This window comes from Patagioenas fasciata, chromosome 3, assembly GCF_037038585.1.
Source record: "Patagioenas fasciata isolate bPatFas1 chromosome 3, bPatFas1.hap1, whole genome shotgun sequence".
Lineage (NCBI taxonomy): Eukaryota > Metazoa > Chordata > Aves > Columbiformes > Columbidae > Patagioenas > Patagioenas fasciata.
This window is the reverse complement of record NC_092522.1, coordinates 47,440,635-47,501,582: the sequence shown is the minus strand read 5'-3', so window position 1 is coordinate 47,501,582 and position 60,948 is coordinate 47,440,635. Positions and strand designations below refer to the sequence as shown.

The following is a 60,948-nucleotide window of genomic DNA, read 5'->3' as shown; positions in this document are numbered from 1 at the left end:
GGCATTATTTTATTACTCTTATTACAGGTAATTTTTTCTTCCACTGGGGTAAGCCAGTTCTTCTTTCTTGTTTTTATTACCGGCTTGATTTAGCGACAGAGTCCGTCACAACAAACATTTCCAGGGCGGTTTGCACACGGCGCGCGCAGGTGGGTACCCGCCAGCGAAAACTAGCATCTCTTCCACAAGCCCATGGCTCTCCCGACCCTGACCGAGGGATTACGCCAGAAAACAGCACCCCGGAGGGGCCGGCTGGAAGAACCGCTGCAGGCGGGAGGATTTGGGGACGCTCGTCCCGGCCGGCGGGGCCACCGTCAGCTCCGACCCCATGGCGACCACGGCCTCGCGCGCGCGGGCGGGACAACCGTCCCGGCTGTCAATCTCAGCCGGGGCTGCGCCTGCGCACTAGTAGCAGCACAGCGCCGCTCCTCTGTACCGCTTCCAGGAACCTGACCTTCAACGCAGGGCCGGGCCGGTGAGTGCGCTGCTGGGCCCGGGATCTCCCCCAGCTCGGGCACCCCTTCCCCGTGTCCTGCGACCGCGGGCAGGGTGGTCCCGGGCCCCGCTGTGGGACCGGCCGAGGCACGGTGAGGGCTCGCCGCCGGGCCGGGGGCGAGGCGCGCTCGGACAACTAGCGCTTGTGTTCAGGTCCGTCGCGAAAAGATGTCGGCGCCGACGATGGAGGAGAGGAAGGCGTGCTGGGGGGCCCGGGACGAGTTCTGGCAGTGCTTGGACCGGCACGGGGAGGACGGCTCCAAGTGCGCGGAGCTGCGGCGGGGCTTCGAGGGCCGCTGTCCGCAGCAGTGGGTGAGCAGCCCCGGCGTGGCCTCCCAAAGCCCGGCCTAAACCAGCAGGGCCTTCCTGTGCACGTTGGTAGCAGCGGCGGCAGGTGTTTACATTTACCGTGTGAAAGATGGCAACTGCTGAACATGTGCGGTCGTAGGCTTTCTCATTGATAACCCTGTAATCTGGAATATTGTGTCCAGTTCTGGGCCCCTCAGTTCAAGAAGGACAGGGAACTGCTGGAGAGAGTCCAGCGCAGGGCAGCAAAGATGATTAAGGGAGTGGAGCATCTCCCTTATGAGGAAAGGCTGAAGGAGCTGGGGTTCTTTAGCTTGGAGGAGACTGAGGGCTGACCTCATTAATGTTTATAAATATGTAAAGGGTAAATGTCATGAGGATGGAGCCAGGCTCTTGGTGACAACCAATGATAAGACAGGGGACAATGGGTACAAACTGGAACACAGGAGGTTCCACTTAAATATGAGAAGAAACTTCTTCCCAGTGAGGGTATCAGAACACTGGACCAGGCTGCCCAGGGAGGGATGTGTAGTCTCCTGCTCTGGAGACATTCAAAACCCACCTGGACACATTCCTGTGTAACCTCATCTAGGTGTTCCTGCTCCAGCAGGGGGATTGGACTAGATGATCTTTCGAGGTCCCTTCCAATCCCTAACATTCTGTGATTCTGTGAACCCTGTGCCTTTGACCAATATAACGTAGTTGGCACACTCACGGTATTGCTGCGAGATGAGAACTTGCTGAGCAGACCTCGGACTGGCCTGGGAACTATGGGGAGTAGTAAATAAAGGGAAAATACAGTCTTAAACTTTCAAATACACAACTAGATAACACACACAGGCTTATCATTTAATTAAAAAAAAAAAGTTCAAAATGTCTCAGAAACTTTTGGAGGTGCACAGAAATTACCGTTGCTAAAGAACAAAAGCTAATACGAAAGGGAGGTGACACACAGGGCCTGCAGTGGCATGGCATCTTAAAGACTGGCATCTGATATCTTGTGCATAAAAATACTATTCTTCATGCAGTGTAATTTCACACCAAGCCATCTGCTTACATGTTACTCGTTCATTTGTGCTTTTTAGTTTCCTAAGATCAAGCTAAAATTCTTAACTTTTTTAATAGGCATTGCCTTTTAGTAGCAGTAGTGTTAGAGGGCCTGAACAGTTCCAGTTGGAGCCAGCAGGCTGGAGTCAGTTAAAAAAACAGGTACATTCACAGATGCTGTACTCAGTTAAAGCTTGAACACTGCAGTTCTGACGTGCCTCATCTCTAGTGATGGTGGTTTCATCTGCCAGTGCTTTTGCACTACACACACCAGTGGCTCTAGGCAACAAATTCAGAGGTCACATAGTCTGTATTACCATAGAAAAGTTGTTGGATTTACTTTTATGTTAGAAATAACCTTTGCTCATAGCAGTGAAAAATAGCAAAGCAACAGACTACTTTTATTATATACCCATGGAAGTAATGGGGTGGTTGTGACAGGAAATTGAAGTTCACTTCCAGAATGGTAAAAAAAAAAATAAAAAACACACCACAAAACACAAACCCACTCCAGCCTTTTGTCTTTTGCTTCAGAGCAAGAAACTCTTAAGTAGTGTATCGAGTTAAAATCCTCAAGTCCATTCATCAGATTGCTTGTTCCTTAATCATCTTGTGATGCGCAAAACCTTTCCTCTGCTAGTTTCTTATTAACATGTTTTCTCTTTTTAAACAGGTTAAGTATTTTGACAAAAGAAGAGACTTCTTAAAATATAAAAAAAAGCTTGAAACAGAAGGGTATGGTCCTCCAGAAGCTGCTGGCAAGTCTTAGGTAGTTTCCTTTCAAAATAAATGAAGCGAGAATAACTGCGGAAGGAAGCAGGATGAGAAAGCAACAGAACCTGCTTGAGCTCAAGAACTGGTAACCTGACTGCCTCCCTAAAATGCAGGCTGCTGTTCTTGCAAAGTCTCATTGTGTCTGCTGAAAAAAAGGGTCATGCAAAGCTTTTTTATGAGTATAAGTCAAAGAAATACAGACTGTTCACAAATCTAAGAATTATCTTATGGGAATAAACAACTATTTAATAATGTGATATACATATTCTAAAGAGAAGAATAAAAATGTTTTTCAGTAAGTGAACTAGCTTTTCTTTGAAAATTCATTCTACCTTCCCCTCCTTGTCAAAAGGAGGTGGTGGTATAATGTAATTTGTATTTGTCATCTACCAAGTATTTAAAGTATTTTAAAATGCAGTTTAGGTCAGACATGAGTTTATAAAGCATCCAGTGCATATGATACCTAATTTATATATTTTGAGTATGATTATTTTTTATAAGCAATAGGAATTTTTACATTAGCCATAATAGTCAGTTTTCAAGCAGTATTGCTAGTAGAAGTATGGCAGTTATTTATCATGATTCTCACATTATGGCCTTTGGTATAACTTAGCGGTTTTGATTACCTTACTGATACAACTCCATTTAAATATATGGACTGTTTACAACAGGATTAGTAAACTGAACAACTGAAGGTACTTAAACAAGGGGCAGCATTTAATGTAATATGTAAATGAATGTCATTACTGTATCTAAATGCTGGAGGCATTCAATACTTGGGCTACAGTAAGTTTTGACTGTAGTTGCAGGAAGGCACCACTACAATTTCAAGCAAGTTTTGAGGTTGGGATTGTTCTGGTACTATTCTGATGTTCTAACAGAAAAATCACACACACCACACGCAATATAAACAGTATTTATTTCCAATGCAACAGTTTTATTTAAGGAGGTAAAGTATTAATAAGGCATTTAAAAGTCCATCTGAACTACAAGAAAGTAAAACATGCAAAACTTAAGAATCCTCATTCACCCTGAGTTTTTATCTCATCTATTCAGAATTTCGTGTTGTAGCACCATAGCAAGTCACCCAGTTGTCCTATAAGGCACAAAACTCCTGGCAGTTATTTTTGTTTTTGCTTGATCAGTTGTTGCCTTGTATACTCCCAAATCAGCAGAGCTCCACTTACATGAACATTGAGTGATCGAATAATACCCTGCTGAGGAATTTCCACACACACATCGAGGTGGTGAATCAGGTTTGCTGGGATTCCTTCATGTTCATTTCTAGTAAAGAAGAAACAGTAACTTAAATCTGGGAAGAGACAGGTGGTGTAGAAAGCAGATGATGCAAGAGTCACAACAGCATCAAAGCACCATTTGACAAAAAGGTGCATCTGCCCTCAATATAACTGATGAGGACAAGAAATAATTTATTTTTTTTTAAAGCAGTAATACGTTACAGATAACAAAATGTGGGAGACCAAACTAAGCTTTGATGTAGGAAAACTGGTATAGCACTTCAATTCACTGGTCCAGTAGTAGCTGAACACTCAACGTAAGGACTCCCTCTCTGCATTTATTTTGAAACTATACTAATATATAGCAAAATAAGCAGCTATAGATTAAAGGACCAAGCCATGAAGCTGCTGGCACAGCAGGGAAGCTCAAATGCCCACTACATTCAATGAGGCCTTGGTATAAAGGAATGTCAAGACTGATCAATGCCTTGAACTGGAAATATTTCATATACTCAGAATGAGTATACCAGAAGATACAAAGGTCATCAGCAATTAAAACTGTGGTTTTTATTAGAAGAGAACAAAGTGAATATGAGAACTACGTTCTGAAGACAAGCTACATAAAAGATAACGTTTGAAAAACAGGTATTTCTGCCCACTTTGTCCTAAAAGGATAGACAGACCCCTCCTCCTGCTCTCCCTCAGTGACCTTCCAATTCCAGTAGCTTTCTGACTTGTATACACTTTTATCTAGATTTCTTGAAGCAGCCTTCCCTTTGTCACAGCTGAGGCTTGCCTACTTAAAAGGAACTGACTATTCCTTTTCTCTGAAGTCCTCCCAGCCTCTGCTTGTACTGCAAAAACTTGCTACTTCCTCCTCCACCTCGTCCTTAATTTTAAAGTATCTCCCAGCTCTGCAGGCTCCTCAGTCTTCCTCACCAAGTTAGGCAAGGCAGCCCTCCTTGCAGAGCTCACCGCAGCCTACACACACAAGGTCCCATATTACTAATGTGAACAGATGATACCTCTTACTGCACCTGGAAAGCTATAATCCATGCTGCTGCTACCTCCACCCATAAAAAAAGGGAGCTATAGGTTATTAAATATGAGGAGACAGATCCTTGAGGAGTAGTAATCAGTACCTCCCACTCCTTAGCAAACAAAACCAAGCTCTGCTGTTCCATGATCACTTCACATTCTAAATCCACCTTTACCAGTGTCACTTGGTTTCCATACTACAAAGCTCTGACTAGTAGAAGAGATGAACTGCAAGAGGTAGATTTACAAAGAAGTGCATCTTCTTACCCCAGCAATAACAGTGACTTCTCTGGGAAGCAATATTCTGTAAGATCAAAACTTTTAGCAGTCTGCTCCACACCAATAATAGTGTAGCCTTCCATTTTTTTCCGTTGTAAATAATCAACAAGCTGAGATGGTTTCACCTGTCCATCAAGAGTAAAGAGAAATATACAAATATTCAAGTATCACAATTTGTAACTTCTGAAGTTACTGTAAAAATCGATTTACTTGACAGTTTTTAAGATGAATGACTTTTATCCCCAAAGACTGTCCATATACATACCTTAACATTTTAAAAGCTCTTCAGCAATAGCACACATGGTGAACTAATGCTACAAAAACATGCTCCATGAATACAATGAACAAAGGCTTTTCTATGCTGCTGACAGCTACAAGCCTTACATCTCAATGTAAAAGAATCACTCTTGCATGGGGTCAAGGTGCACAGTTGTTATTTAACCTGGAATTCCTTCCCAAAACAATGCAACAGCCAGTACTGAAGCTGAGTTGCCCGACATGCCTCCATTACAGTCAAGAATTTAGTTGTCCTCATCCTACTCTCTGCTTATTTATATTAGATGGCCAATTTTCTCATGCAACAGAAACTATCATCAGCATGATTCTGTACAGAGATTAGACACAAGAACACATGTCCATCACTATTCTGTTTTAGGCAAAACACATTACAATTATCTTGTTCTCAAGAAAAATCTTAAGCTGAAAATAAACACTGGAAAAAAATGAAAAATTTGCACTGAATTTTTCAGATGACTTAGAGCTGATCTTGAAAAACTGATTATTATAAAATATCACAAACATTTTCTATCAAATGCTAAACATCTGTGTTGAAACCCTCATTTTTTAAGCTAGATAATATGTTCTAAAAGCTTAGCTCAAGTTAGCTTCATTCAAACTCAAATGTTATCACCAAAAAGTTAGCAAAAGCAACTGACCAAGCAAGATAAATTAAGTGTTGTTCAACTTTTATAAATAAACATTAAATTCCAATGCACCATTATAGAACACGGTGTAAGATGTAACAATGACAGCTCACAAAATTAGTTTATCCCAATGAGAAATTAAAAGTATTTTTGAAATTCTTTTTATGAGGTTGCCATAAAATTTATACCAAAATACTCAAGATTAAGTCTCAAAGATAACGGCAGGAGTTTCTGTTAAATAAACAGTTCTTTTTTGCAAGACAAAAGATTCTGAACTACGCATCTGATGAAATGTACAATACACTTTTTAGCCATTAAAATATTTCCATTCACCTCAACAAGGGGGAGCCACTGCTCTGCAGAAACACTAAGATGCTGAAACTGCTTATCCTGTACATAATGAAGACTGCCGACAACTAGTGCAGATGCCCCAAATATTTCACTTGTACGACATAAACCTACAAACAGAAGAAATTAAATAATGTTTGTGTAGAAAATAAACACCAAGCCAGAATATTTTAGCAACTGAAAAAGGACAAGGAATCAAAAAACCAAATGGTTACTTTAGTCCTCTATTTTTAATAAGTTTCAGGTGCTTTTTATGTCTGTTCCAAGTCACACTTTTTTTTCTAGTAAATTATATGGAACGAAAAGTTTTGTAACTTAGCAGAAAGATATAAATTAGAAAAGCACTATGTCTGACAACATGCTTCTACAATACTAATTACACAAAGTAATGGGTCAGTGTAAAAGCCTAGGCAGAGAGAGATGGACACATATACACACACTTAAGCTCTAAATCCAGTACCTGTTAAATGAAAGGCTTGAGAGAATGACAGATGAGAGCATTACAGGGCAAACAGCACCAGCTTGTGGGCTTATTTTTCATTAAGAGTCTCACTGCAGTTATTTAAACTGCTGACAACACCAAGTGCAATGCAATAAAGTATTTGCAGGATTTATTTTGTCACAGCTTGCACGATATTGTGAAGGAGTACTTAATCAGAATGGGCACTTTCCTGTCCAACAGTCATGAGAAACTAGTACATTGGCAAGATTTGGCTTAACTGCTATAGAAAAAAATGTAAAAGCAAATTAGTTCCTTTAATTGCATACATAGTTGAAAAACTCAACTGTGATAAGGAATATTAAAAAGAGTAAGCATGATTTACCGCATTGTTCTATTTAATTAATGCATGCTATGTGTAAGTACTCTAAGATCTAAAAAGTTTAAAAACGTGCAATCAACCTTACCTCCTAAATTGGTAGGTTTATCAATAAGCGAAGCCACCACTATCAGTCTGCTGTTTGATTTACCAAGTTTAGTAGCACGATCCTGAAATACCATTTCCAGGTCTAAACTAGGAGTGCTGTTCTTCCAGGGTATAATCTTTTTCTGAACATCAGTCCATTCTGTCTGGCTATCTGTTTCAACTGAATTTGAACCTATAAAAAAAAGCATTGGTCATATGACTATGCAAATGGTAACTAAACTACTGCTTCGGTGAAGATGATTATCTAAATGCTAATACTGTACACATCATTAGTCATCTGCTATTATTTTATGGCACATACTCTGCTCATGTAGACACAAGGCTACTCCAGCAGGATAATGTAAGATATCAGATTGAATACAGATGTATACAGCTACTACGTAAAACCAATTATATTTAATATAAATTAGCTATATTTTACCCATGTCTTGCTGAGACCAGTCACTTGGTTTCAGATCAAGAAGTTCCATTCGAGAATGATACCACTGAAACGTTGATGGCAAAGGAACATCAGTGAATCTGTCAAATTTAGTAAGCGAGATCCACTCATCTTCAGCAAGTTCCGAAAGACGGGGAAGAGCGTAAAATATTGTCTGCAATATAACAGTGTTATTAGCAGAGCACCACTAAAGCAAGTAAAATACGTAATTAATTAACCACTGGTAACTTTATCACACACATCTTTTATCTAGTATTCTGTTATTTTAATACTTGTTTTTCTCATCACTTGATACAACTTATTGATATATCTCTCAATATTCATCACTTTATATATAGTGCTATCCCAAACTTTCATAAATCTACTTTCCATCTCTCTCTGATTAGCCATTTTTTAAGATCTGCATTAATTACTGTTCTGAAACTCTAGAATTGCTGCTATGCTTCTCAGCACAGGGGTCTTGTGAAAATGTTTTATGTGTAACACTAAAGAGTTTTCAAGATGCCTTCATGAACTGCTAGCAAAGAATGTGAATTGATTTAACATAAAAAAGGAAAAAGGTAAAATCCAACTCAGCACTACCCATACAGCTAACCACAATCTATCATGGAGGAACAAATGCACATAGCACGGGAAAGGCTGAATAAGATCAAGAGTTTAAAACCCGTATATTTTGTTCATCCCAATGCACCCTCAAGTGGAAGGTGAAGATGCACCCTAAATACTTTTCAGTACTTAACAAGTATTAGCCTTAATAACTTTTTTCTTGTTCAAGATTTTGACTTCCAAATTTTCCTAAGTCATATCTAGCATATTTAAGTGTTCCAAAAATATTTTACAGAACATCAGTTAAAAAAAAAAATTCTTCTCTGAAAGGTGGCACTATTTGTGCCAGAACACACGTAGCCCTCTTCACATTCATGTTTACCTTCTATTTTCATGTTAGTTCCTCTCTAGTTTTTATCTGCACCCTTATTCTGCTTGCCTTTCCTCAGTGTTTATTCAGCTCTCAGTTATTTTGGCTGTGGCAAAAAGGATAACTGAAAAAGATGCTTTAGGAGTTATGTATCTGTATCCCATTCATATCAAACAACAATTTAGTTAAGCAACCTCAAGCAGATGTCTCAAAAAAATTAACAAACTACATGTGACTAAGTAGATGCTCCTTAGTTATTAGAAGAAACTCTTCAAGACACAAATATAAAACCTGATTAACTCCGACACAGATGGGCACATTCATCACACGTAACTTCTTAACTGAACTAGGTTTTTAACACGGTATTAGAGAATTAAGCTGCGGTCTTAGTCTAAAATCCATCACAATTTAGGTGAAGTAATTTTTCAGAGTTTTAAATGAACAACAGTTGATCATTATTCATCCTATATTATAACACACAAAGGAAGTTAAATATATAGTTGTAAAACTATGCAAGTAGAATGATCAGCAATAGTTTTGGACTTGCCTCTAGACTATAATCCCCAAGTGGATGAAATGTTGCAAAGAAGAAATGATCTTGGATTCGCTGCCAGTTCCTTCTAGCATTCCTGCAATTGCAGAAAGTAAAGCAAGATGCACAAAAAAAGGCAACGTACGAGATTTTTTTTTCTTTAAATTGTCAAATTGGAATAAAGCACCCTGACTGTATTTCCTGCATACTGTATGGGAAAGAAAATACTTCAACAATTAAGTAAGGACCCATTAAGAAAACAAACAAGAAACACTCCCTACCCCCAACAAAACAAAAACCACAAAACCAAACAAAAAAACCACCACCAACAAAAACCCCAAACCAACCAAAACAAAACCAAAAACAACCAACCACCAAAACAAACAAACCAACCACCAAAACAAACAAACCAGCCAACCAACAAAAAAACCCCACGAGCCAACCAACCAAGCAAAAACCACAACCAGCATTCAGGAAATAAGTCTTATTTATGTTTCAAGGCCTCCAAATACTATTACCAAAAGAAGCAAGTTTCACTAGAAAGAGTATCCCACCTAGGTCTCTGAAGGAAACTAAATACTAGCCGTTGGTTCACTGACAAGTTCTGGTTGTCCAAATGAAAAAAGAAAAGCAGACTCCTCTTCCGCTGCTTTTCCCTATCCTCTGTCTTGACATGTGATTTAACAGTGACTCTGATCAGAGAAATTAATATTAAAGTTCTCAAAAACCCAAACCACCATGCATGTCAGTAGCAGTCCTAAGTTTGTGTTGGCTGACAACACTGTCAGAAATCCTAAATAGTTTTAAATAACTCCTAAAAGCAGGACTAAAAAAAAAAAGGATACAAACACACAGCATAAAATTTAACTGAATTGTTATATTTCCAAATCAGTAAGCGGAAAAGCATTTAGGTAAAGCTCATTTAATCATCACCTACAATTACTTTCCCTATCCATCTTTTTTCCCCCACAGGAGTTTTTTCAAATACTAACACAGAAAACATTTCAGATTTTATATTTGAGAATTTACTGGTACCAGGAAGCTTGGAAGAATGATTTGTATTTCAAAAACCATCAGGTAAGAAAATTAAACACTCCCAACAGTCCTTTTTACTGCACCCCTAAACTATGATTACTGTTCAAACATGCCATCAGACAGTAATGCTACACTAAATTACCACTTCATCTTCTTTGCTGATAATTACTTTCAATTTCCCAGTCTTGGTTTATTTTTAAACAGAATACCGCACCCCACCCACTCCCACTTAAAAACCCAGAGAAATTATCAAGTGCTAATTTAGAAAATTAGACTTGCTGCAAATGACTCAGAAGAACGAATATTAAGCTTCAAGTCAGAAAAATGTTACTAACCCTGTGCCATGCATGTTTTCCACTTGTTGAAGGCTGGATTCAATAACGGGTGTCAGAGCTTCGAATTCTTCCACATGCAACATTCTGCACATACCCCAGATTTTTTTAAGGGCAACCAATGCATAAAGTCGAACGCTGAAATTATGGTTGAAACACCACTGCAGGACAACTATGAGAGCCTTCTTCAAAGCTGGCTTCTAAAAAAGCAAAGATAAATAAGTCATTTATGTTAAGTATTAATGTACGATTTAGAAGTAGAAAAGAGTGGCCCAAGAAACACTGGCTTCCTCAAAAGTCTTTCAGAAAGTCCAAAACTTTAACAGTACATACATATATGTGCAAATACAAGCTGCAGAACATGGTACTGATTTCCTTCCTTCTCACTAGGGCACAGATCTACAGCCGCACTTCAGTTTTGAAAATTAATTTGCTTGGAAAATCATTATTCTGCATACATGGAAACCTCCATTTACTTCTGATTTTCTAGCACTTAGGAAGCTGATCTTGCAAACGTATACAAATGGTAAAATATAACAAATTCCTGGATTGCTACAGATGTGAAGTAGTTGATCTAATGTAACACTTGACTGTATTTCATCCATTTTGAAGTAAAGTAAATAAATTCAGAATTCCAAATACAGAATTCTAAATGTAAAATGGTCTAGCTATTGCCAAAAACCATATATGAGTGTCATTCTACAGAAACATCACCTTCTTCCAGGTTATGTCTGCCCAATTTCATGCAGGTTAAACAAGAACAGAAAGAAAAACAAACCCAGGTGCATCCACATATTCAGTTAAAAGTAGAGTAGATATTCTAGAAAACCTCACAGGTAATCAAACCCTTTGTAGCCAGAACATCTGCCATTTAGCTAATTTTCAAAGTCCAATATGTTACAGAGGTGACAGGAAGAGTTGGTGTTTTCCATATCAAAGGATACCTTAGTAGGAAGTGGGCATTAAGAAGGTTTTGAAAACAGACTGCAAAAATGTTTTTTATTTCAGAAATCCACATACAGTAACTGAATAAAGAATGAGCACTTTTAGTCAAACTTACCTTCTCTGAGGTATTCTGAAGAATGATGTCAAAGTGTGATAACACTGATAAAAACGTGCAGATGCTTGTTTTAAGCTTTTCTTCACCCTAAAGCAAAGGAGAACGTAACAGGAAATACGTGTATATAAAAATGTTTTTACACCCTATAACCTTTCACGGCATGTTCTGCAGATGCAGCATCAACGCTATCAAAAAACTGCTTCCACAGAAAAATTTACTAAAATATAAAGATCCTATTATTAAGATTTCATTTTTCCTAACAAATTATTTCCTTTTTATTAACACATTGATCAGAACAAAGTACACATCAGTGTAAATGGGCTAAAATTCAATCCAAATTCACTGTATTTTCAGCCACCCTGTGTCAAAAAAACCCTCTAAACCCAATAAAAACCTTGGACACTCTTTTTAGTGCTCACACTTTTCCACATCATTACAAACTTGGGTACCAGATTCAGAACAAATAGCCTCACCCATGTTCTGTACTGGAAGAAATGTTTTCACACACAGTTCTATTCACCACTTTTCTTCACAAATACAGTTCCTACCAATCCATATTGCCACAGCACTGCACTGGGCGCTCAAGTTCAGCTTATTTTTCCAATATGACCCTGAAAATCCTTTTCAGAGTCATCATTTTCCAAGGTAGCCTCTGAAAATACAATCTGTGCTTTCTGCTCCCTCTGTCCGAATGGGCCCACTGTGGTTCAGTACATTTGTTATCAGCATGAGATCGCTTTGATCCAATAGGTTACAATCTACTAAAATGAAAGCAATTTCAGATGCCTGAGCTCTTGGAAAGAATCACGAAATGGCAAAAGGTTACATCCCTTACAGCACTTTTCATCAGTTCAAATAAGCACAAGAAGCTATCTTTATGCACTTAAAGTACAAATTGTTTACTGAAAGAATTTTTTCCCCTACCTAGAAAACAAGCAAAAAAAAAAATCCCCAAAACCACACCAAAAATCACCAGCAAGCACAGTTGTCTCAGACCAGGATTAAACACCTGCCTGGTTTTGGTTAAAAAGAAAAGTATATATGCAGTTTTCTCATTTTTTTTTAATCTAATTTTTATTCTTGTCCTACTCTTTGTTTTTAAAGAAAACTAGGATAGCTATTAGGCTATATAGACAAGCCTATGTAAACAAGAAGACATCTCTGTTTAACTACTGGTGAGCTTCAGCAGAGGCACCACTGCAAGTCAAATCTTCCCATACACTGGAGGAGATAAAAGCACATACATTTTTTACTCAGCCTAATGCATAATGCTAACAAATTCAAGGGTATCAATGCAGAGAACTGATGCAGGTCAACTCTTACAGGTAATTACTTAAAAAGAACCCAAGACATACAAATGAAACGCTAGGAAGTCAGTTCTCAGTCAACCGTTTCACGACTTTTGGGACCATAATGCCTGCCTCCAGTTTTGGAACGACACTGCAGAACTCTGCTGTGAGAGAAGTCCACATTAAAAGCTGCAAATTGGATACATGTTGTGCAAGTCATGTTCCTACTGACAAACATCATTACGCAGAAGACTAAACCTGTGTGTGGAAACAAGTGACTTGCGTCATCTTCCCAAACTTGGAATGTATTCCTGGTGGTTCTTTTATTGGGGACTGCAAAGAGTGCTCTGACTCACTACACCAGCTCCCCTCTGCCCTGAGTACGTTATAGAAGGTAACGGAAAACTCGAATCTATAGGAAAAAAAAGAACGTATGGGAAGACAAACGGTACTCTCTTTTTTCAGATTACTCTTCAACTGAATGCAAAAGTTCTTACTTACGTAGCAAAAGCAATCCCAGAATTTATTAAGGAATCGGGGGTATTTATGTAGACTCAGGATAACAATCCATTCTATGAAGTATTTCACAGATGCCTGATTGTTATCAAATCCAGCCTGGAAAACTTTGTCAAGGATTCCACACAAAAAATTCTGAGAAAACAAAATCAGATAATCATTTAGTATATTGTTAGAGTTATTTCCATGAAGATAAAAATTCTAAATAAAAGAACATTCTTAGCTTTATCATAATATAACAAATGAAAACATTTTAGAACCATTTAATTACACTGTGAAAATGCATTAGGTGAAACTAAAATTTCTCAATTTTCTGAGTGTTCATAAAGTAGCAACATTTCTTCTAAATGAAAAGCTTTAAATCAGATAGCACAGTTTTAAACAGAAACAATCTAGTCTGCTATAATTCCCAAATCCAAGAACTAGTTTTCAGTGACCTCTAGAAATGAATCATAAATCCATGATTTCAGACCGAAAGAATGAAACCACACAAAGCTTCTACATCAAGCACAGAGATTACATACCTTTTACACCCTGCTGTAATTTAACGTGCAGTCTGCATGAAAATGAAATTATTCTTGAAAGTAGGTATTTATTTATCTGTTTAAGAATTTACAGTGAAGAGCAATACCTGGTCAAGCTTCGGAAGAAGAATGAGGAGTGTCTGCCATACCCGGTTTTTAATCCTATGCTGTAAAGAGTTTGCATAATAGCGCGTTCTAGATCTGGATACCAGTTCATCCTAAAAGCAAATTGAAAGGTTTAGAACCCATTTTTCCTTTAAAATTGAATATATGTAAATATACTTTATTGTTCTGAGGAAGCAACATCTAGTGCACAGCTAGTATCCACCTTAAATATAAAGTTAGGAAAAATACACTAATTTCATTTATTTAGAATAAAATTTTGAAGCTGGTCCATGAGAAGTTTGGAAATTTGAAAAAAAAAATACAATTCCACTTAGTATTTATACTTAAGAGCAGAAAAATGTTAGGTATTAAGACTCTTCAAACAGCAGAAACTTGATGAATTTACAGCATCTACCGTATATGAATAACTAAAATAGTACTATTAAAATGAAGCATGAAGACTCAAGCTGTCATTTAGGTATATAAAAACTAAAGACCCTAGGAGAAGAGATGACTGTGTAAATGGAAACATCTATCCTTCAGTCTACATTTTCAAAATGGGTTTAGTCATGCTATCAATTAGATCAGTTTGTAACTACAGCCCTAGTTTTAAGACAGAATTGATATTCTGCAATAAGATGTTTTACATGAAAGACAATAGATGAGATAAACAGAGCTTTAAAAAGATTTGCCATTCATGTTCACGTATAGCTCACGTCCTTTCTCTACATGCTCTGTTTTGGCCTTCAGAACACATGACAGTCAAAACAATTTCGTTAATTTTTTCAGAAGAAAATTATTTGGTCATCCAAGTCCTATATTAATATTAAAATGCAAATACACTTTATTTTTACATGTTTAAGCAAGTAAGGAAGTAACTTTTGAAGATCACTTCTGCCACTTGATCAATCTTAAAACACAAATATTAACCATTTTACTCCAGTACTTAATTTACAGGAATGAAGAACCACCCATTTCTTGTTCTTCAGGCAACAGCAGAATTCTATAGTGCTAGAATGCATGGGTGATGCTGTAATAGCAGCTGTAGTAATTTACCATTGATTTTACACTAGTGCCAATGCATAAGTAGCTGTGATATAAACGAAAATCAGACCCAACCTTCTCCATTAATCCTATTTATAAAGGTCTTCTGAGGAGACAACAGTTCTCAACTCAAAAGGTAGTCTGCAATTGTTAAAGTGAAATGTGGTGCTTCAAAATGCAGCATAAAAGAACATTCTTAATGGAACAATGGTTACAATCTGTATAATGTTTTGTGAAGTTAGAAAATCCATTAAAAAGAAAAATAAACATGAAAGACATTTTTTACTGTTTTGGGTTGGCTGAATTAACTCCTGTCTCGTAACAAAAAAACAAAGAAGGAATATTACTGGGCAAATCTAGACAGGCTATACAAAAAACTGTGAATACATCCTGTCAACTGTAAACACTCTGTGTATTAATAATTGTACTAACATTACATTTATATACCAAGAGAAATGAAGTTTACCTTATCAAGCAGTTTGATGAAAATGTCTTCTATGAACGTCTTATGCAAGATATTTGATCCATCCAACAAGCACAGAAATTTAATAGCACAAACCCGAACGTAGTGATCATCTCGATTTGTACTGTAAAATATTAATTAAAAAAAAAAAAAACAAAAAACTCTACTTGTTCACACCAGGATAATTCCTGAATTATAAAAAAGCACCAAACATCATCTTGAACAAGTTGTCTGTATTGAGACAATATGCAAATACCCAGAACCAGAATTTTAAGCTCTGTCCATAGTTGCTGATGAACAAAAGTAGTGAGCTCCAGATAACCTGCCCCTGTTTCTATCTACAGGTCTTCAATACCATCTAAGTGTTTAAGATAATCTTCTACAGAAATAGCTGTAATATAAAGAAGTTTTTCTAAACTGTAATCTTTAAACAACTAATTCATGCTTACAGTTTTGGTCAAATATTTATTCTAGTCCAAAACCATACTCGATTGATATTAGTTACTCAGGGACATCTGGCATAATTAATGCCAAGAGCAGAATTAATGGCATTATAGGTAACAAAGCATCACACACCTGCAGACTGTCACAATCAGAGGTTTTGGAAACCAAAAAACTCCTGGGAGAAAATACAGGAGTACTGAACTAGAAGTGGTAGCAGATTTTTAGAAACTCAGGTCTTGGCAACTAGCAAACACTGTATTAAACTGTTTCTCTGACTTTCTTCCACTGAGTAAAGGTGGGAGCGAAGCTACAAACGAAGTTCAAATAATCCAGCAGCCAATGTCCCTCTTTCAAAAAACTGGAGACAGAACCTATGGCCAGTATGCAAGCTAAAAAGGCCAACAGCCAATGTTAAAAAGTCAAGCTCCAAATCTGGCTGCATTAAATCCCGAGTCTCTTAACCGTCAGTAAAATATCTGCATCCTAAGAAGTATTTCTTTTACAAGGTGAAACAACGAGGAAGTAGTTATTTCAAGTTCCATTCAGGTTAACAAATGGGATGTATTTTCCTGAAAATACTTAACTTTTTTTTACGTTTTGTGTTTGAAATACGAATGTAATGTGACGTATATCCCGTGGACCGATATTAAAGGTTAAGAATATACGAAGCTGACTTCAAAAAGAGCATCTTTCCTATTTATTGTACTATCAATTGTACCAAAGACACTATTCAGACTAAAGATTCTAAGATGTATCCTCAAAATCATTACCTTTCTGTAACAACATTTGCTGCACAATTTTCTCCAAGATTTTCTATGAAGGCATGCACATCCTGAATAAGTCTTCACATAGGAAAGATGACAAAGTCACAAAATTAGTAGAATAGCATAAAAAAAACCCTTCAATAATTATCTCAAATTTTAAAAGAAAACAAAGTGCACAGAATAATAGCAAATATAATCATAAAGATATTTTTTATACCTTTGATCCCTCCTGAATACAGTTCCAAAGACACAAGCCTCAGTGATAAGTTCACAATAATTTCCAGCATTTAAGAAAGCGTTTGTCAAGGCACTTCCCTCATCAACAGTGGGAAATATCCAAGATCGACAACAATGACTAAGGACTACATTGAAGACTCCAGTCTTTGTAGTGGACATATCTATGAGCTTGAAAATTATCTGAAAATAAGAAGAAATAAAAGATTCAAAATTTAGTTTGCAGAAGTCCTAGAATTATTAGAATAATATTGCAGTGGTATCTATTTTAGCAGGCCTGATTTCTTTCTGCATCCTAGATCTGCTTAGGTTAATTCTTTGTTCAGTCTACTTACTATTCCCCATTCTAAGGACACGTAAATGGGCAACAATTGGCCCAGTACACGTTTATGTTAACAAAAGATATCCGTTTAAGCAAGGTTCACTTCTATAACACCAGATGCTTTGCTCCTGATAAATGGAAGAAATGCACCTGAGCTTACTTCAGTGACTACAAATGTGGTGTTTCTAATCAATCCTTATCAGTTTAGGGAAAAAAAAAAAAAAAAAAAATCAACAAAATTTCTTTCATAGGTAGCTGTATCACAAATTCTCTTCTTTAGTAAGGATTACATTCATGTTGAAGTTCAAGTTTGTAGTTAATGTGGAAAAACATCTTTGTACCATTTACTTTTGGTTTTATTTGGTTTTGTTTTTTGTTGTTTTTTGTTTGTCTGGTTTTTTTGTGGGCTTTTTTTTTTGAGGGAAGCATATCAAGATACATGAAACTGCTATCTAGAAATCCTCCAAAAAGGAGAAAAACAAAACAAGAAAAGCCGTCCCAAAATTTTCCTTCCCTACTCCCTTCATTAAGCTAAGTGCAAGAGTAAACTTCAGCTACAAAGTAGCTTTTTTTTATGAAACGGCAAGCATTTGGGAAGGACAGGGAGATCCAGAATTAACAGGTAGATTTTTTTATAAATTCCTTTTCAGACAACATCGATTAGAGATGTCAATGAGAATGGTTTTCCAGAAGATGTGACAGCTCTTAGAAGACAAAGCTTCTTCTCTTCCCTGCTCCGAAACAATACTGTTCATAATGTGAAAATTCTCTGACAATAACTCTGTTTGTATTAGAGAAAGTTGTTCTGAATTGCTAAGGAATAAAGCGCCAAGAAGTTCACAAAGAGCCTAAATTGAAATACTGAAATGCACTCTGAAGAAACACCTTTTGGGGAAAAACAAAACAAATAAATACTAAATAAAAAAAAAACTAACACTAAACAACACCACCCCCCCAGCCCGAAACACTGCGTCTTTTTTAATAAAGTTTTCTTTTAATGCATAGACAGGCATTGTAGCTTTCCTAATAATTCCAAAATCAAACTATTGTGGTTCACTTGAGAAGCACATGACATTTACTACTAATTTCTAAAAATCCTGGAATGTTTTTCAACTGTTTCATTAACATAGTAAAAGTGCAGCACACACATAAAAACTTAAGTTCTAGCACAATCAATACTTGAAAAAGTCAAAGAAAAAAAAGGAAAAAGCAGCAGAAGAAATGAAGCCTAAGAACAGAGTGCTCTGGGCACCACTGCAGAAGCCCTTCCGGATTTTACCACAGCAATATTCCCCTTTTTTGGCTCAAACCCCCTTTGTTCCACCCCTTCTGCTATTAAAAAGATGGAGTGCACTGCAGTAGACAAAATTAAAATTATGCTTCTGTGACAAACCAGTATCAGGCAGTTCCATTTTTCCTTTCTCTGTATCTACAACTGCACAGCCATTGCATAAGGGGTCAATGGCAACCAGGACTGCCAAGGGTGGGATAAGAATATATGTAAGTAGGCACTTGCTTGGGAACTTTCTCTTCATTTTCATAGGAAGGGGCAGAAGGTGGCTCGACCAGATGCCCTTTGTTGAGTATAGGAGACCTTCATTACCTCCTTGGTGCCTGCTGCCATGGTATGTCCCACTGCAGACAACGGGATAGCTGTCACACAGACTCAAGACTCGGCAAAATACACCTTACATAATGCTTGACATACTAACACTGAAGTTAAGACAGTAATTCTGAGACTTTAAACCAACTTTAAGACCAAAGAAAAACAAAAAAATAACTACAGCTCATCAGTTACTACAACACTGACCATACAATTACCCATTACAGATATTCATTAAAAGAAAAAGCTAGCATTCCTAAAACTGAAGAGATATTTTACCACCTTTGCATACGTATCTGATTTTGGCTTCGGTCCACATGACGACTATAAATACAAAGTGTTATCTACTGTTTAAAATAGATGACAGTAACATTCATTTGAAGCACACTTTCAAGAAGAACTAAGAGAAAATAAATGGGACTATATTTTAAGATACTTAAGGCTAATACAGAAATAGCCTAGCAATTTTATATAGCCAGGAAGTGTCAATTTTTCTATATTTTATTAAATACCATTTTGGAGTGTCTGGGCTGAAAATAAAGCTGAGAAATTTGCTATTATTTACAGTTATGAGTTTGACACCAGGACAGAGCTATTTATGGTGACTTCAAAGCAAAACTGCAACCCCTCCTATTGCGATTTCTGCCCTAAGGCCAAAGCAGCACATGGCACACTAAGGCAAGAACACATACATACTGGTAACTAATATATAAAGTATTACTGCTCCGGTAAAAGTCTTGCTGTCGGCTGTTCTGCACAAGCATTTAATTGATGCTCAGAGGGAGAAAAAAACAAAAAACCCAAGAAAGATTATGCAGAAAAGAGTAAACAACTTCACAGTGTTTAGAGCCAAGATGAATCGACATCCCAATACTGAATACAGTTTTAGTGACTCAAAAAAAGAACAACATGATATATGCAGGAACTTCTGGAGTACAGATAACCGCATACTTTTTACAAAAAACCAAAACAAACAAACTCAATGGTAACTATGATTTTGTTTTCTACATCTGGACTTGTAGAAGAAAAAAAAAAAAGGCTGTTAAAGCAGCAGTTAAGTTGGCTTATTCAACAGTATCTACTAAAGTTTTGAATCGTTCTAACTTTTCATTTAAGAAAATATTTTCATTAAGACTGAACTATTAGAAAAAGGCACAATTTTTTCAGAATATTGATAGTTTGTGACAGTTTGGGTGGCTAATCCTGAACAAAATATTCAAGAGAAAGTATATAAAGTAAAAATAAAAACTTGTTTTGCTGAATATAGAAGATACTCAACAGTCTGAAAAAAAAAATAAACAAATAGTACATCTCATTTTCTGTGTTACAAGAATAAGGAATATATTTATCCTTAATCCATTTCTCATCTTTTGACTTTAGACTCTCAAACTAGTACCTTTTCGGAAACGAGAAACTCACATCAATAGCTGAAAGATAAATAAACAGTAAAATACATTTTTAGATCCAGATAAAATTTAAGAATTCTTTCTTGGGAAACAAGCATAAACTGACCTCTTTTATTTTGGCATATGCTTGCTGCTTTGCACTTGCAGCCACAGCTAGAACCTCAGTATCAAAGATGAACTGAACAAAAGCTTTTAGATTGGACCAAAATATTAGCTGTGTGTTGCTCAAAGAGGATATAATTTTCCAAGCCAAATCAAATGCTTCTATGCAGAGAGACTCCGCTGAGCCCAGAAGCTGAAAACAAAGAGAATAAAGTGTTACATTTGAAAAAAAAAAAAACAAAAAAACCCAAAAAAAAACAACAAACAAACCACCACACCCCAAAACTATTAATACTGTGCAATTGTTTTATCTTTTACCTTGGGAACAAGGACTTTCATGCAGTCAAACACAGGTAGGACTTGGTCTGAAGGAAGAATAGTTAGGGCTTCTAATGCAGACTCTAGAATTTTTCTTGACCTTTCAACTGTAAATAATGACATTTCTGAAGTTTCTTCATGCTCTTGAGCCAGTGTTGGAAATGAATTTAAAACAAAACGAAGGCAAATCCACTGGTCATGAACATAGCGTGCAACAATTTTCCCCCATCCTTGGGATGTTGTTTCTTCACATAAGCTGTAATGAGAGTATTATTCTGAAATACACATTGTATTAATTTGTCCTGCGCTTTTCTACTGCACCAGGAACAGCTTAACTGTACAAACTCACTATACTTCTCCAAAATGCTAAAATTTACACAGGGTCAAGGGAGACGGGACAAGTTCACAGAACATAAATTTACCAATAAGGTTTTTTAAACACAGAAAAATCAGTTCTGGGCCCAGGCAGTTTCCTCAGTCATAAAAATCTGCAAGAATATTCAATGGAAACATCACTATATGCTGTCCATCTCTTTTTTTGTTAACTAAATATTTGTTTTTTCACCCCCAGGCCTGCTTTAGGCTTCCCTTCCCCAACAATACATAATTTCCATTTAAATTTGCTTGCGTACATGCTTGTGCAAGGTTTATTTAATTTGCCCACAATATTTAAGCTCGCATAAGGATAAGCAATGTTCAAAGCCAGCTCTGGCTTCATAAGTCTAGAGGTCTGAGCAAAAGAACCTTCGGTCTGATCAATTATGGCTGCTTTACTGTTCTAAAACCTGAATGTAAAAACTAAAAAGCAACTGAGTAAACAGTTTGTGTCCATATTGGCAACTGAGTAAACAGTTTGTGTCTATATTGGCAAAAAGTTATAAAAGAAAAGAACAGGAAAACCCAGCATCTTAATCACTCCTCCATGCTAATCAAATTTATTCTGGAGAATTATCAAAGCTATAGCACACACATACCTACTTTTTTCTTCAATATAAGATGGCTTCTTCAATATTTCATTGAACCCAGAAAAGGAAATAAATCTCCTCAGAGCATCCACAGAAGGCAGAGATTCAAGGTGTGCTTCAGGTTTCTGATCCAGTATCTCACAAACTGCTGTAAGTGATGCCATGCCAGCTACTTTTTTAATTTGTTCCTTAAGCTTTGGCTCCTAATTAAAAGCAAATCATACATAAACAAACTTACACCGATTTCTTCTAACGTGATACCTCAGACACCATATGATACCAACTCAGCATCCTCCTCCTTCCTTATTTTCTTACCCTATGCATAACACAGAGTTTCTTGGTTGGGTCAGTGCAATCAATCACAAGTTGCAAGCACCGAAAAAAGTATAAACCTTGCAAATTACAGTCACTTATTCGTTAAGTGCAGGTGTGTATCTCAACTATAGTGTTGGCAGGTAGCAGTTTATTGCTGGATGGCAATTAGAGAAAATATGCTGGTCCATGTAGTGAGAAACTAAGTGCAAGAAGATAGCTAAAATTCAGAGTACCACATGCTAAATGCTCCAAGAGGCTAAAAGGTCACAACATCTACTCTGTGTGATAAACACATATATTGCAAGAGACACAAAATAAAACGACTCAGTAAAAACAGTCAATGAGCATATAGTTACCTAAGAAAAGCTCAATGTTATTTAAATATCTTCAAGATACTTTCAGCTGTCTAAAGCACAGAAAAGATTTTTCTCATTTGTAATTATTCAGCAGTTTTTTTTTCTTCTTAAACTGAAGATGTACTACATATGCAACTGAAATCATCATGACAGTCTAATTCCACTGAATTCAAAATAATTTGGTAGAGGTCCCCAGTGAACACTATGCTTGAACCATAAAAAGTTTACTGTGAAACTACTGGAACAAATATCTAATTCACATAACCAAAGGAAAGAAAAATGTCTTGATCTTTGTTTCCTTAGAAAAGTAAACCTAGAAAATCAAATACTTACAATTATTAACTGTTCTTGATCAATAATTCTACCCATAAAATACTGAAGATTATACCACCCAAAGTCAAATTTAAATCTCCTACTTTTATAGAAGTTATTAATGTTTCTTTACCTTTTGAAAAATGTATCTACTTCAGATATACTAGCCTAATACATACAACTATGGGACAACCAGCACAACTATACAAAAAAGCCAAAGCCATGCTGGGTTCTGGAATTTATTTTTCTCTCTATCTTCCAGCTTGGAAATTTAATAGATCATTAATACAAAAGGCATTTTCATTTAGCAGTAACTTCCTCAGTAAGACTGGTTCATACTTGAGGAAAAAGCTTTTGAGTACACATAGTCCATTATTATAACTAAAGTTCTTCTTTAGCTATATAGACTTCTAAGAAATTAAGTGTAAGAAAACGAAAGTACTGAAAATCTTAGCTACAAGTATTTTAAGTTAACATTATACAGCCAACTAAACACACAAATATTTTAGGGAATATATATACACAAACTTTTAATTATTTTATGATATATAGTTACATTAATATGTATAATAAAATATAAATATTTAAACATTAAGTTGTATTTATAGTATGTCTATAGAATGATTTACATATAATCTAATAAACATAAGCATTACAAATAAAATATTTTAATTAAAACTTACTGTTTTATTTTATATTAATAATTTACTTTTGTAAATAATGTTAAATTACCTCTTCATAATTTCTCTCCTGAAGATTACAAATAGATGCACTTGTCAGGGACAAAATGAAATTCTTGATAGATGGTACTTTCTTCCAGCTAACTTGCAAGCACAAATTCACTATCTCTGGAATTAAAGCTAAGTATAGATCACAACGATCCAGGTCGTCAACCTAAAAATGAGGAAACAAAGGTAAACTGAAGTATTAAGAGGAGGAAACTTAGAAGAAAGAAAACTAATAGTAACGAATTACAGCAGAATGACAACAACAGTCACTGAAGCTTAATAACATTTTAATTTTGCAGGGGTTTGTTTTATTTGGTTTTGGTTGGTGGGTTTTTTTTGTTTTGTTTTTTGTTTGGTTTTGGTTTGCTTGGTTTGGTTTTGGGGGAGGGGGCTTGGTATTTTTGTCTTTTGTCTTTTTATTTACACATGACTTGAATGCTCTTTAAAGAAGGAAACATGTACCACCTCTCTCTCTGAAAAGCAGCGCAGTTCTTCAATACATTCAACAGGGTGTTTTTAGAGAAGTCAAACTCTGCTACTATCAAAGTCATTTTGCTTCAAAAGTCACAGGTTTCTTTGGGGTATAAACTTAAACACTGACTACATCAAAGAGCAAAGTAGAAGACAATCAATAAAGATGTTAAGAGGCTGAGCACTAAAAGTCTCCAAGCTCCAAACATCTTATGTCCATAAGTGTACTAGTAGATACGATACAGTACAACATGATACTTAAGAATTCTTACTACATGATTTCTTTAGATTTGAGAAGAAACAAAGAATATAACTACAGACACTAAACACTACTTGTCAAGACACCTTTTTTTTTCCTCTGTATTCTTAGTGTGCCCATTCAAAAAAGAGCTAACAGAAGTATTTCTATGCAAATTGACTGTTCAAAGATTTGATATGAAAACTAGGAATACTGGTAAATGAAATTAACAAGCAAAACCATACCAGAGTTGTCTCACAATAATTACTTACAGTGCTTAACTCATTTGTAGTAAGCTGTCGGAGAATAAACTCGAGAATACTCTCCACAGGTGTCATTAGAGATTTCCAAATAAAACACAATACCCCATCTGTGTGAAGAAAACAAAACAAACCCCACACAACAGTATTAACATACAGAAATACACTTGCCTAGAGAAATTTATTATATCATGCAGATAGTTACAAAATTATACTGTAATAAGTATTCAGATACCTAAGAATACCTTTAAACAGCTCTGTACTCTTTAGCAGTGTGAGTCATAGAGCTTGTCAAACCAGACAGTATTCTTTCCTGATATTTAACATGAGTCAGTGACCAAAACCTATACAAAACCAGAAGACCAAACCATATTTTTCTGACTTGCTTTGCACACTTTTGTGCTATTCACAACCCTCAGCACAAACAGCTTATGATAAACTTAGTCTTCAATAAAAAACAAAAGTTTCCATATCCAGCAATTAATTGTATCTGAGAAAAATGCAGTTAGCCATTTCTTATATACACAGAAGTGAAAACTGGTTGGGGTTTTTGTTTGCTGTTGTGGTTGGTTTGGTTTTGGTTTGTTTTTTTCCTGTTTAGAACTAATTCAGCTTTGGATATAGAGTAATCTTACAAGATTCCAGTCACGTAGCTTCCTGGCTTAACATCGTAAACAAAAATGCAAGGTTATAACAAGAAATGTGATACTTTCTCTAAGAAAAGGCTAGACTACAAAGTATACTACAAACAAAAAGACAAGTTTATTACACAAGGGAAGTAGCTCACTCTGCTAAAACATATTTAACCACAAACACATTTCAAACTGTGCTTCAAGGGTAAGGGCTAGCTGACAGCCAAAGAAATAATATATCAATACGAAAATGGAGTTAAAATGCTCTGCATGACAATCTTGTTCTAAAACTATCGGCCATCAGTTTCAGTATTTAGGAGAGTTACCCAGTGGTTTTATCTGATGAATTTTTTTGGTTGTTTTTTGTTTGGTTTTATTTTCTGTTGTTGTTTGTTTGTTTTGTGGAGTTAACCCTGAGTCACACTTCATGTAGCAAACCTATTATGAAATGGAAACCTTCAAAAAGTAGAAATATAAAGGGACATGTTTCCACACGTTCCAAATCTATACTGCACTTACTTTCAGTGTTCTCTATTAAAATGGCTCATTGGACTGCATTTCTAATGCTTAACTTGTTTAGAACAGTTTTACTATGCCGAGTTATTACTACAGTTCACCCCAAGTCTCAAATCACTAAAACATCATCTGCAACTAAAATTCAGAAATTTTTCAGATAAATACATAAGACAGTAAGATCCAATTCACTACCAGTGGCTCTGTAACACCATCAAAAACTAATTAGCAGAAACGTACTATTTGAAACAGTGAAGTTTAAGAACAGTATAGACAGCATGACCTGTAGGAAAACGCTGCTGCTTTCAGCATACGTTGCAGACATGTCTATACCCATTAAAGTATTCTTAAATAAAACACTTCCCAATTGTTATTTCTTTTGTTTCGCAAGCTTAAATTCCTTTCTTCTTCCCTCACATTTTATAATTTTCCATTTTATAGACTGGACTTTTTTTCCTCCTGTTTACTCAACATGGAAACAAAACCTCTGTATTTCACAGCATTACTCTCCCTGCCCCTCAAAACTGCCAATTCACAGCTGCAGAAACAAGATTTATAACATGGCTCTCCTGAGCAGGAGGAAGCAGCACAAAAACATTGTAGGAAATAATATAAGAAAAATAATCCTTGTCTAACTAAACACAAAAAGACGTAATATTACAAGTCCAATTCCAAAAGCCTCTTGAAAGACTCTACAGATGATGACCTGGACTGGAGCACCTGTGGAGGTGTTCAGAAGGATGGAGACACCGTGATGCTCAGCCCTGCTGTGTCTCAAGAGCTCTTGTGCAGAACTTCACATGTGAAGTAACCCAAACTTTTCAAGGCAGGAGCTATTGATTACATATATTAGCAAGCAGAGCAGCACATAAGGAATTGATTTACAGAGTTAAATACTAGATACTAAAAACTTAACACACGCTGTCATGTGTTTTGGAGGGTTCTGCTTCAGGCTTGCTCTGACCTCGTGCTGTGGACTGAATGCACACAAGCAGCTGGAGCACATCTTCCACTGGAGTTTCACCTGAAGGAATCCACTCCAGCAGTCAGAGACCACCCCTCAATGGGAACTTTAGCAGTCTGCGTAATTACTGATCAGCTATTTCAGTCAAATAGCTAAAATTCAAGAGAGCGGTGACTGTATAAAGCACTTTTTAAAATTAGGTTAAGCATTCGCTTCAGGGTTGCATTTAGACAACTTTATGAAACCTGGATGAAGAACCTGAACTTTTTTTTTCATGCAAAAGCCTAGATCTGTGGCTTCTGCTCCAAAAGTACTCTTGCACTTCATGTTTTAAAAATACTGAAAAAAAAATCCCATAATAATGTGGGTAAAGGGTACCCAAATTCCAAGACCCTTCTTCTTCTAGTTCAGCATCCTAATTCATTAAAAAATGCAATTTTTCACTTGTTCTCACAAAAAAATAGATCTATTCTGGTTACAAATTGACCAAGTTCTAACAAAAGTAGCAAGGACTCCATAGTTTTTTTCAGTCTCCTGAAAGGTCTATGAGTTGAAATGCTGAACCCGCTCAAACTCCCAGTCAGATCATCAGGCTCACGCTTAAGCGTGCACCTCTTAACTAAGGCCAAATTGAAGCAAGTCAGTTAAACACGACTACTGAAATCACGCCCAATACTGTGAAATAGTCGGAGGCATCCTGTCTCTTGCAGTTTAAACAGTGTTAGTTGAGACAAAAGCATCTACCAGTCAACTCGGAAAACAGTACGGCTAGCAGGATCCCAGGGAAGGCTCTAGCTGAACCTGGTGCATCTAAGCGGGTTAGGCTGGGTTTCTGTACTAACTTATTTTTTAATTGTCTAAATGATTTATGGAATCCATACACTGGCAAAGAACAGGCCTATAAATATTTGTAATATGGTCACACTCCGCAAATTTTAACTGCTAAGCTAATACTAATGGCTAACAATTGCTTTCTCAGAGGGCTTCCATAGTCTCCGTTCCTAGACCCTGTGACACCTTGAGAAGAACCCCTGTAGGACTGGACTCACAGCTCCATTTTGTTACAGATATGCCAGATTGTCAACAATATAGCCTTAAAACATTAAGTACCTTAGTTTTAGTTACACTATAATTAAAAAAGACACAGTATACTGAAGATATCACTAACCATCTTGTGTATTGGAACATTTTAACGAACGGGTCTGCAATAACTTCAAGAGAAGCTGTAGGCTTTTATCTGTTTTCAGTGTTGGTATGTAAGCATTACTGCCAAGTTTCATCAAGACATCCAGAAGAGGGTTCAAGAAAGCCTCTAGTTCAATCCATTCTATGTTGCTTTTTCCACTACATAAAAACAAAAATCAAAAATAAAGTCTTCTTCTGAATATCTGCCTTAAGTGCTGAGGTCACTTATGGAAATTAATAGGACACACATTTCCAAGTCACTTAAGTATCTTTAGAAATGCTACCCGGTATGTTTGCAGCAAGAGTCGGAAAAGGTCTAATGAACTATCAGACCGACTGAAAGTCTACAGAGAAAAACCCATGAATTCCTGACTTGATCAGGCTTCCACCGGATCCTTCAGGAGTGAGGAGTTTGAAAAAGAGAGAAATGTAAAATAAGATATTTCATACTTACCTGCATTTATTCCTCATCTGCTCCACATCTGCAGCCAACAGAATCATTGTTGCGACAAGCTTAGCTTCAAACCAGTCAGGCATAGAGCAATTTTCTCCTGATTAAAGATATTGTAAAGTTTTCACAGTATTTAAAAATACTTTCACATTACTTTAAAAACTTTTGGGTTTATAACTTATTAAAATAAATTAGTTGTATAACAACAATCAATGCTAACAAGAACATTACTACATTTTTTTTGTATTCTTTTATCTCAAGATAAACTAAACCCAAATGTTTTTCCTTTACACCTCAAAGAAGCTGATCTCATCGGCCCCTATGCTGAAATCAGTTTTAGGCAATGTGCTATATTATGTAGTAGCTCCCAACAGACTTTTCTATTGCTTTTAAAAATGCATTAGTATATTCAAATGAAGTTAGCCAAGAACATAATTCCACGCTTCGTCAAAAACATCAGCTGTGATTCTGACCAGCTGAGTTACCTGAAGAATGAAAACTACTCTGTCAAAAGGAAATATAAAAAAAAATATCTGACCAAAGTTTCTCTCTTATCTTTTATGTAGGACTACATCACCATACTCATAAAACTGTTTCTTAAATAGTAGTACATAAGTTAGTTTTAGGGGGTTTTGACTGGTACGTTTTTGGCTTTGGGAATTTAGAAAGCAAAGCACATTTTGGAGGTCCAGTTTAAGGAGCCGGACATGGTTGAATTTTATTTTTTTTCCTCCACAGAGCTGTTTGTAAGCTAAGAATCATATCTAACCAGGAAATTGCTAACATCACTTTTTGGAAGCAAAACATAGATGGTTGCCATGGAACTACAAATAATATAGACCAAGGACTAAACAAGCATTTCAGGAAGGAGAGACGATCTGCCAAAATTTTTAGCGAAGCATTTACATTGGAATATCAATAGACAAAATTTGCTTGCAACTTTTCTAACCATAAGACAACCAAGTGAAGTTTCCCAGGCTGCAGGAAGCTTCTGAAGGTATTTATCACTAGCAAATTATGGTCTAGCTGCTATATCTCCTATAGGTATAAATAAAAGAAGTGCTGACTTCTGATATTATAAAACTATATGAAATTTGATACAACTGCAGTACTTAAGTAGCAAATAAGTGAGTACCACACAAAAGATCAACTATTCAAAAAGTCATTTTGCCATTCCTTTCAACATATCTGAAAGAAAATTCTAAACTAAAGTTACAATAATTTAAAATGTGGCAGTGAAGAAAAAAGTCCTTTCAGGATTTATCTGCATATTTATACAACATACAAACAACCTTCCTTGGTGTGGCAGCCAATTGCAGGCACTCCGAGATCACAAGAACGTCACTACACAGGAAGGTGTGTCATGAGCTGCCAAGCTGCAGAACTATAAGGCATTTCTCTCCACAAATACACTTCATCATTTTGCAAAGCTCTGCTGAGAAAGGCTACAGAACCTGTCTTTGTTCACATTCCCTTGTGCTCTCCTCTTCCCCCATATTCCAGCATTTTCACATGTCACCAAAAAAAGTAACAAAATAAATAAAATGGACAAGCAACAGTGCACCCTTAAAATTCAATATTAAGGTTTAACTTTCAATTAATACTGCTGGACTGTATTTTATGAAGGAGAACTGGAATTAAAGAATAAATTTCAAACTTAGGAATCATGAATACCATAAATTAGATAGAATTCTAACAGGTACAATATATATAAACAAAGAGCTCTTCTATAATCCAAAGGATTTTTGTCATTTTTTGCTTAAATCATCCTCAAAGTCTTTTTATACTAATATTAATTTAACTTACTTTCAGATACTGGTGTCTTAAGGTACTCTCTCACAAGAGTGCGTACATATTGATATAATGACGATGTTTCTTGATGTTCAAAATCAGAAGTTACAGACTTTCTGAAGCATCTGTCATTCACTTGCAACCAACTGCAAAGCTAAATTAAATCCAGTATGTTACTATTTAACCATATATGCCAGCTCTATACTGACACTACCAACATAACAGTATGAGCTGTGACACCAAATCCATACTGTGAGATGTATTAACTGTGTCTCCCTTGAGGCTTAACACACTCTCCTCTAATTAACATCAAAAAAGGTTCTTCCAGAGAGCAATTCAGAACACCCCCAAAAAAGATTGGTACTAATACAAAAAAAATCCAGCGCTTAAAAATAAGGAAGAGTAGTAAAAATTCCCTTGTCTCAGAATGGCTTCCCACAGCCAAGTGCTATCTACTGAGAGCTGCTAAAAAAAAAAAAAAAAAACCACAAAAAACCAAACAAAACAACCAATACAAAACAAACCAAAACAAAAAAAATAACAACCACCAACACCAACTTTTATACCAAAAAATCAATTAAGTAGGATGCAAAGTGCAGCATCCATAAAAAGAGGACACTATGCAAAAAAAAAAAAAAAAATCATACAACATTATATTGCTGTAGAACAAACCCAAGTCATGGCTACATGTTCAGTTGGCTCCAGTGTATTCTTTATATAAAATGACTTCTTGAGGCTTTCTCATAGAATTTTGCATCTTGCAAAGACATAACACATACATCCTCTGGAAATTTAAAACGTACAATCTCACTCTACATGGTAGGCAAATTTTTCCCTTCAACATCACCCTGTTATTCCTACCAGTGCTGAGTTCACCAAAAAAAACCATGCAAACCAGTAGCAGCTCTTAAACAATTTTTTTGGCCCATATACTGACCCACTCCGAGAGTTTCAAGATCCACATTCTCTTGGACAGTAATTTCAGAACTAAAAGGGATAACATGAACCATACTAGCAGACTATACCTCTAAAGACAGAGCAAACTTACAGAATAGTGTTCCTTTCCATTAAATGAAATTTTACAACAGGTAGTTGAGGAGAAATTAGAAGTAGCCACAAAGACAATGTAGATAATATACACAAACAATTGGCTGTAGAACCCAATGAGCAAAAGCAGCTTCAGCTGAGGGCATTACATCCACCTGGTATCTTTCATAAAAGCAGAGGGAGAAGCCCAAGTCATGGTTCTGTGGATTCCACAAGGCACCCTGCTTTGTACTGCATGAAGTCAGCAACCACCAAGAGGAGTGAGCACGGATCCCTGATGGAAGAGATTTCAGGTACTAGTACAGGCTTACCAGTAGTGATTTTAGTTCCTGTAATCTTGGCAAAGGATGCAGAAGACTAGGATTTTGATGAACACACAGAAGTCTCTTAAAGGACCAGTATTCAAGGGCAAAAAAGCCTGATAAGACCTGATTCTGATTTGCATTTGAATATGGTTACACCCAACAGGTGCAATATTGAGATGAACTCTAGGAAACACAATGAACTGAGACATACAAGCTTTGTAGTTCAAAAAAAACCCCAAACCTCTGCCTCAAGAAAGAGCTTTTGCTTCTGTAGAATTTCTGCATGAAAAAAGAAAAAGTCATATTTTTCTCCCCGCTTAGAATTCTTCCACTTTGAAGCTGCTGAATAATTTGTTTAGGGTTAACATTAACCCCTCTATAGAATTAAAAAAAAAAAACAAAAATTCACAACTCTCAAGTGAAACATAAATCCATTCAGACTCCACATCCAGAAATTCCAGAATGTACTAATGTAAAAGCAGCTAGCTATTTAAATATTAAATTAGCAATAATACATTTGTACGGGTACTAAAAAACGTTTGATGAACATAAAACCAGCTTCAGTTCTCACCTCCATCCATAACATAGTATCTCTCCTTAGCGACTCCTCTGGTCTAAGGGACAGAAGAAAGCTTGAAACTTCTGGGAGGGACACTTTATCCTGAAGAAATTCATGAAGTTACAATAGTTGCCAATAGAATATACAACAGACAACATCTGTATAGGGACTCAAGAAGTTTGCTGTCATCTGGCAAGTTTCAGAAAAATAAACTGATATTTTCCTTTCCATGACAGACTCATTTTTCTGTCTTTTGGACCAACTTATCATTACCAAGGAACACAATTTGGTTTTCCCCAAGCATTCAAATCTATATGCAAGTTAATGTATAACTAGAAGCCAACCGAAGCCTGAATACTTTACTGAATAATTAAGGTCTTGCTATTTCAATATTAATGGTAGTTTCAGCATTCTGTTATTATGAATATGTTCATTCTCTTTGGTATTTCAGAAAAGTCCATTTAGTTTCTATCTGTTAAAAGCTGAGTTTATGCAATTGATATCATAAGATGATACTATTCCGTAATTACTGCATGAAAACCCTACAAAATGTCAACTAATAAAAGGTAATGAAAAAATATACATCTTATGAAAAACAGACGCTAAGAGAAGCATACGCACATTTATATAGCACAGTTTTAAGTAGTCACTAAAAAAATTGCAAATCCAACATCATCAGTTGTTCTATGTTGTATTTAGCAAATTTTTTTAATACCATTTATCCTGTGAAAGTGTTAGTGTATTCCTATTACATCAGGAAGAAAAAAAAAACCAACACAAAAACAAACACGAAAAAACTCACCACATCTGTCAAATGCATAGCTGTTTGAAGAAGATAGCACTGAGCAGCTCCACGCAACAAAATCTGATGTGTAATCATAGTACACTGGAGGACATCTCTGCAAAGAGGAAAAACATGCACTGTAGAAAAGACACACTTAGGGAGTTTAAACATTTTCATGTATTTACTAATTATTAACCATTTAAAATACATTAGATTGTATTTAAGAAATATATACTACTAACTAGAACACAATCATTGCCTGATTGGATAGCATACAATTCAGAACCAAGACTACGTGTACATGTACTTTCAAAACCTGATAATAAAACTTGGATAAGCATATACCTGACAAGATAATAAGCATGGAGCGGGGAAAAGCAGAACAAAGCCAAAACTAAAAGAACAATCCCCATGATCACATCAGTTCAAACTGATAATTTAATACTTGCATTTCTATCTGTAGCAAGCAGAGAAATGTTTGCCAAATTCCCACTCTAGCACAAAACTGAAAGAAATCTTCAATGCTCTTTTATCAACAGAGCTGTGTTGGGTTTTTTGTTTGTTTTTTGGTTTTGTTTTGTTTTGTTTTTTTTTTTTTTGTTTTTTTTCCACAGTAAACAAATTTGAGCCAATATTCCTTCAACTACCAGTAAGATTTTATTTCAAAGCTCAAATTTGATTAAACTGGAACAATTATTGATTTTTAGTGGCTGTAAGAAATGAAAGCACACACTTGGGAAACAGTGTGATTGAGGAAAATGCACATGTCAATTACTTTTGCCTAGCCTTTTATTTATGAGTCTTTTGGTTTTCAGTTTTGTGGGCTGTTCCCTGATACAGCCTCAACTGCCATTAAATAAAGTTTTGATATAATTAGAAGAAAAAGAAGTTTGATATATATCAGTTATGAAGTATGGAAGACCAGGGAAAAATGATGCCAAAAAGGAAGTGATGACAAAGGACTGAAATGCAAAACACTCATTTTTTAAGTCACATAGAGATATAAATACATTGGTTCTTAAATTGCTTTCCACTGTCAATAAGGCATGAAGGAGAAAAAACCTTCCATTACCATGCAAAACCACCCCATCCTCCCTGAAGTAACAAACATGGATTAAATCTTGGCTCTCCAGATGTTCAGCACATTTCTTTGCAAGAATTCTGTAAGAACAAAATGCAGTGTACATTTTACCTTAAAGCATGAAGTCCCTCCGTGCCCAGGACTTTACACGCAGGGATATATGCCAGAGCCATAGAAAGAAACAAAATGGGAACAGCACACCAATGTCTACTTGTCATCTTCTGAATAAATCTTAGCAGAAAACTACCTTAAAATAAACAAGACACAAAATCCAGAGTGATTTCTTGTTCTCCAGTGCATTTAAATGACACAGACCCCAGCAAGAGAGTGTTGTTATCATTTCTGAAAATTAGATGAAAGACAACAGAATGATTTCTGAATTATTTCAGTGTAAGAAGTACATTCCAAAGGTCAGTAAGGTAATAAGAGATGGAGATAACCAGAAATAAACCTAATTCTGGCTTTGGTGATCTGCACTAGTCACCATATTCAGTGACTTAATTCTGATTGTTTTGAGTACTAGACAATGCCTTTTTACACTATTATTCAGTCCGCTGATGGCAAATGAAAGTAAACGGCGATTCGACCAGTTTAATGGATGCTGGTGTGGCCAAAGCAAGACACCATAGCTACAATTTGCAGAAGCAGCTCATCCAGTCTCATGGTTGCTAATCATAAACCCTCTATTTTGTGATAAAATACACACCTTGGGACAGGGCAGAGAAACAGGGCATCTATGGCATTACAAAGATGTAAGGTGTTTCCTACCAGAATATGTACCTGTAGAAAGAGGGTACTGAACAGAGCTGCTTCTACCCTTAATCCAGTTAGACCAGCTATTAAATTCTGGTCTTTCAAAGGTTGCTCCTTCTTTTCAGCCCACACTAACACCAAAACGTGCAAGAATCTCAGAAATCTTCCTCCATCCAATCTCAAAATAAAATAATCCCCTTTCAGCTTCTGCTTCAGCACTTGGGCTGACTCTTTTGAATGCCTAACTACATAGGCTGAGACCAAAAAGTCCGACAGATAGGTAAAAAAACAAACAAAAAAACCCCACCACCAAAACACCATACCAAGACCCTGCAAAACAAAGCACAGTTCTACAGATTTTGCTCAGCACAGTATTATCTATACTGACAAATAAAGAAAAAAGAATCTGCAAATACTGTTCACCTTCAGAACTTAGGAGTTCAGTTTTTTAATAAAAAAAGTCTACTTCAGTTTGCCCCTAAACAATTCTGTAGCTTAATACTGCAACATCCTTCAAAGTCTCTGAAGACCTTGCTGTTCTCTGGAAGCTCCACTGCCACAAGGAGAACTACTCCTTTTCTCTTTCTCAAGTAATGTAGGAAAATAGTAGTAAATGTTTACATGAGACATTGAAAATGAATCCATAGTTTTTATTTGATTTATTTAAAAAAGGATAATGATGAAATTGAAACATACCTTTTTCTTCCTCTGGAAGAAGCATGAGATAAGTAGCCAAAAACTTCTGTAGCCTTATTCCCAAAGGAGGACAGGATCCCATTAACTGACCTGGTGTCCTGTTGGGTTTTAAAACATCAAATAGACAACTTGCATGTTAACAGCTATAAGTAGGGCTGTCCCTAGACAAAACCAAAGCATGGTTCAGTGGTTAAATCACTGCAGAGGCTGCTCCAAAAGGCCACAGAGATCAAGTGTGTAAGATTGCACCCTCCACTTAGCCCAGCATTCCAACAGCACCCAGCAAACACACAGAAGATGGGGACGGTCAAAACAACACAAGTCTCCCTGGCCACCTACAAGACCATAGTGGCAGCACACTCCAGTATTCAAACACAGCTTCAAGTCAAATTACTTAGGCCTGAGAGCATCTCACATTGAGGCCAGAGTAAGGAACAGCACTGTCAGCTCAACCCCATGCCTGCACCCACAGAACACCACAGGCCTCTGGGAGTAGGTTGCCAAGGCCCACAAGACAACATGAGTGGTATACAGCGGGGACACAACCAGCCTCATCTGGAGAACAGCAAAGACGAATTACCTGCGCAAGTGGGCTAGGGAGCAAGGACTTCTCCTTGGAACAGGTTATAAAATCAGTATAAACAAAACCACTGACCAGCACAGAAGCTTTTATGTAGAGATGCAAGAAACCTTGTATGAGACCAACACAGACAATCTGTGTCCTATCAAATCTCAGGACTCTGACTATAAGGGATTAGCATCAGACCATCTGAAATTTTAGTTCTCTCTCATATAGCTTAACAGAAACCATAATAACTTTGTATGTTCTTGGTATACTCAAATATGCACCCTCCTCTACACATGCCAACATGTGTCACCAGAAATACAGAAGCTCAGAGAGATGATGACGAAGCACCAATCCAACACAGCTCCAACATACACACCAAAGCACTCAGCTCCTGTTTCAAGCTCTGATTTCCCATCAGTGCATGCCCACGCAAATCACACTGCAGCCAGCTGCACCAGAGGAGAAACACACAACTGCTGCCAGAGCCCAAAGGGGTCACGTTTCTCCTGCTGTGTTTAGGTGACACAACCAATTTTGACTATGCTTTATCCAGATATACAGAACCACCAAATCTAAACCTATCAGCAGTTTAATGAGTGACAGTCACACTCCCCTCCCCAAAAGTGCCACAAATAGACAGCGGCAACTTTTCTAGCTGCTTAACACAGCCAGCCGGTCAAGGCTACTTGAGTTTCACCCTGAACAGAGCTTCAGAGTGCTAGATGAAGCATCCAAGCCATTTCATCTGGCATGATGCATTCATACTCTCCATGCAACTAACACAAAGGACTGAATGCCAACAGTACACCAGATGAACAGCAACTGGCAACTCCTCAAACTTGTAACTGTTTTTTATGTATTTACACCAAGGGAAGCTACTGTCATCCGTCCACCTCAAATAGTCTCCTGAGAAAAAGTAGTAATTTCCTAAAAGATAATCAGGCACTGTAAAAAAAACACTTCTATCAGTTATAACATGGCAACATTTAGAACAATCTCTTTTTTCTATATGGCAAGAAAAAAAAAAAAAACTTCAATAAGTTATTCATTTATCATACCTCACTTCACTTCCAAATTAATATTTCAACACCAGGTGTAAAAGAGGACCTTGAGACATCCCTATGTTGCTTGCTATTACTAGGATAAAATTGAACTCAGTTCATCTTCCTCACAGCCACTCACCTTTCCTGATAAACTCTTTACCTGTCAGACAGTTTAGCAACACCATTTGTTAATGTGTTTTCCTTTATCCAGGATTTTACCCACATACTCTAACCAGTATTATTAAAATACATTTCCCATAATGAATAATTAAAAAAAAAATAAATCAGTGGCTCACCTGCTATAGAGAGAACTTTCTGAGAGGGCATCCATTAATGGTCCAATAACAAACTGATAAAAGGAAACAAGAACAACAGCTAAACGCACACTTGCAACACACTGTTACAGAAAGGCTAGCTAGCATCATTTCACCAGATGTTAAAAGGACAGTCAGAAATTAGAGAAGACCCTTGGCTAGTAGTAACTAGTGGAAGCAAAAGGAGGCAGAAAGTAAAGAGAAGGGGAGGAGAAGAATAAACAAGTAAAGCCATTTTTTCACGAGGTACATTTCACAGAGCATTGTGAATGCTGCAGGCAAGTAAGAAATCCTTTCAGGAGATGGCTAGAGAAAAGATATTTAAACATTAACTAAAAGAAAGACTAGGGGCCAAAAGAAGCAGAAAGATCTAGGGTGTGTTTTAAGGTTGACTGGAATTCAAGTTCTTCATAAAGAGGTTGACTTCATTTGTATAAATAAGAAAAGTTAACCTCTGAAGGCAAAGCTGCTTCTATGAAAGAGAAGAAATAAATAATAATATAAAACAGATTGTTCCTTACTAAGGTGTAGGCTGGCTGGGGAGTCAACTTGCATGCCATACTAATAAATAAAATAACTTTATACTTGGATAAAGTAAAATATTTATTCCCACACATCGAATATGTTAAGGTGTGATCCGTAATGGGATACAGCAACATACTGATTATACTACAAAAACATTCACACCTTCACAGGGTTGTCTAGCAATGGATCTTCAAAATCCATCCTTGAGCAGGAGATACTATTCACAGACTTGAAGCCTGTTGACCAGGTTTAATCGAAGACTCTGATCAAGTAATATTAATAATTTTGGAGAGGTTGATGTACTCTGAAAATCTGAGCCAATCATGCTTCTTAGAACTCCACTTCTGGTAACAAATTTCAATAAGTTGGGAGCTAACATTAGAGAGCACTAGTTTGAAATATGGGAAACGCAAAACCACATTCCCTCTAGCCTTGCCATTTTTCAATTACATTATTTGACATCACTGACAAATACTGCTACCACTTGCACAGCTAAATAAAAGGGTACTTTTACACAACGTGCCTAATTCCAACAGTACTCAGGCAATTGTGTTAAGATATATGACAAATTAGAATATCTGTATGTTCTGGCAAGTAATAATAACACCCTTACCTCTGAAAAACCAAGTGAATTTGGCAGATGCTTTGTTTCATAAAGCTCTAGAAAATGAAGAATGCCTTCCTTTGTCAATGTCTTATTCTCACTCTCAAACATTCGTTTATAGATGCACATGTGCCATGATGGGTGAAACAACCAGCAATCTGTAACAAAGTAAATTCTTCTAAACTTATACAGGAATAACAATGATACATTAACATACGCTTTATGCAACATTATGTTTTACGGAAATTTATCAAACTAGCAGACAACATACTGACATTCTAGATAACCTCACAGCCAATACACAAGATATTTTTAAAAGAGGATTATAAGATTTATAAAATTAGCCTGCTAAATTACAGCTAAATTAAAAAATTAACACGTGTTTCAAAACTTACCATCTGAATTTAAGTAGTTATAAATTAAAATGGCCAACAAATACAAAAAACACATTCCCTCTTCCTGCAACTCTCCTCATCCCAACACAATATTCACCTGCAATACTTTCACATTAATAGTCTTCCCACTTTAGAAAATCTTTTAACTTCTAACATTGTGCACTATCTAATTAGATGTGCTCCATTCTGCCTTACAAAACATCGTATTATATCCTTCACAATGCTGTCTCAGCACTCGCTTTATTTCTTCTCTCCCAAATTACATCAAGGTTTGGCGAGTTTTTTTCCCCTTTTACAGTTGTGCTGGTGACTTAGCTCATAAGACTACTCTAAGAATCTTTGGCTTTGTTTTATTTTCACATTAGTTCAAGTAAAACACAACACAGTGGAAAAAGACCATTTAGCTGACTTTGCCAACAGAAAAAATATTTCATGATAACTTAGTAAACAATAAGCATACACTAGGATTTTTTCTTGTTGCACCTCATAACAGAGAGGCATTGCCTGTCATGTTTGCCAAGCAAGCTATGCATGTAGCACATCCACAAGAACTGGAATAGCCACCTAGTAAACAGCTAACCTGAGAAACAAAACATAACAAAAAGGTGCTACTAAAACAGTAAAGAAAAAAGTGTGACTTAACTGCCTAATGTTTAGATGCTTCAGAAAAGTTGCATCTTACCTTTTTCCCCTGATATAGCATGCTCATACAAGCTGTTTAGTTTGGGTAATACTGGCTTTATGACATGGATCTGAAATGCAAATCAGATGCAATATAAGTATTCGGTTTTTATCTCAAACCAAACAACCAGTGCTTAGTCATGAATAAGAATTTATTATCAACAGTAGTAATATAGTGATTGACAATATAACTGCATTTAAATAAGCCTGCAACACCTGTGCAACTGATCCCAGCATTTGGTATATAACAATTGCAGGTTAGCATTAAAGAAAAACTGATACTTCTGTGCTGCTATACCATAACAACAATACTTTCTAATAACCAACCATTTTTTTAATATAAAGTATAATAAACCAGCACAAATCTCTAAAATTAAACATTTTGGTAAATACTGGTGGTTTTTTTTTTCAGTTACAGGACAATTATATGCAAATAAAGTAACTGTAAAGAGGTACTTACAACTAACTGTTAACACCTCAACACCATGCAATTACAGAAGCCTCAAGTCAACAGCAATCCTTCTGCCAAGAACACTGGACATTGAGTAAAACTCAGTAAATTTCATCCAAGGCCACAAGTGCTTTACCACACAGATGTATCACCCTCCACTGAGAAGAGCTTATTAAGTTGCAATAGCCTGATATTCCCTAAGAAACAGGTTACTTGTGGCCTTTCAATACGCTGCAATTCAGGTTTTTCTTTCAAAGTTCAACCCACTGCTTTAAGCTGAATTATTTCAGGGATAGGTGAGAGTTCTGAATTTATTCCAAATTAATTACACCTGCTGTATTTTAAGAATTTAAAATTAAAAATAAATAAATAAATAAGTAGATTCCAGCTAATGTTTACATAGATACCCTCGACCACTAAAACTGGAAATATTTTACTCAATACTTACAGTACCAGTGCCACGAGTAACATATCACACACAAGCTGTGACAAGAGCAGGTTTTAGGGTGTCCGTACCTGGTTTCCTTCCAAGGTTTCCATTACCAAAATGTAAGTTTCCCAAAACTGCATCAGTTTCTCATTCTTTTCGGCAGACCACCAGAACAGACTCAACTCTAAGAACAACAAAAACAGAAAATAACAATTTTCTACCGGCTATTCAGCCCGGGCAGCCCGCACCCATGTCCCCGTCCCGCCGTACCGTCTCCGGGCTCCGCGGGGCAGCGCAGCTGGGCGCGCTGCCCGCCACTCAGGTCCAGTGCTCGCTTCAACAGGTAGCGGGCCCGCTTGCGGCACAGCCCGTCCCGCTCGGTCAGACCCTCCTGTACCACCCGCCAGAAGCGCGGGCACAGCCGCGCGTCCAGCCCCGGCCCCGCCGGGCCCCGCGGCAACAGCGCGTCGGCCAGAGAGCTCAGCGCCAGCAGCGCCCGCCCGGCCCGCGGCGGCTCCCCGGCGCCCAGCAACCCCTCCCAGACCAGCCGCAGCGCCACCCCGTTGCCGCCCAGCGCCGGCAGCAGCCGCCCTGCCACCAGCGCCGCGGCCGCCTCCCCTTCGCCCTCCTCCCGCACCAGCGCCAGCGCTGCCGCCACGCACCGCGCCAGCAGCGCCGGCTCTTCCAGCCGCACAGCCGCCGCCACCAGCGCCTCCACCGCCGCCTCCGCGCCCGCCCCGCCGCCCGCCGCCAGCTCCACCAGCGCGTCCTGGGCCAGCCGAGCCGCCAGCGGCGCCCCGCACAGCTCCACGCAGTGCCGCAGCGCCCCCCGCGCCGCCCGCGCCAGCCGCAGCCGCTCCCCGCACCCCCCCGCCGCCGCCGTCCCCTCCACGCCGCGCAGCAGCGGCCGGCACCGCTCCAGCGCCACCTCCCAGGCCGCCCGCCTCAGCGCCTCGGCCTCGGCCGCCGGCGGCGGCCCGCCCGCCACCAGGCGCTGGAGCAAGAGGCGCAGCGCCTCCGCGCGCTCGGCCGAGAGCGGCGCGCAGACGGCCCGCAGCAGCGCGCAAGGGTCCCCGCCGCGGGCCAGCAGCGCGTCGGCCAGCACCACCTCCATGCTGCGGGGGGAGAGCAGCGAGCGGCAGCGCCGCGCCTGCGCAGGCGGGGACGGGCGGGGCCCGGCCAGCCCGCGCGCGGCCAGCGGTAGCGCTTGGCCCCCTGCGCGGCGGTGGGCGGCAGGAGGTTCGCGAACGGACCGGCCGCCCGCTCGGGTGCGCGACCGGCTGGGGAACGGGCAGGTCCCGTGAGGCTCTGGGGGGGGCCTGGCGCCGTGAAGCCCCCCAGGCCCGCACATGCACAGCGGTGTATGTCCGCATGAGCGGTACCGGTTGGCCTGGCTTCTGGGCATTGCCTGACCCCCGGTGTGTGCTCACGTGTCAAGCACGGGAGGGCCCAACAGGGGCATTCCAGATGTTAGTGCCATGTTCAGCGGGGTAAAATTTTTTCAATGTATGCCTTAGAAACTACAGAATCATAGAATCATTTTGGTTGGAAGAGACCCTCAGAATCATTGAGTCCAACAATAAGCTAACTAGCACTAAACCATGTCCCCAAGAACCTCATTTAAACGCCTTTTAAACACCTCCACTGCTTCCCTGGGCAGCCTGCTCCACTGCTTCACAACCCCTTTCCGTGAAGAAATGTTTCCTAATATCGAATCAGAGCCCTCCCTTGCATAACTTGGGGCTTCATGTTCGTGAGATCAGCTAGTAGTAATACACAAAACACTCAGTTTTGCCATCTGTCATTCTTCTTGTTACCATTGTGCCAATACACATTGTTGGAACCAGTGTACATTGCCATCACAGCACACCGGGAGTCTTCCTGAACACCCTGCGTCTGCCCTCAGAAAGAGGCGGGAGGCATCGCTGCGCACTGGCTCTGTGCCCCTGGCTTGTTACCAGAGTCTGGGCCACTGGCACTGGGGCCAGAAAACGACTCTCAGGAAGTTTGATGTACTAGTGCAGCCAAAGCGTAACTAAGAAAAGCAGCCTCATTCCCAGTAAGTGTAAATTCACTTCACAAGATTACAATTCCCTTGGAAAAAAAAAAAAAAAAACAACAAACAAACTAGAGATTGGCACGTGAAAAATGGCGGCAAAAAATTCTCCTAGAAGACATGGTCGTAGGAAAGGGCAAATTTGGAAACTTCTGTTCCTGCAAAAGCCATGGACAGCAAATTCCCTGCACAGCAGCATGGATACAACGTGGTTTCCAATGGATGTGGGAGTTACTTTGGCTAAGCCACAGTTGCTTTGGCACCTACTGAAGAAGAAAGACTTATTGAAAGTTTTCAGTGTGAGCTCCCAGTTAATTACTCTCCCCAAATCACATGGGCACAGTCTCTCCTTTTCCTGGCTATCCATTTTCCCCAGACTTTTTTAGAAATTTATCTTTGAGAGTCTATGTATTGCAATATGGCTGTAGCTTCTTATTAAAAGTGGACCTGTAGTGTGACTATATATCTGATACATTATAGAAAAAGAAGGTGGAAATTAATTATTTTAAACCTGCTAACTAGCACAGTTTCTGTATGCCTTACTGCTCTGCATGTGTTCAGTTACATATAAAATACAGAATGTAGAAATAGCTCAAGAAACCAGCTGAGACTGATACATTTACTTAAATGTAAAGTAAAACCTAGCTCCTTGTTTCACACGCACAAAAACATTTTATGGAGGAAGAATGAGTATGATCTATGTTAGTAAATAGGATACTTACAGTTGAAGTCTCTTTCATGCCATAATACATTTTGTTTGCTTTTCCATTTGCTCTGATGTCTTTAGTAATTCTTCCATTTCTTACTTATAGCATGCAGTCTGATGAATTGTGGGTGTTTCTTTCATCAGGCTTGAAAAAGTGCCAAGCAGGGTATCACTTCTTTATTACAAGCTTACTCTTCCCTTCCAGGCACCTGTAAGGCTTAACTAAATGAAGCGTTAAAGGTCTGCACAACAAATAGCAATCAAAATGGAATAAAATACTAGGTGCTGTGCTATTTCTCCATTATTGCCTGAATTCTGCCTTGCCTTTATCTTTATCACAGTGGGGCGCCAAATCTAAAGTCTTATTACATCAAGTTAAACATCAGCATTTAGATTTGAACTGTTTCACTGCAGATTGTCTTATCAGACAAAAAGAAGTGGGTGAGAAATTAAGACCGTGGGAGATTAGACTGGGGAGCTTCTGAGTGGAACGTGATGTGGAAAGATAAACAAAAACGAAAAAAACAGCAGAAAGATGAATATGGAGTTAAGACAGAGAAAAGGAGGAAGGAGCAGCATTTTTTTAATTTTCAAGTGTCAGGAGCCACAGCATTCACACCCTCGCACCGTATTCATTAACTCTTCTCCTGCTGGGACCCTACATTTGTGCTTGCCAGCTCCACACTTCCAACACATACCCCTGCCTCACCAAAGACCATGTCCCGTTCTGTTCTCTCCGCTTTCCCAGCTTATCCCAACCCTTTCCTGCCTCCTTCCTGAGCCAGCCCCCTGCCTCCAGCTGCAGACACCTCTAGGATTCCACAGTGCCTTCAGCCCCGGCTTCCTGCACCACCACTCAGAATATCCCACACCTGCCCATCTCTCATATGCTCTGTGCTCTTATTTAGAAGATGTTCTCTATTCCCTGACCTATCCAGGTCCCCTCCAACCTCAGCATATTAATTAGATCAAAGGTTGAAATAGCTTGGTGTTTTTTTTTTTTTTTTTAGAGAGGACAGCCTGCAGCTGCTTGCTTTATTTCTGCCATATGAGATATTGTCCCTCAGTCAGATTAATCTGTTTTAGAAACCTGAGACTAAGAGGAATTACGTGAAACATCAAAACCAGTCCACCGCAATAGCAGACAGCCCTGAAATAGATGGCCAGTCTGCACATGTCCTCTTTACAGGCTGCTACTATCTATAGGCCAGGAAATACTTCTCAAGTCCCTGGAACAGATGTAGGGCTTGCTACACGCTCCTCGTCCCTAACCAGAGTCTCTCTGTGCCATTTAATACTATCATTGAGCCTACGGGAAGCAGGACAGAGATGAGAAACTCCATTGTGAAATATGAACAAACCCCATATCTTGAAAATTCTATCTGCAGAATTTCCCCCAAACAGACCTGTTCCTATCTACCCACATACTTGAAATTATTGTCTGGGCTGTCATCATACCATGTCCATATCCCCTTCCCTGGCCTAACAAAAGCATTCTTACCCTAATTAGCTCTTGACGTGGTGAAGATCTGTTTCTTAGCCTGCTGTTTAACCTGCCACCTCTCCCTTTATGTCCCTGCTGGTTCCCTCCTCTGTGCTACATCAAACACATGCTGCTTCGTTTCCTTTTCCCTTTCCCAACTCATTAGTCTATCATTCTCCATCCTCTTATCTAATACCAAGACACTGACTTCCACCCTGACCTACCCATGCTGCCAGCCTTAATTGTCAATATCTTAGACTTCCGAGTAAGCCTTAATGCTTCATGCTTTTTCCTGTGCTAACTCCCACCTCATTTTCTTCTTTTATACTCCCAAACATCCCTTTGTGGTCACACTGACACAACCTTTATGCAGCACATGGTCCATGACCTTCTGTGGTCTATGGCCTTCTTTGTGAACTGATAAGTTGATCCCCTGTTTGTATGTATCTTGTCATCTATTTGGGCTGCTTATTTCCCTAGTGACAATCAGTGCAGTACTATCAACAGAGAACAAGTATAACACTAATTGTGATAAATAAACAAATAAATAAATAAAATCAGAAATAGGCAATGTGTTAAGCCATGGGAAAGGAAAGCAAAAGTAGCATAAGTTTTGTAACTGATCTTTTATGAGGAGAAGAATAAAAGACAAATGTAAAGGCTCACAGAGGTAAGTGCTATAGAGCAGAAGCTTCTGTAGTCTTTCATGCACCCATACTTCCCTACATACATTCAGACTTGTTCAGACACTGAAACTCATGAAGAGTGAAGCCTTCATGATCTGTGCAGAACAGAAGATGGTGCTGTTGTCACTGACATGTGCCTTGCATTTTTTTTCTGGTGAAAAGAAAGCAAGGGATACTGGATTAAAAAAAAAAAAAAAGAGGAGAGGAAAGTAAAAGGAAAGGTATAGGAAGAAAGGTAACTGCCATTTCCCAGCTTTTTTACTGGAGAAATTTAGAAACTCAAAGACAAGAATGATAAATGCACAGAAAACCAAAAGTACTATCTAAAAGAGAGCCCAGATCTGGAATTTCCGGGAAGTGTTAGTACAGAGAGAGGGGTAAAAGCAAGCAGAAGCAGTGAGACAGCACAGACCATATGCTGGATGCACGCTTCCCCACTTCCCTGAAGATACTATAAACTAGGCTTAGGAAGGTGCTGAATACTGTCAGTTTCCCATTGACTCCATAAGGAACTACTACTGATCATCCGCACCTGGGAAGATCAGGCTCAGTGTGTCTCAAGCCAGCCATTTGGAAACAGAGGCATCAAAACCAGAGGGAATTTTCAAAAAATAGCTTCAAATAATTGAGTGGGGAAGGAGGGAGAACAGTATCAGGCAGGCAGTGAGAAGTTGTGACTGCAGAATGAACCCTCTTGCACCAAATCATGGACTGCATGCTTTCGGCATTATCAGGGCTGCGCTACGTGGCTTCCTTCCTTCATCTGCACAGGAAAAAAGAGCACAGGAAAGAAACAGTAAGGTATCTTTAGGACAGTACTGTTAATATTGTGCTGTGAGATTACTCGTGTCTGGGTAAAAGAGTCCAGCATGAAATTCTGCTTTGACTGAGCAGGACAGCTACATTCACCAGAAACACTTTGATATTCCTGGGCTTTTTAGGATGTTTGCTTTAAAAATGAATCTAGAGTTCTACTGTTGTAACAGTGTAAACATCCTTCATTCCAAGGCAGCATTTCAAGGCAGCTGATGAAAAGCAGTTGCGTCCAATTAAACATTCCTAATGATGGGAAGTTACGAATCTATACTATGTGGTTTGTCGCTGTAAGCTGTATAGAGGAAGTTAAGCTGGTAAATCTATAGTTAGACTGAGTGCAGTGGAATGGTCAGGAAAAGATGAATTAGGAAAAAGAATTAGATATAATCCTTTGCCATCTGTCTTTATTTTACTAACCTACTTGACAGGACACTACTGAAATCTGCGGTCATTTTTTATCTGCTTCATGTAGCTGAAGAGCATTTGCTGTACAGACTGGAATTGAAATGCTTCCCAGCAACAGTCGGCTTTCCCATTTCTTGACCCCATTTACTTTCCTTTTTTCAAAAAAAATTAGGACTTTCCATTCAGCCATGGGCTGCACCATTCATTTTTGACCTCTCCCCCTTCCTAGGATTCAGAGCAGGGTGGAAAAGCTTAAATAGATTTTACCATTGGCTCTACAGGGAAGCAAAAGGGCTGTTAAAATGTACGTAATCTATGCTTCTCCATCTTTCAGCCTGAAAAGCATATATATGAAGAAATGTGACAATTGAGAGAATGTCCATATGGTGTCACAGTTTCTCCATAACAGCTTTTGTCTATACGTTTTCATGTGGGAAATCATGTAAACAGAAGCTTATCTCTAAGCACATGCCTCAGTATTTTGCTGCCTCTGGATTTTAGTATACAGGGGATTCTACTGATAATGAACCAGATAAGAGGATCTACTATAGTGAGGAAAATAGTTTGTAGCTTCTGCATGAAAATTTACCAGCTGTGACCCTGGGAGCCTTTAGTCTTTTTAAAGCCTTAATGTTATTACTGGGAGTATTACTACTGGAAGGCAGATTAAAAAAAAAAAAAAGTATATATGACCAAAGCAAACCACAAGGATCAATCTGTTTCTCACTCACTTGCGTGGGAATAAAGCAAAATGACGCTTTATTTTGGGGAAGAAGGAAAGAAGGAAGGGCAAGAGGGCCGAAGGCAGGGAGGAAACTTTCACTTTATTTCCAACTCCTAGGTATTTTTCTTCACAAATGTGAAGTTTTGCAACTCAGTGTCTTTTCAGAATGTGGGGTATGAAGAAAATACAGCATAGGTGAGTAGCTTTTCAGGCATGATCTAAAGTTAATCTGCTGTCCCTTTTGGGAGCACAGAGATAGCCCACTTAGGTACAGAGAAGTTGTCTTTGGTTTTCGGATCACTGGAGGAATTAGTCAGGTTGAGAGCAAGGTTATTTTCTCAGTGGGAAGTGAGGACATGAAAGGCACAGACCACTGCTGCCTTCCATCTCTCACAGTCTTTTACATCAACAGGGAAAACAGGCCTAAAATATTTTCCTCTGTCTTCCACAGTACTTTACGTTGTGCTGGTTTAACTAACCTTACAAGAAAAAAAATAGGAATCAGTTGTGTCAAGATGTATTTTTCACATTTTGACATGTGCATTTGACTTCAAAGAGCTTCTTCGAAGTTTATTTTGAGTTTCTCATACTAAAAATAAAGACACAGAACAACCCATCAGTTTAGCTGAGAACAGCAGCTCTGAAAGTGTTAGGCAAGAAGCTCTTGTGTTTTGAAAACAACTCCTAATGCTGTTGTCTTTAATGGGGATGGCTAATCTTCCCTGTTTTCTCATGTTCCCAGTGATTCTCTCTAAGTGGAAGCCTGCCAGTTATTCTGCAAAACTACTGACTCATTCCAACATCATTTAAGGCCTCTTAATTGATTGCAGGATATCTTCAAAGTCAGAGGATGGCTATTGTTTGCTGCTGTAAAAGGTTTTCCAAGAGGTTACAGTCTCTTCAGTTTTTGTAGTGTACTTTAAAGATAGTGGGATTGAAGGACAAACCCCCAGATTGGCTCATTTTTAGAAATATCTCACTTTTACAATATCATAAGAAATAAAATGGGTGTGTTGTTTGGTTTTTTTAATCAATTATTAACGAATTAATTTACCTTGGCCTTGCAGGTCTACCTTGGCTTATTTTCCTGCTGTCCACACAAGAGCAGTAGAAAAGAGGCATTTCTCATACTGCCACAACATTTCTTTTTTGCTTCACCCCTTGAATCTCAGTCTTGTAAAAAATTATAATAGCAGTCATTTGCACATTTATGAGGTCTTCCATTAAAGTCCATTGAAAGCATTTTATAGACAATAACAAATGAAACCTCAAAGCACACTGCTGAGGTATTTATTACCACATCTTTACACTCAGGAAAATGTACCATGATAATCACACAGTTTGAAGACCACAATAACTAGGCATCAGGTTTTGGACAATAGAAACACTTTAATGGAACCCAGCATTCAGAAGCTGAATCATTTACTGAAAGTATGGCTCTCCTCTAGTAACTGCCCAAAAATGGAGGCATCCAAAATAACTCTCAGTCTTTGAGAATCTTAACATTAAGATGTTTTCTTTGACCTCCGCCTTCTGTTATTGCATCTAATTAGTTCTCTTTTTTCTTATTCAGTGTTGCATAATTCTTGAAACTTCCCACTGTGGAGGCATAACAGTATATGGTAAAAAAATAGCTGTCTTCAAGAAAAAAGGAGGTGTTATTTTCCAGGAGCATCCAACCTTAGACTAGACCCCTTCTGGTTTCCATTGAAATTGCTGTATATATGAATGCCGAGAAAAGCTGTTTCTTTGGACATCTTGCAATCTTTTTCATGGGAAACTGGTTTTATAATGCGTGCTCACATAGGAGTTACATTTGTTAGCCCACTTTAGAGATCTCTTGCCCTCTGTGCTTTAAAAAAATTGGTGTTTACGCATCACGGTGCAGATTTTTCCTCATGGAATCATTTGGAAAACAAAGGCGAGAGAGAAAACTCCCAACTTTTGGTTAGTTCTGCAAGGAGGTTCTCAGGCAAACTGTCATAAGAGTTTGTTCTACATTCAGCATTGTTACCAGGCCAAAATGTGTATTCCTTTTTCACCTTTCTGAGGAGATCCTCTCGCATACCAAAAATGTCCTAAAGGTCCATGTCGATACGTACTTTTTGACATTAAATGCTAACTAGTTCCATATTTCGTACTGTAAGCCATTCTAAAATGTGCTGCTATGAAGAAAAACAAGTCTAAAAATAGTATTGAGGTGTGTGCATGTTTGATATTGTGTGTGGAAGGGAAATTCAGCATTTCTCATCTCTTGATCATTCTGTGTAAATATACTCAGTTTATATTACACAACTTCTTCCCCCACCTGAACAGCGTTGAGGCAGATTCATCTGGACTCTTAAGAAACAAAACATTTGTTTAGCATCTAATTTCTGGATCACTGTTAATAAAATGTTGCAAGAGAAACTTGGTTACTCATGGCTTATGATACGATGTCCAAGCCAAAATCCTGTTCATGCAGGTGTGGAGTAATACAGAATTAAGAAGGAGTCAGTTGGAGATGAGAAACAACCTACTTTTGTCAGTAAAATGTTCTTTCACTTCACAAAGAAAAATGACCAAAAATGATTTTTTTTTTTAATACTCACAAAACCAAATTAAACCTTTCATTTCTCTTAAAAAATGTCATATCTGGCAATAAATTTGGTAAGATATGACATTTCAGTAAAGATTAGCAATACTTCTTCATTCAGGACTTCATAAGTGACAAAATACACCTGAGAGATGAGGGAAAGGGAGAAGATTAAAATAAATAATCATGTTCTTAAAAAGGAACCTGACTTTTAACTCCTGCAATGACAAAGGAAACCCAGCAGATGGTAGAAGGAGACCATAGTGCTAAGGGAGTGTGCTTGTCATTTTGTTCCAGTTATGGACATTAGCCCTTAAAGGAAGTTACTGCCTCATTATTCATAATGCACTGTTAGTGTTTAAAACAAAAATATGACCAGAATTGTTGTGACTATGCATTTTGTGTCCAAAAAATCAGGTGAAATCACGTAAGACTGGTTTTGACTAACACGGCAAATGTATTTTTTTTCACTGTGGAGCCAATTGACATCAATAAAAGACAATTGACATCAATGACAGTAAAAAATTATTTAACTAATAAAAATGCTGGTGGCTGCTTTTATTTTGGGTCTAATAGTTGTTGGGGAGATAGTGTGTTTTATTTGTCTTTCTTTTTTTGGGGGGAAGTGGTTTTGTCTTGAAGGGATTTTGATTTATTGTTCAGCTGATGGCTAAAATCATATCTGCATTACACAAAGATGTAGCAAGAAGAAAAATCCATTACACTTTGCAGGCCGCATTTGCTCTCTGAGTGACAAGACCCTGCAGAGCTCCCTCTCTGCAGCAGCTCCCTGTCACAGGTGCCAATGAAGACTCAGAATCCAGCAATATGTCTGCTGTAATCCTAAGAAATGTACAATTGGGGGCTGACATCTTACTTTACCTGGTTCATTCTTTAAATATTATCTCTCTTTCTAACTCCTATGTCTGTCTTACACCATATCAAGATAGACATTAAACACCTGAGAGATGATCCAGATCAAAGGCACCCTGATTTTTCTCTGTAAAGGATCAACTATTATATAAAAAACAATATCAGTGTTACTGCAATTTTGGTGGCAGTTTCAGTAATGAGAATGGGCTTCAGAAATACCAGGACAGAAATGCTGGCAATGGGGAGCCCTCTTTGCAGTGCTCTGCAGAAGCACTGGATGACAGGAGGTAGGTCTGAAGTGTCAGTATGACACACCGCTTCCTACTCATTGTTTTGGCACCTAAATCTGCTATTCCACCAGCATCCCAAGCACTCCTTGGCCTTAGTGGAAGGCCTGTGAAAATACAGTCTTCAAATAGTTTTGAAACAACTAGGCTTATTTTATTACGGCAGGTTGAAAATAAAACTGATGGGAGCTTAGGCCCTTTTTTGATTAGTGGACACCCTATCATTTTTCTGTTTTTCTGTTCAGAGCGCGTATCTCCTACTGAGTGGCTCAAAGTGGGTTTATTTTGGTTGGTACTTTTTGCAGACTTAGTGGCCATAGCCGGTGGACGCCCATTACTCAAGCTTAAATGTCTTTTACAATCTCCAGAGATGAGCAGCGGCTGCTTATTCCTGCCCTCAGTGCAGTTCCCTGAAATGATACCTTTAAAAGGTGCACTTCTGAGGTCTCCCAGGTACGTGTCTCCTCTTGCCCCTTGCAACAGGTAGGGGCGCCACCCCAGCCAAGGCTGCAGTCCCTGATGTTTGGGGGGGGTCCTGCACTCCTGCTGCCTCTCTGCCCCCCGGCCCAGGCTGCCAGCTGGCTTGGTATCCAAGTCCATGACAAGTCCCAATTGGGCACTTCAGTTTTGTAGCTTGGGCCACATTTGAGACCACAGCGCTAAACATGAATAGCACAACCTGCACAAACCTTTAATGTGCTATTGTACGTGCTTAACATTTGTCTCATTTTATAGATAATGCACTGTTTTTTTCTTTCTTTCTTTTTTTATTTTTATTTTTTTTTCTGTTCACTTCTTTCAGGAGCAAGGCTATTTTCTCTATGACTGAAGGGGCTGTTCTTTCATGCCAGAGTACTGTACTGCCTCATGGGTACTCCTGGAAGTGGGCTTAACGTTGGAGTCGGGGTATCATTCACTCGTAATCACAGATGACTGCATTCTGCTTGAGTTCTTCAGCAATGCATTTTCCTACAGTCACGGATCTTTTTCTTCTGCTTTGATCTGCACCCTGTCAATCAGCTCTGAAGAGTGCGTAATTCACTGCTATCTCTGTGTCTTCTGTGCACAGCAGGTTAATGTCTTTGAGGTTTCAGGGAAATATGTGTTTACAAATGCTGTATTAGATGAGCAAGAACTTATCTGCTCAAGAAAATAGTTTGCATCCTGGAACATGATATGTCCAGAGGAAATAGTCTGGCAGTAATACCTTCTCCTGCTGGTAGTTCTGGGAGGTCTTTATTTCATCACTCACAGGATGCTTTGGATTTCACATGTTTCTTCTGTTTGTCTGTGATTCCTTTCACCGCTGCTAGTCACATTAATGATGCCACTGCTCAAGGCATCAGAAGATGGAAGCAGATTGAGCCGGGCTTTCTGTGAGATTGTTTCTCATTTGAGAACAGAGATGCTATATATTTTCTTTGTGTTCTTCAGCATTAGTAAATTTTCAGGCATTTAAGTGCTAATTTGGCTTTGCCATTTGGTGGCAATGCAGTGGTGATGATTGAAGTGAGTAAATTTGAGGATGGATTGCAAGCAAACATCTGTGTTCCCACTGCATGGGATATTCTGCCCACTAAAGTACTTCATTGCTTCAAACTCATCCACTGACCAGAAGTCTGAGTAGCAGCCCAAAGAGCCGGATTTGGGGTGGGAAGGCACATTCCTGTTCTCCCTGTGGACGGTGGGAAGATCAGCGTGTTTCTACTTCTTTGCTGGTTGCCCTGTACTTGCCAAAACAGAGCATCTGATATTGGCTAGCTTCTGTCATATTTGGCTAAGACAGACTATTACTGGCTTCCTCTGCACAGATTGCAGCTCCAGAGAAGAGCTGGGCGATTCCCAAGGAAAGTATCCATTCCCTGCAATCTGGGTATTGTGATTTCCTGTACATTCAACTGCTCTTGAAAACGGGGACATTTTCTCCTGTTTTCTGGCCTTTCCAATAGCAAAAATGGAAGTCACCACATGTTTTCATTTTGGATTTCTTCCAGTCCTTAGAGAGGTGAACTTGGCTTGGTGGAGGCTTTCTGTGTCTTTACATTGTTTCTGTCAGACTGACATTCAGCTGCTGTATTTTTGGGCTATGTACAACTATAACCATGTGAGGCTTTTTCTTAATTTTGGATACCTAAAACTTAGTATGGACACTTCAGAGGCATGTGCTGAAGGTGAAGTGGGTCTGCCAGCAGAATCTAAAATGCTTGCCAATAGTTTATTATCACTCTGCTCAAGTGGTTTCCTATTCATGGTTACATCTTCCACACATAGATATTATTAAAGGATTTAGCTTTGCTGTTTGGCTGTTTCTTTCTGTTCTGCTGGAGGTAGTAAAATCTAGCTATAGGTTATCAAGTGGAACCTGTCTTTTTCTAAGGAATAGCATTCCTTATTAGCGATATGTTATATATTTCCCTCTTTATTAACAGTGGGATAATTAAGTGTCTGCTCTTTCACACGTGTTGCAGCCTGTGATGATACTAGTTGTCCATATTGCATCTTTATTCGGGAGCTATATCAATGACTTGCACAATGTAAAAACTGTGGAAGAAAAGTTGTCAGGTAGGTTACAAATCCCAGCAGACTCTGGATGGAGTCTGCGCGTTTGGCAGTGGGAAGCTGTTGTATTGCTCCAGATTGCTGAGGTTGGTCCCAGCCCTTGGGAGATCAACAGATGTCTCATGCAGAGTGCTGCAAACAATCCCAACACCATTATGGTTTTATTCAGCTCTAGATCTATTCCCTGACTCTTTCTAACTGACAGATGAAGATGGGATCATGATGTATCACAGTTTCTGCCACACAATCTCTGCCTCCATCCCCAGAACATCAGCAGCCATTGCACTGATCCCTCAGAGTCCTTTTAATACATCTTGCTGACAGCGCTGATGCCCTCCCACCTCACATCTGATCCCAGTGATGCTCTCAACCATTTGCCTCTGCTCTTTTCCTGGATGCGGTGAGGTAGTTTCTTTCCTTATCCAGCATTTCTTGTCAATACTCCATGTACAAAGAACGTGTTTGTTCTCACTGCTGGATATTTCCTCACTTGTAGCCATTCAGTTGAATACTCTTTTAGTGTGTGTTGAAGTTTCTTCAATTTTCAGAAAGGGGTAGGTTGTCTGACTTCTCAGCATCCATACTGCTTATGTGACTTGTGCTAGCCCCTGACATTAGTTAAAGATGTCTTCCTTTTCTCTTCCCTCTACTGCTCCAATTATTTTTTCCTTTTAAGCTGTAGTCACTCCTGGAGGCACAAGTTGTAAAGATGGAAATAGATGAGGGCAATTGTATGCCTGGAAGACATCCTCCCGTTCAAACGCTTCTTGATATGTCTCCTAATAGCTTCGTTGCAGGGATGCTAGCAAATATTGCCAGCTCAGCATATTTAATATATTTTAATTTGTTCTGCTGGCATTGCCTGCTTGAATTGTTTGCTTCAAACTTAGGGACCCTGTGTGGTGATGAATTTGCTGGGTGCAGCTGAAAGCAGAGGATTTGTTGCTGCCAGCAACACTTATTTGACTTGCAATTTACTCTGCCTAATGGCATGGGGTCATTGCATTGCTTTAATTCAGCTTTGCATGATTATAATTCCTTTCCCTCCTTGGCATAGCTCTAAGGAAGCCTTTGCAATCTAACACATTTAGCAATGCCCTACTGTCTCCCTAGCATTCATTCTTGTAAGTGCTGCTGCTGTCTCTTGGCACATAGCTCAGAGTTTTATTTTTGCCCTTTTGCACCATATTAACGTCATCACTGTGCAAACTTTCCTATTGCATGCACTTTTTTCTCACAGAGCTAAAGGTCTTCCCTGATGTTCACTGCTTCATATTTATACATTTGCTTTTGATGTTATTTTATGCTTCTCAGTTCTACCTTCTGAGCTAACCATATCCACCTCACCTGTGCTCTGCTTTTGGCTGGCTGCTTTTGCATCAGGTTTAGATGCTCCTGTAGCTTACTAGCGGTGAGAACAGCTTTTCTTTCAGCAGTCTCATTGCACTTTTCCCCCACTTATGAATCTACCACTAATTACTCCAGGTTCTAAGATTGCATATTTGCATGAGTCAGCCATTTTCCGCACAGTTTGGCAGCATACCAAGCTATTGTTTCTCCAGCTTCTGGATTACACAACTGTGGGGCAGATACGTTCTCTCTGCGTCATTTTTCTGAGGACTGGAAATGCTTCTGAGACATTTCTAGGTTTTTGCATGGGGTTCTTCCAGTCTACAGCTGGTATGCTCCAGAGACATGTGGGAGCCATTGCCCAGTACAGCAGCATGAATGGGCTTATTTTGAGTTCCTCTTTGCCCAGCCCCACAGCAATGGGTTACATTTCCACGTGACTCTAAGGAACGGTGAGCAGAGATACTGCCGATATTTCCCCTTTCTGCAGCTTTGGGAGAGGAACCTGATATAAACCCATGACATTGTCTCTGTACTTCTATGTTTTGAGGAAGTGTAGGGTTGTCTCTTTTGTATTTTTTCCAGTCTGTACAGCTGCCTATGACATGCCTGCCTAATCTCTTTTGCCACCATATCCAATATTCATACTGGCACTGGGTATGAACCTGACACAGATAAGCAGGGAGCTAATGCTGGTTGCTGGTCCCTATCTTCTCCCCTTTCTCTGCTCCTCTGTGAGTGCTTCAGTGGTAAGAGGCCCCCTGCTTTCAAGCAGAACTGCCTCCTCTTCTGGAGCTCACACAGCCCATCCCAAAAGAACATTGCCAGCTCTTTCTTTGTGGTGCTAGAACGGGGTCTAAACAGTCAGTCAGGGAAGGACTGCTGTAGTGGAGACTGTGGATTTTGTACAGAAGTCAAAGTAAGAGACAGCTGTGCAGCCTGAAAGATGATCAGAAGATATAATGGCAAAGGCTGCATTTCTAAAGACATTCTAATGCCCATTAGAAGTCTGAAATCTTCCTGCCTTGCCCTGCCCCAGAAATTCAGATCAAATCATGTTCCCACAAAAGGAACTGGAAATTCAATAGCTCGGATTGTCAACTAGAATAAGTCCACTGACTCCAGGGCAACTACTCCGCTCTCTGTCATCAGAGAACCTGGCCTCATGACAGTGAGCTGCAGATTTTCCACATGGCTGTTTCCTTCGGACTTGCATCATCGCCTGCGCAACAAGGAGAGTCCAAGGTCCTGGTGTAGAAGGATTTTTAAGGAAGCAGAGCAAGAGACCCCAGAAAAGCTCAAGTTCATGTTGTGCCTCCATAATATCGCCTGGTTTAGTAGACTCGTGGGTCAATATCTTCCCAGATCCTCAGGTGACACGGGACTGGTGCCAGATCTCAGTGCTGAGTCCTTCAGCTCTGAGAAAAAGGGGGCAATTCAAGGACTCACATACCAGCTGTGCTATGGCTTTGATTCTAGCCAGTCCCTCCCCATCTATGATGCAATACTTGCAGGATCAGGGTACAGATAAAGAACAACTGAGAAGCATTACTGCTGTCTCCTGACTGGTTGTTCATTAATATAGAAAGGAATATGTTGTGTCTCAGTTTCACAGTGAGAACCCAAATAATAAAAAACATGTAGGATTTCTAGGATGAGCAAAGCCAATGGAACTGACTTTTAGAAATTCTGTTTGAAATTCCCAAAGCTTGACATGTGCCTCTAGACGGAGAGCCTGCAGACAGCTCTGTGCATCAATTAACAGGTGTTAAGTCACCCATTCAGCCTCATGTGGGCTGCTCCATCCTTGAGATTCAGCTAAAAATCACAGTTAGGAGGAAGAATTTCAGTGCTACTATGAAGAAGAATGGTTTATCCAACACACCTCTCCTTGCAAAGGCATGAGTTCAATGGTTTACTAGTTCTTTCCCATTGCTGACTACTGTGATTTTATATGTTGTAAATCATATTAACAAAATAAGAGCTTTGGTGTGATCCCTTCCTGTCCCCTTCTGTCACCCTGAACCTTTTATGTGAGGACTGATTATCTAAACTGTTTGTTTTAAAATTGTCAGGACAGCAGGGGGAAAAACTCTTAAAAATGAGCTACTAATTATTAATGTGAATGCTTTTCACATCCATCTCCTACTATCTCAATGGAATGATTCAGTTGAGTGTTGCACAGTGAGAAGATCCATTTGTCATACTTCTTTAATTTTTTATCCATTTGTAAAGCATCCCAAAACCTAGCCAGCAATAAAACAGCAAAGAAATTGCCCAAGGCATCCTCTTAAGGAAGCAGTATGGGCTGGGTTCTGTTCTGCCACAGATTAGTCTAAATTGGTAGCTATTCCATGATGTCAGTGAAACTGAACTGCCAAAATGCAGAGGCAAATCTGGCCCCATGATCTAATTCCATGATGAAATTGCTAGTGTAAATAACGACTGTTGCTTTTCAGCTCTTCCCCCCCACTCCCCAAAGTGCTTTAATGAATAATGAATTTTATGAATAAGCTTTAATGAATGGCTGAATACATTTTAATGGCCAAACTAATAAAATCATAAGTTAAAACACTTTCCTTCACATTTTCCTCTCCTTTTATAGTCCTGCTGCCTTCCTTTGCTTTCTTGAACCAGAGAAATGCCCCTTTAAACTACCCGTCAATCACGCATACAATTACCACATCCCAGCAGGGATTATCAAGCTGCAAAAGCGGCCAGTTTTTAATTCCAGGAAAGACATGCCATATTTGTTTTAAACTTATGTTCCAAAATGCAAGTGCCAAAACAGAACAAACCTTTAAGCATTTATTTCTTCCTTCTCCCCCACCCCTACTTGAGATTAAAAATCATTCATTTCAATCAGTCATTCAGAGGAAGACTGTAAAATGAATGACATAATTAGCCAGTTAATGTAGGGCCTATGGAATTTTAATTCCAGTTGAAAATCAGAGAGGCTTTTCTAAAAGCTGTTCGCTGGCAAAGAAAACAAACCAAAACAAAATAGTGGTATCTGAAAACAGCCAACCCTTCTCAGTTCAGCGCCACTTTTTTGTTTGGGCCCCCTAATACTCTAAGCATTACCCGATAAACCTCCTTGACTTCCATCAGAAGGGAGCAAGTATGCCATTATAGATGGAAAAAGTCAGGAAGATAGTGAAACGAAGGACCTAATTTTGCCAGGTCATGGTGCAATCGCAGACAACAAAGTGACTGCTCGTCTGACTGAATTGTATAGGAACCAGTTTTGGGACAATTTTCTGAAATGTCTTCCAAGTGGTGCAAGCAACAACATTCAAAATTAGGGGCACCTCCAGTCAGTCCGTGTTTCTGAAAATACTCAGTCATGCACCCGAGGTCATATGAATGACATGTATCTGATCCAGCAGCAGTTTTAACCAAACACCTTCTGACCAAAGCAATAGGATTTTATGGGTGTAGCTTAAAAATTAATCAAAATAAACAAATAAAACACCCCTTATAGGAGGGCTAGAAGGCAACCAGGACTTTTGCCACCTGATGAACTTGACTGTCTCTGTAACCAGTCCATCCTGTTCAATCCTGCTGGCCACTCATTTCCACCCTGCTTGTGTTGACCTATTCTGCAGGCTTTTAACCATGTTACTGAGTCAGGTAACACTAAAAGGTGACCCATTAGCCAGTTAGATTAAACAAGAGACACTAAACAGCAGATAATAGCCAAAGGGTAGGGAATGGGAACAAGTCAACATTACTCAAGGGGTTAGAAAGATGTTCCAAAATGTAATCTCAGTGTTCATTTTGTTGAGTAAATACACAGTCAACCCCCATTTGCACAAGCCTTGATCACATGAAGTAATCATTTCTGGGGAAAAAAGCCACATTCCACCAGCATGGATTTTGTATAATGAAATACTCTCCCCCACACACTCCTCCCGGGCATTGAGAGCAATTTCATTTACCTGCATTACTTTCACTGCCTGCTGATTGCTCTCAGATCCCTATACCCATACCATGGGGAATGGAAGTACAGAGGTTCTGCTATGAAAAAAAAGGCCCAAGAAAACACTGGAGACAGAAGGAAAGGTTAAAAAAACATGTGTTTAAAGTGTTGAAATCCTCTGGCATCGATCTACATCCCAGATTACTTCAATTGTACTGTTTTCTTTTTTGTTGTTGTTCTTTTTGTGAAAAAACAAACCAACCATACTAAAAATATGTTTACCAGTATAAATCTATACTATGTTTTGTTTTGTTTTGTTTTGTTTTGTTTTGTTTTGTTTTGTTTTGTTTTGTTTTGTTTTGTTTTGTTTTGTTTTGTTTTGTTTTGTTTTGAAGGGTTGAACTGAATTTTGTGAACCTGATTTGCTCTTTATACTTTGGGTTGCATGTGGGAGGTTTTTTCTTATTTTGTGCTGAGAGAGGGTTTGAGGAGGAGCTTCCTGAGACAGACTAATGGAAACCTTTGAGGGTTCCCCTCACACCACATCCTGTTAATCCCATGCACTTCACTAGTTGCGTAACTCCAGTCACTACGATGTTATTCTCAGCCTAATCTGGCATCCTTCATCAGAGGGGGAAAAATTAAAATTGAACCTGGTCAACAAAGCAAGAGAAGGCCTAAAAGGGCTTTGGACCATTTTCCTGAATAATTATCCAAGTTGAACAGAAGGAGTGTAGTTCAGACAACTGGCACACACAAAATGGAAGATGGGCACAGAAATTTTGGCTTTTTCTTGCATGTCTCATAGGTAGTGCAAATCAACAGGGTTGTTTGCTCTCTGAAAGAGAGGTACAGGCCTTGCAATACCACTGGAAGCCCCTTCCCAGGACACCAGTGCAGGAGATTAGGCCAGCAGTTTAGTCACGTGCCAATCTTTCACACCGATTGCTACACAGGATTGATTGGGAAAGAGAAGGGAACAATCCAGTTTTTCCAGTATTCCAGGTTTTGGCCTCTTGCAGAGTTGGTGCTGAGGCAAGAGCCACTGCTTGATCGTCTGTGCAATCAGGCTGGTCACCTCGCACCTCAATGCTCTCTCAGCCTCTGGAATCCCACAACCCCTCACCTTGCAGCTCTCCAGTCTGGTCCTCAGCTGTTAGGCATCAAACCCCAATGTGAAATGCAAACATTTTCTTTCTAGATGTTTATAAAGGTCCCATCACAACATTCCCATCGTCATATAATAACCAATAAAATAAGACAGCAAAGGCCTGCAGACAGTTAAAAAGACTCACTGCAGGGTTAAATTGTACAAGACCTCCAAAATCATCCTTTCGACCCTGAGCCAAGAGAGAGCCTGGCATCACGCTCTGACAGTCAGCATGTTTGGAAGCAAATGAGAGCCCGCCACTGATGCCTGGCAGTCTTGGAAGTATAATATTACAAAGACCTATAAAAATACATCTCAGAGTGTCTTGCTTCCATGCACCACTTCTTTTCTCCTTTAATTATTTGATGGTTTTAACTGCAGGAAACACCCCCCTGCCCTTGGAACAAGAGCAACTGTGTCACAGAGATCATGGTCACTTTAAAGTTCATGTGGTTACAACACTGACGTCCCACTTCTATCACAAACTGTGCCACAGCACATCTGGTCTGGTCATGTCTGCTCTCTGCATGCCCTTTCCTGCTTTGGGATCACCTTGAGAGGACATCGCCCTCCATTCAGCAGTTGGTGAGCAGCCACAGTGGCACCCGTCCAACAGAGGAAAGTGATGAGCCATCATGTTTCCCCATCCAACACCAACAGGGTCCTGGCTTGATTGCCCTCTTGAAAATGGTGCCTCCAGATGGAAATTCCCACTTGGAGGAAACTCTCCAAAATGCATGTGTCCATAGGACATTACTGAGCAAAAACAAAAAGAGAAGTCTGTTTTTATCTCTAAAGCCTACCTCTGCACTAATTTGACTTCAGGCCTCGTTATTCCTGTTGTGCTCACTGCAATATCTTACCACTGGCAAGAGAAGGATTTATCAGGGTGGCCGAGCACTGACTGACTCAGCATGGTTGGAGCTTAAGAACTCCACAAGGATGGATGGACAGAAGTTGGTATGGAGGAGAACATCACCAGCATTCAGCCTGAAATGGCTGCAGGGGGAAGCTCTTCTATAAAATACAGTATAGCTTTAGGCAAGTTTAAAGTCCTTTTCCCAGCTACAGCCCCTCCATAATTCTGGACGAAGACTGGAGACTGTTTCAGCCTGGC

The 60,948-nt window shown here is 38.9% G+C and overlaps 2 protein-coding genes across 4 annotated transcripts; one reads left to right on the top strand and one right to left on the bottom strand.

The window, feature by feature from the left end:
- Positions 1-395: 395 nt before the first annotated feature.
- Positions 396-2,926, top strand: COA6 (cytochrome c oxidase assembly factor 6). Its single transcript, XM_065834159.2, has 3 exons — positions 396-475; positions 649-807; positions 2,522-2,926. The coding sequence occupies exons 2-3, from the start codon at positions 664-666 to the stop codon at positions 2,615-2,617; spliced, it is 240 nt and encodes a 79-aa protein (XP_065690231.1). The 5' UTR covers positions 396-475; positions 649-663; the 3' UTR covers positions 2,618-2,926.
- Positions 2,927-3,524: 598 nt separating this feature from the next.
- TARBP1 (tRNA guanosine 2 -O-methyltransferase TARBP1) lies at positions 3,525-43,734 on the bottom strand. Of its 3 annotated transcripts, none has more exons than XM_071806291.1 (30): positions 43,018-43,734; positions 40,326-40,423; positions 39,360-39,429; positions 38,292-38,440; positions 37,136-37,188; positions 35,229-35,326; positions 33,891-34,026; positions 32,717-32,813; positions 31,927-32,016; positions 30,019-30,157; positions 28,216-28,312; positions 27,745-27,920; positions 24,480-24,577; positions 23,503-23,664; positions 21,797-21,990; positions 20,823-21,078; positions 20,509-20,697; positions 17,055-17,254; positions 16,844-16,915; positions 15,633-15,753; positions 14,125-14,235; positions 13,479-13,628; positions 11,689-11,775; positions 10,632-10,828; positions 9,277-9,358; positions 7,796-7,967; positions 7,355-7,546; positions 6,434-6,558; positions 5,166-5,302; positions 3,525-3,906 (listed from the first exon to the last, which is right to left on the bottom strand). In XM_071806291.1, the coding sequence occupies exons 2-30, from the start codon at positions 40,377-40,379 to the stop codon at positions 3,744-3,746; spliced, it is 3,867 nt and encodes a 1,288-aa protein (XP_071662392.1). In that variant the 5' UTR covers positions 40,380-40,423; positions 43,018-43,734; the 3' UTR covers positions 3,525-3,743. The 3 variants fall into 3 exon arrangements, with proteins under 3 accessions (XP_071662392.1, XP_065690229.2, XP_065690230.2); XM_065834157.2 differs by lacking the exon at positions 43,018-43,734 and adding an exon at positions 40,510-41,353; XM_065834158.2 differs by lacking the exon at positions 43,018-43,734 and adding an exon at positions 40,902-41,007.
- Between the last annotated feature and the right edge of the window lie 17,214 nt (positions 43,735-60,948).

Bases quoted from the DNA above. Each gene is read 5' to 3' on its own strand.
- COA6 (XM_065834159.2), top strand. From the start codon at position 664: ATGTCGGCGCCGACGATGGAGGAGAGGAAGGCGTGCTGGGGGGCCCGG. The intron at 808-2,521 runs GTGAGCAGCCCC...CTTTTTAAACAG, and splicing joins GCCGCTGTCCGCAGCAGTGG to GTTAAGTATTTTGACAAAAG.
- TARBP1 (XM_065834157.2), bottom strand. From the start codon at position 41,353: ATGGAGGTGGTGCTGGCCGACGCGCTGCTGGCCCGCGGCGGGGACCCT. The intron at 23,665-24,479 runs GTAAGTAATTAT...CCTCATTTTTAG, and splicing joins CTACAAATGAGTTAAGCACT to GTTGACGACCTGGATCGTTG. The intron at 21,991-23,502 runs GTAATTTAACAT...GCTTTTAATTAG, and splicing joins AGGAGAGAAATTATGAAGAG to GAGCCAAAGCTTAAGGAACA.